The following is a 55,517-nucleotide window of genomic DNA, read 5'->3' as shown; positions in this document are numbered from 1 at the left end:
TGATAGTTAGAGCAAAAGGATGTCCAAGTCCTACCTAGCAGGTGTCCCTTCCACTCCTGAAACTGTCTCTACACGTTTGAAGGTATTGACATCATGACTGTGACTGAAGGTTGACCTCTCCATGGAGGCTTTGTGACGGGAAGAGAACTGTCCTGCAGGCTGCAGCAGTAGCTTGAGGTCTGCATCAAAGTGCTCAAGGAAAGTGGACGTCTGCCAAGGAACTATACAGGGTCCTGACCTCCTCTTCAGGAAATATTGACTCATCTAACAGATATTTCCTACTACCGGTAATAGTGGATACATCTAGCCTACTCATCGTCACTTTATGAATGAATGTTCATGATGATAAATACCACACTTCTTTCCATGTAAGTACAGTGATACTGGCTGGCTGACACAGGTATTCCCATGGCCATAATAGTGGCCCTTCTATGTAGGCCTATCGGTGGAAATTTATGGAGATTGGGCTCAACCAAAGTAGGCATTTGTATTGAAATACATTTGTTATGCAAAGAGATCAAGAAATTGGTATATTCGCTAATTATTTTAAACTACACTACCGTTCAAAAGTTTGGGGTCACTTAGAAATGTCCTTGTTTTTGAAAGAGAAGCAATTTTTTTGTCCCTTAAAATAACCAGATTGATCAGAAATACAGTATAGACATTGTTAATGTTCTAAATAACTATTGTAGCTGAAAACGGCAGATTTTTTTTAAATGGAATATCTACATAGGTGTACAGAGGCCCATTATCAGCAACCATCACTCCTGTGTTCCAATGGCACATTGTGTTAGCTAATCCATGTTTATCATTTTAAAACTAGTTGAGTATCTGGAGCATCAGATACTGAGCAAGAGGACAAGTATATTAGAGTGTCTAGTTTGAGAAACAGATGCCTCACAAGTCCTCAACTGGCAGCTTAGAGGACAACTCTAATGTACTTGTCCTCTTGGTCAGTTGTGCATCGGGGCCTCCCACTCCTCTTTCTATTCTGGTTAGAGACAGTTTGCTCTGTTCTGTGAAGGGAGTAGTACACAGCGTTGTACGAGATCTTCAGTTTCTTGACAATTTCTCGCATGGTATAGCCTTCATTTCTCAGAACAAGAATAGACTGACGAGTTTCAGAAGAAAGGTCTTTGTTTCTGGCCATTTTGAGCCTGCAATCGAACCCACAAATGCTGATGCTCCAGATACTCAACTAGTCTAAAGAAGGGCAGTTTTATTGCTACTTTAATCAGCACAACAGTTTTCAGCTGTGCTAACATAATTGCAAAAGGGTTTTCTAATGATCAATTAGTCTTTTAAAATTATAAACTTGGATTAGCTAACACAACGTGGCATTGGAACACAGGAGTGATGGTTGCTGATAATGGGCCACTGTTTGCCTATGCAGATATTCCATTAAAAATCTGCCGTTTCCAGCTACAATAGTCATTTACAACATTAACAAGGTCTACACTGTATTTTTGATAAATGTGATGTTATGTTAATGGACAAAAATGTGCTTTTCTTTCAAAAACAAGGACATTTCTAAGTGACCCCGAACGTTTGAACGGTAGTGTAGATCCACAATACAGTACATGTTGGCCTACAGTTGTTCAGATCATGTAATGTATGTCACAAAGTATTTGTACACAAGGGGGCAGCAGGACACCATTTGAAATAGAGCTGTCATTCCACGACTGTTATGCATGCAGAAGGGCACACTGTCTGCCAGCCTCTGTTAATTATTACTACAGTAGGCCTACTGTTTTGTTGTGCATTGAACATAACTTGAATATTGTTGTTATTGTAAAAAAAATGTTATAAATACTTGTCTTTACCTTCATAATCGTCTAGATTTTTACAACAGGTTTGTATGATGATTGTAGAATAGACAGATAAAAAAATTAAATAATAATATAGGTTTTTATCGCCACAATACTTTCGTATTAATTGTCAAAATGTTCATTTGCGCTCAAAGCGACAGGCTCTTTTTGGAGCGCTCCCCTGATTCTAACCAATCAGGTGCGAGGCCGCCTGCGCAGATTCAAACACCCTTCTAGAAGGAGGCTGGGCGCGAGATTCGGCGGGATCGACAAAAATCTGAATGCGAAAATAACAAAATAGAAGTACAGTGGGAGGGAGAACAGTGTGTAGCCTACAAGGCAGGTTAGCTATCTATATATGTTCACATCCTATTCGATCGGATATTGACATTGCATGCATCGCGGTGACATGCAAAATATAAGGAGATGCGTTTTTATTTACGATTGCACACATTTCCTACAACAAGAACGAGTTTGACATGAAAGTGCACCGCTAGCTAACCAGCGAAAGTGTGGCACTGTATTTTAGGCTACTGTCTGAAAATAAACTGGAAGATGACAGACATCGGATTGTATGGATAACTGTCCATAGAGATCATCTAATTCGCTTTTATATGGATTTTAGACCAACTACAAATAGAGGATTTCTTATTTGAAAAGCTTTGATCAGCTGTCATTATGGCCAACATAAAGTCGCGCAGGTAGGTGACACATTGCTTCTAAATCTGCCGTTCATTTGGCTGCGTACTAGCTACATTTGAATGGTTTCAGATATGATACAAAAATGTTGCAACAAAATAGCTACAGTAAAGATGCGATTCATAGTGAAACCCATTTCTCAGGCATGGCATTATATTGAGCCAGATGTCACGTTGATCGTTGACACATCACGAGCACCTGCTCACGGTCACAACGTGTTAGTTAGATGTTGAAATACAGTAGGCTACAGCAAATTACAGCCTAGTTAGGATTCTAAAGGTTCATTAAAATAGTTGAATCAATTCCATTAATACTTTATTTGGCTGGATGTTTGTGCAAAATGTATGGTTATAGAACAGCCATAAGAGTGTATGTGGCACTTTTCAGTGAATAACCAAAGCATGTCGCGAGTTTGTGAACCAGCACAGCTGTTTGAGTTGCTTATTTTGTAGTAGACTAGGCTATGTTCCTTTTGGTCATGATAACTTTGATAAAACAAATAAAAAACGTTGATTTGAGTTGTTCGGTGGGTTATGTAACTGCTTTGGTCTGTATTGTATTTTGTTGCTCAATTCAACACCCATTCATTGCCATCTTTCCTCGAACAGAAAACATGGCTGACAGTCTGTGAGATGTGGTCTTTGCTAGAAGAGATTCAACCTTTGTAAAATTAACGTCAAAAGTTAAATTTTTGGGGCATTTTAGCTAACCCTAGCTCTTTTCCTAACCTTAACCTAATTATCCTAACCGGATACGTTTATTCTCCTAACCTGCTGCATTGCTGCGTAAATTCTCCTAACCAGCTACGAAAAGTCAAATGTGGCGTTAATTTGACAAAAGTTGGATCCCTTCTAGCCATTACCGTGAGACGTAGCACGAGTAAGACTATTGAACAGATAGAGCGCTTGTTATTTTCATCTCAGGCTACAGAAAAAATGTATTAGATGGCCCAGCCCTCTGTTGTTTCAGTATGAACATTATTCTTCAAGGGAAATAAAATAGATGTATTGATTTAGAAAAAAACATAGTCCAACATAGGATTGAGATTGTTTTGTGCACCATTCTACCACATCGTGTGGGTACATGTTTGGAAAATCCCCTATAACAGAGAGTCCCATAAAATGGTAAACAGAGAACGTTACTACTGTAGGCTAGGCATCTAAAAGACATCTATTGTTTTCACAAATCAGATTTTGTTTGTTAATTATATATATGAATACTAATGGATATAGCATAGTCAGAGCACTAATGTATTAATTTAAGGAGATATTTTCCCTCTGAGGTAAGGCTAGAATGACGCAGCTGTGTGTTATTAGTATTTGTGAGTTTGAGCCTGTGAATGGCTGAATTAACTATTGATTTATAGGCTGATTGGAGCCTGCTAACTGCCCTTAAACACACAAACATGACAATGACGTAATTTCCGTCTGAGCGAACAACTCAGTGGCGTGTGTGTATCTCTCCACCCTTCTACCCCCCTAGACCCTACCCCCTCGGTGTGCCCCATCTGGGGGTGATAGGGGAGGGCCAGGGTGGTGGAGGATGGTCCTCTCTACCTCGCCCTCTGCTTTACATTTCACATGGAAGTTCAAGTTTGAATTGAAGAAACCTGTGGGAACACAATCTACAGAGGCCAATATTTCAGTTTTATATTTTATTCACATAATAAATGAGCCATTGAATGAGCATATGAAGAATATGACACATTTGATTTAGAAAATATCTTTTTGTGCCTTCGCCAACATTGTACACAAATTACGTAGGTATTACACATAGATTAAGATTACTTTAGTAGTCTATGAAGAAGTTGTTTGAGAGAATGTAAGACTCGAAACAGTACTGGCTCAGGCACCTTGGCCAAGTTCTTATATAAGAAATCATACCAATCCCCTTGAGTCAATTTTGAAACTCCTGTTTAATTCAGCCTGGACCGTTAGTTCTGACCTATTAGTTTAGCCACACCCCGGGCCTGCCTCCTTGCAGCCCGCGCCCCACACACACACACACACTCACTCACTCACTCACTCACTCACTCACTCACACACACACACACACACACACACACACACACACCTTTATGCCACACACCTAGATACGACAAAGAGCCTGTTTATGTGGGAGCACACACCCTGGGCTCAGACCCACTTCCACCTCTCTCTTTCCTGTAGTGAGGGAATTATGCTGAAATTCAATTGGCATGTCCCAGTCACCACTGAAGAAGCCCTTTCATCACAGGCCAGTACTGGAAACCTTTGGGAGGCCTTGTTTTCCTCACCACAGTGTGTGTGTTCAAATGTGTACAGTATGTGTACGTGTTAGTGTTTGAATGTGTGTGTGTGTGTGTGCGCATGTGCTGTGCTGGTGGCGCATGTGAGTGTGTATTTCAGAGACTAAAACAACAGAGCCATATTTAGGAACTTCATACTTTGACCTTCTTTAGAGAGGGGAGAAAGATTGTTGTAAATCCACCCAACATTTCATCCAAACCAGGAGGATGGCATCAGGCTGAATGTTGTAAAGAAATGCAATGAACAGAGATGAAATTCCTTATTTTACATGTACGAGAGGCATGTTAATCCTCCAAAATATATTTACAGTACCAGTCAAAAGTTTGGACCCACCCACTCAAGGGTTTTTCTTTATTTTTACTATTTTCTACATCGTAGAATAATAGTGAAGACATCAAAACTATGAAATAACACATATGGAATCATGTAGTAACCAAAAAAAAGTGTTAAACAAATCAAAATATATTTTATATTTAAGATTCTTCAAAGTAGCCACCCTTTGCCTTGATGACAGCTTTGTATACTCTTGGCATTCTCTCAACCAGCTTCATGAGGTAGTCACCTGGAATGCATTTCAATTAACAGGTGTGTCACATTTAAAGTTAATTTGTGGAATGCATTTGAGCCAGTCACTTGTGTTGTGACAAGGTAAGGGGGTATACAGAAGATAGCCCATGTCCATATTATGGGAAGAACATCTCAAATAAGCAAAGAAAAACGACAGTCCCATCATTACTTTAAGACATAAAGGTCAGTCAATCCGGAACATTTCAAGAACTTTGAAAGTTTCTTCAAGTGTAGTTGCAAAAACCTTCAAGCGCTATGATGAAACTGGCTCTTATGAGGACCATCACAGGAAAGGAAGACCCAGAGTTACCTCTGCTGCAGAGGATATGTTCATTAGAGTCACCAGCCTCAGAAATTGCAGCCCAAATAAATGCTTCACAGAGTTCAAGTAACAGACACATCTCAACATCAACTGTTCAGAGGAGACTGCGTGAATCAGGCCTTCATGGTCGAATTGCTGCAAAGAAACCACTACTAAAGGACACCAATAAGAAGAACAGACTTGCTTAGGCCAAGAAACACGAGCAATGGATATTAGACCGGTGTAAATCTGTCCTTTGATCTGATTAGTCCAAATTTGAGATTTTTTGGTTCCAACCGTTGTGTCTTTGTGAGAACCGCATGTGTGGTTCCCACCGTGAAGCATGGAGGAGGAGGTGTGATGGTGTGGGGGGGCTTTGCTGGTGACACTGTCAGTGATTTATTTAGAATTCAAGGCACACTTAACCAGCATGGCTACCACAGCATTCTGCAGTGATATTCCATCCCATCTGGTTTGCATTTAGTGGGACTATCATTTGTTTTTCAACAGGACAATGACCCAACACCCCTCTAGGGCTCCTTCAAGACTGTTGCAAAATCATTCCAGGTGAAGCTCGTTGAGAGAATGCAAAGAGTGTGCAAAGCTGTCATCAAGGCAAAGGGTGGCTACTTTGATGAATCTCAAATATAAAATATCGTTTGATTTGTTTAACACTTTTGGTTACTACATGATTCCATATGTGTTATTTCATAGTTTTGATGTCTTTACTATTATTCTACCATGTAGAAAATAGTAAAAAATAAAGAAAAACCCTTGAATGAGTAGGTGTGTCCAAACTTTTGACTGGTACTGTATATCTGAACATTCCTACCATGTTGTGCTCTTCTGAATGCAGCCCCTGTCCTTCAGTCTCTGGGATTGTATGGGGCTGTGGCTGGCCTTGGAATCAGTCAATTGCATGTAGGCCCATATTATGTTACTGTGCTGTGATACTATCTAACTTCAGACTCTTATCTGACGATATCTGGAATGCAATGAGACCAATAGCTCAGTATATCTCTGTTGCCAGTTGTGGTGTAGCTTTATTACGTAGCTCTGGTTTTACTGTATCTCAGCCGTTGGAACAGTGTCAGTGTGAACTTCCGGGTTAGGTTTGCTCTGTGATTACTCTGGGTAACCACTGTCCTCAACCCTCCTCCCTGTCTGTTTATTAGATGTTCTACCCCTGGCACAACGTGACGCCATGAAGGAAGTGTTGCCCAGCAACAAGACATTTCTATGGACAGAGCTAAGTGTGCACAACTACTTTCTCTGGTGGCAGAGTTTCACATTGGAGAAGGGAAAGCTGTGTCCGGTATTACAGCTTTTTGCTGTCTGAGAAGTAACAAGTCTTGATTAAAGCTAATAGATTGTGAGTTATAGGTGTTTAAGTTGGCCCTATTCTCCTAAAATCAACATTCGAGGCAAAAAGGGACAGTTGTGTAAAGGTGGATTTGCCCCAAAAAAGGCAACAGTTGTTTCACTACACCCAATAAGACTAGCTTTTACCCTTTTACCACCTAGGTATAGAGGCAGTCTGCCACAGTCAGGGTTGGCATCATAATGCCTGATCTAGCAGGGAACAAGGGACGGCTAGGCTACTCTAATTATGGTCAGGAATGTTCTGTTTAATATGAGTCTCAACTCTGTTTCCGTCTCTGCACGCCACGTACTGAGACTGAGACTACTGCCAGTCCTGCTTCACCATGAATGACTATGCCTGCTCGATCCATTGACTTCTGATTCAGTTTGAAATTGGACGGTTATTTGTAATTGGCTATCAGTGGGTTGGCGCTGTATGTGACTTAGTTGTGGCATGAATCATGTATTGTTCCTGCTTGTGCATTTTTATGTTTTATTGATATCACTAGTTCTGAGTTCACCCTGTAATATTGTGTCATGATTATGTTAATGCTCTTGTTTTACTTAAGTGGCTGTGTTGATTAGTGATATACTATAATGAAATGTGAAAAGAGTATTAAATAAGAGTATCTCTCTCTTTCCTCTACCTCTCTATCTCTCCTTTTTCAGTGAGTCTGAGGATGAAGAGCTACACTCCACAGATCCTGAGAGTAAGGACAAGAGCAAAGACAAGAAAATACTGTGCAAAGTCAAATGGTCTCGTGATGAGGTAGGCTAATTCTATAAGAGGCATATGAGTGTGCTAGTTAGTTTATTGCGCTCACTGTTGCACCATTATTTATTGTACCTGTCTTACATTGTTTTAGTGTTCAAATGGATTGAGAATAGCATGTGCGTGAAAGTGTGCTGTGGTCCAACAGTCTGTTTGTTTCTAAATGTATTGTCTGCAGCAATCTACTGCTATTCTATTGCACGATATGTAGGAAGCCCTATTGTGTCCCCTGCTAAAAAAAAGTGTAAAGGGCGTTTACCTTATGGAAGCACTGAGGATGAAGGGAGTGTCTCAGGAAGGTTGGCTCCTCACTGTCTCTCTCTGCCCCCCCTCTTCTCGCTGCAGGACGAGAGGCTGAAGAAGTTAGTGGAGCAGCATGGAGCAGACTCCTGGAAATTAATAGCTAATAATTTCCCAGTAAGTAAAACATTTTTTCCCCCTTAATCATTACACACTGTTAGAACATGGTGTTAAAATACAAAGCTTTCTGTAATAAGCACAGTAACACACTAACAAAAATCAAGTCTATATATTGATGATATGTAATAGTGATGGGAGAAAATGCAGGAAAACTCTAATCCATTTTACCTTATTTCTACCAACATCACCTGTGCAACTAGAGGTGAAAAAAAATGGACCTTTACTCCACACACATAGCTCTCTCTCGCCCTCCATTTGGCAAATCTGACCATAACTCTAGCCTCCTGATTCCTGCTTACAAGCAAAAACTCCTCAAACAGTAAGTACCTGTGACCCGCTCAATACGGAAGTGGTCCGATGAATCGGGTGTTAAGCTGCAGGACTGTTTCGCTATCACAGATTGGAATATTTTCTGGGATTCATCCGGTGGCATTGTGGAGTTTACCACAACAGTCACCGGTTTCATTAATAAGTGCATCAACGACGTCGACCCTACAGTGACCGTACGCACATATCCCAACCAGAAGCCATGGATTACAGGCAACATCCGCACTGAGCTAAAGGCTATAGCTGCCGCTTTGAAGGAGCGGGGCACTAACCCAGCCATTTATAAGAAATCCCGCCACGGCCTCCGATGAACCATCAAACAGGCAGAGCGTCAATACAGGACTAAGATCGAATCCTACTACACCAGCTCTGACACTCGTCGGATGTGGCAGGGCTTGCAAACTATCATGGATAACAAAGGGAAACTCAGCCGCAAGCTGCCCAGTGACATAAGCCTACGTGACGAGCAAAATGCCTTTTATGCTCTCTTCAAGGCATGGAGCACTGAAACATGCATGAGAGCACCAGCTGTTCCGGACGGCTGTGTGATCATGCTCTTCGTAGCTGATGTGAGTAAGACCTTTAAACAGGTTAACATTCACAAGCACGCAGGGCAAGATGGATTACCAGGACGTGTACTCAGAGCATGTTTGGACCAGCTGGCAAGTGTCTTCACTGACATTTTCAACCTCTCCCTGATCCAGTCTGTAATTCCTACATGTTTCAAGCAGACCACCATAGTCCCTGTCTAAATGACTGTTGCCCCTTAGCACTCACATCTGTAGCCATGAAATGCTTTGAAAGGCTGGTCATGGCTCACATCAACACCATCATCCCTGACACCCTGGATGACGCAATATCTATTTCACTCCACACTACCCTTTCCCACTTGGACAAAAGGAACACCTATGTGAGAATGCTCTTCATTGTCTGCAGCTCAGCGTTCAACACCATAGTGCCCTCCAAGCTGATCACTAAGCTAAGGACCCTGGGACTGAACGCCTCCCTCTGCAACTGGATCCTGGACTTCCTGATGTGCCGCCGCCAAGTGTTGAGGGTAGGCAACAACACATCCTCCACGCTGACCCTTACCACGGGGGTCCCTTAGGGGTACATGCTTAGTCCCCTCCTGTACTCCCAGTTCACCCACGACTGTGTGGCTGCGCACGACTCCAACACCATCATAAGTTTGCTGACAAAACTACGGTGGTAGGCCTGATCACTGACGCCGATGAGACAGCCTACAGGGAGGAGATCAGAGATCTGGCAGTGTGGTGCCAGGACAACATCTCCCTCAAAGTCAGCAAGACAAAGGAACTGATCGTGGACTACAGGAAACGGAGGGCCAAGCAGGCCCGCATTCACATCGACGGGGCTGTAATGGACCAGGTCCACATAACTAAGGACCTATCATGGTCCAAACACACCAACACAGTCGTGAAGAAGACACGACAACGCCTCTTTCCTCTCAGGAGGATAAAAAGATTTGGCATGGGCCCTCAGATCCTCAAAATGTTCTACAGCTGCATCATTGAGAGCATCTTGACTGGCTGCATCACCGCTTGCTATGGCAACTTACTGGCATCCGATCACAAGGCGCTACAGAGGGTAATGTGTACGGCCCAGTACATCACTTGGGCTGAGCTCCCTGCCATCCAGAACCTCTAAACCAGGCAGTGTCAGAGGAAGGCCCTAAAAATGGTCAAAGACTCCAAGCACCCAAGTCATAGACTGTTCTCTCTGCTACCGCACAGCAAGCGGTACCGATGCAAAGACTGCTAAATAGTTAGTCCGGGTAGCTATTTGGTTAACTATTTAACTATCTGCATGGACCTTTTGCGCAAACGTTTTTGACTCATCACATATGCTGCTGCTACTGTTAAACTATCTGTCACTCTATTCCTAGTTATATGTACATCTCTACCTCAATGACCTCGTACCCCTGCACATTGACTCAGTACTGGTACCTCTTGTATATAGCCAAGTTATCATTACTCATTATGTATCTATTATTACTTATTTTACTTTTCTATTATTTTCTCTATTTTCTTTCTCTCTGCATTGTTGGGAGGGGCCCGCAATTAAGCATTTCACTGTTAGTCCACACCTGTTGTTTATTCAAGCTTGTGATGAATAACATTTTATTTTATATTATTATCTGGATACGAAAAGTGATATGACAAGTGACACTCACAGGTATTGTGTGAGGTGGGGTTATTTGTAGTACTCACAGGTGTTGTGTGAGGTGGGGTTATTAGTGGTACTCACAGGTGTTGTGTGAGGTGGGGTTATTTGTAGTACACACAGGTGTTGTGTGAGGTGGGGTTATTTGTAGTACTCACATGTGTTGAGTGAGGTGGGGTTATTAGTGGTACTCACAGGTGTTGTGTGAGGTGGGGTTATTAGTGGTACTCACAGGTGTTGTGTGAGGTGGGGTTATTAGTGGTACTCACAGGTGTTGTGTGAGGTGGGGTTATTAGTGGTACTCATAGGTGTTGTGTGAGGTGGGGTTATTTGTAGTACTCACATGTGTTGAGTGAGGTGGGGTTATTAGTGGTACTCACAGGTGTTGTGTGAAGTGGGGTTATTTGTGGTACTCACAGGTGTTGTGTGAGGTGGGGTTATTTGTAGTACTCACAGGTGTTGTGTGAGGTGGGGTTATTAGTGGTACTCACAGGTGTTGTGTGAAGTGGGGTTATTTGTGGTACTCACAGGTGTTGTGTGAGGTGGGGTTATTTGTAGTACTCACAGGTGTTGTGTGAGGTGGGGTTATTAGTGGTACTCACAGGTGTTGTGTGAGGTGGGGTTATTAGTGGTACTCAGGTGTTGTGTGAGGTGGGGTTATTTGTAGTACTCACAGGTGTTGTGTGAGGTGGGGTTATTAGTGGTACTCACAGGTGTTGTGTGAGGTGGGGTTATTAGTGGTACTCAGGTGTTGTGTGAGGTGGGGTTATTTGTAGTACTCACAGGTGTTGTGTGAGGTGGGGTTATTTGTAGTACTCACAGGTGTTGTGTGAGGTGGGGTTATTTGTAGTACTCATGTGTTGAGTGAGGTGGGGTTATTAGTGGTACTCAGGTGTTGTGTGAGGTGGGGTTATTAGTGGTACTCAGGTGTTGTGTGAGGTGGGGTTATTAGTGGTACTCACAGGTGTTGTGTGAGGTGGGGTTATTAGTGGTACTCACAGGTGTTGTGTGCGGTGGGGTTATTAGCAAGTGTGTGTATGTGAATATGATAACTCAGGGGGGACAGCTGCAGGTGGGTTTGTGTGTTAATGAGGTGTTGTGCTCTGCATTGTGTCTGTCACAGGGGAGGACAGATGGCCAGTGTCAGCACCGCTGGCAGAAGGTGCTCAACCCAGAACTGGTGAAAGGACCCTGGACAAAAGAGGAGGATCAGAAGGTAAGTGGAGATGGGAGTTACTCCAACCTGGGATGGGGGGGTGGGGAAGATGGGAGGGATGGAAAAAGAAGTAGATAAAAGAGCTAGAGAGAACATGTATTGTTCAGAATTTTATTGGAGCGGCTCGTTGATAACACAATACAAACAAGCTGCAGGATGAACATCACAGCCCTTTTTTTTTGGTAATCTGAAACATTGAAAGGAACATACAGTACACACGTTCCTCTCCCACTCTCTATCCCTGTTTGAAGCCCATAGACCCTGCAGTAGTTTTCATTGGCTGTGCATACGACCCACTACCTCATGCTTTAAAACAACCAAAGCTCTCCAAGTTTCCCAGGTCCTGAGCCCCTCCTCAGCCAGGCTTTAGGGTCATATCTCTCATAGTTGGAAGGTGAACAATACATTCCTTAAATAGAACTACATGATGCCTCGCCTACTGGAATGTCAAGATTGACATTTTGTTCCTCCAACATCTAGGCCTCACATCACAACACGTCAGTGATAGTATTGTTCTGGCTTGCCCTTAGTGACATGCTAGAAGTAAGATATTCAGGAAGATAATAGCACTGGGTAGTGTGGGCCTGCTAAGAGATGACATAACATGTTTGGCTCCATGACAGAAGTGTTGTGGCAAGTAGTTCTACTTCTTCATCTGCATTCTTGACATTCTCTAGTGTTGCCAATGACGATGTGGCACCTCTGTTTGTGCGGTAATGGCATATATCCCTCCAGTAATAGATACTATACAGTATGCCAGGGGTCGGGTACAGGCGGCGTGATTCCCTCCAGTAATAGATACTATACAGTATGCCAGGGGTCGGGTACAGGCGGCGTGATTCCCTCCAGTAATAGATACTATACAGTATGCCAGGGGTCGGGAACAGGCGGCATGATTCCCTCCAGTAATAGATACTATACAGTATGCCAGGGGTCGGGAACAGGCGGCGTGATTCCCTCCAGTAATAGATACTATACAGTATGCCAGGGGTCGGTTACAGGCGGTGTGATTCCCTCCAGTAATAGATACTATACAGTATGCCAGGGGTCGGGAACAGGCGGCATGATTCCCTCCAGTAATAGATACTATACAGTATGCCAGGGGTCGGTTACAGGCGGCGTGATTCCCTCCAGTAATAGATACTATACAGTATGCCAGGGGTCGGTTACAGGCGGCGTGATTCCCTCCAGTAATAGATACTATACAGTATGCCAGGGGTCGGTAACAGGCGGTGTGATTCCCTCCAGTAATAGATACTATACAGTATGCCAGGGGTTGGGTACAGGCGGCATGATTCCCTCCAGTAATAGATACTATACAGTATGCCAGGGGTCGGGAACAGGCGGTGTGATTCCCTCCAGTAATAGATACTATACAGTATGCCAGGGGTCGGTAACAGGCGGTGTGATTCCCTCCAGTAATAGATACTATACAGTATGCCAGGGGTCGGGTACAGGCGGTGTGATTCCCTCCAGTAATAGATACTATACAGTATGCCAGGTGTCGGGAACAGGCGGCGTGATTCCCTCCAGTAATAGATACTATACAGTATGCCAGGGGTCGGGAACAGGCGGCGTGATTCCCTCCAGTAATAGATACTATACAGTATGCCAGGGGTCGGTTACAGGCGGCGTGATTCCCTCCAGTAATAGATACTATACAGTATGCCAGGTGTCGGGAACAGGCGGCGTGAATCCCTCCAGTAATAGATACTATACAGTATGCCAGGTGTCGGTAACAGGCGGTGTGATTCCCTCCAGTAATAGATACTATACAGTATGCCAGGTGTCGGGAACAGGCGGCGTGATTCCCTCCAGTAATAGATACTATACAGTATGCCAGGGGTCGGTTACAGGCGGCGTGATTCCCTCCAGTAATAGATACTATACAGTATGCCAGGTGTCGGGAACAGGCGGCGTGATTCCCTCCAGTAATAGATACTATACAGTATGCCAGGGGTCGGGAACAGGCGGCGTGATTCCCTCCAGTAATAGATACTATACAGTATGCCAGGTGTCGGGAACAGGCGGCGTGATTCCCTCCAGTAATAGATACTATACAGTATGCCAGGTGTCGGGTACAGGCGGTGTGATTCCCTCCAGTAATAGATACTATACAGTATGCCAGGGGTCGGGTACAGGCGGTGTGATTCCCTCCAGTAATAGATACTATACAGTATGCCAGGGGTCGGTTACAGGCGGCGTGATTCCCTCCAGTAATAGATACTATACAGTATGCCAGGGGTCGGGAACAGGCGGCGTGATTCCCTCCAGTAATAGATACTATACAGTTTGCCAGGTGTCGGGAACAGGCGGCGTGATTCCCTCCAGTAATAGATACTATACAGTATGCCAGGGGTCGGGTACAGGCGGTGTGATTCCCTCCAGTAATAGATACTATACAGTATGCCAGGGGTCGGTAACAGGCAGCGTGATTCCCTCCAGTAATAGATACTATACAGTATGCCAGGGGTCGGGAACAGGCGGTGTAATTCCCCCACACCTCCCTGTATGTTCCCAAGTATTCCCACAAATAAAAAAAGAGACGTGATCATGTCTCAATGTTATTAAGGTATGAAATTATTGGTATTTTCAAATAAAATCACTTTTGGGGCTTAGTTGTGGTCAATTTGCAGTGTACAAATTATTCTAATTATGTTTCGGACACCCCGACCATCCACTCCAACAAAAGTCGTCCCGTGGCTGAATCTAGTACCTACCCCTGCAGTATGCATATTTTTTACGTCCAGAGGATTGCATTGTAAGAAGTCCCTGTCTTTGCTCCTGTGTGTATAGGTGATTGACCTGGTTCATAAATATGGCCCCAAGCGCTGGTCGGTGATTGCTAAGCACCTGCAGGGGCGGATCGGGAAGCAGTGCCGTGAGCGCTGGCACAACCATCTGAACCCTGAGGTGAAGAAGTCCTCCTGGACCCAGGAAGAGGACAGCATCATCTACCAGGCCCACAAACGCCTGGGCAACCGCTGGGCCGAGATCTCCAAGCTGCTGCCTGGAAGGTAACGGAATGATATACCGTACATCTCTTTGCCTGAGTTAGTGGGTGGTTACATCTCAATAGAGTAAAAGTGGGTGGTTACATCTCAATAGAGTAAAAGTGGGTGGTTACATCTCAATAGAGTAAAAGTGGGTGGTTGCATCTCAATAGAGTAAAAGTGGGTGTTTACATCTCAATAGAGTAAAAGTGGGTGGTTACATCTCAATAGAGTAAAAGTGGGTGGTTACATCTCAATAGAGTAAAAGTGGGTGGTTACATCTCAATAGAGTAAAAGTGGGTGGTTACATCTCAATAGAGTAAAAGTGGGTGGTAACATCTCAATAGAGTAAAAGTGGGTGGTTACATCTCAATAGAGTAAAAGTGGGTGGTTACATCTCAATAGAGTAAAAGTGGGTGGTTGCATCTCAATAGAGTAAACGTGGGTGGTTACATCTCAATAGAGTAAACGTGGCTTCCCTTCTTCTCCTGGTCAGCTTTCCTTCATATTTCCTACACCTACAGTAGTATCTCTCCCATTACCAAAGGTGTAAGGCTGAGGGCAAAAGCGTAGGTTTTGTTAGGTTTTTGGACAGATCTAAAGTATTTTAACAACCTCCCTTATAGGACGGACAACTCCATCAAGAATCACTGGAACTCCACCATGAGGAGGAAGGTGGAGCACGAGGGGTACCTCCAGGAGGGCTGCAGGGGATTCAGCTCAGAGCACGGGGGGTTGAAGCGACGCCACCACAGACCCTGTGTCCCCCAACCAGACACCCCCCACGGTGGGCACAGCCCTCTGGGCATGGCTGGACCAACTCAGGTGAGAGGACTCTCAGACACTTCTGTTCCGTTTCATTCAAACAAGGTTTATTGGCATATTGAAAGGATCAATGTTTAATGTTCCCGTGTGTTGTAGCTTGGGGGTTACCTCTATAGCCCTCACTGTGGCCAGCTGATGGACAGCCTCCCAGACTCCTCCAGCTACTTATCGGTGAGTGACCTGTCCTTTACAGTTGGCCAAGAGTCCGATATGTTGTTTGACTCAAAAGCTCAAGGTTTGGACTGAAGCATGGAGCTAAATCAGTAGAAGTGTCTTCCAATCCTGTCCACTTTACCATCCCTTTTTTATACCTTTCCACCATACTAACTTCAGTCTACTTTGTATTAATCACTCTCTGAATCAAACAACTAAATGACCTGCCTTAATTCCTGTTTCTTCTCTGTGTCTTTAACAAATGTGTGGTTTGGTGTTAATCAGAGTAAGCCTGAGTCTGATGTGAGTAATTTGTGAGTAAATTTGTTCTCTCCTTCCTTCTTTCCCTGCCTACCTTTTCTTCACTCCCTCCGTCCACTCCTCCTCTCCTTCCCGTGTGTGTTTATTCCAGCCGTCCTGCCATGACGATCCAGACAAAGAGCAGAGAATTAAGGAGCTTGAGCTGCTGCTTATGTCAGCAGAGACCGAGGTCCGGAGACAGGCCCAGTGCCGAGGCCCATGTGTAAGACACACTCTCAGTGTGTATGTGTGTGATGATGTAGCCTAGTCCACTTGAGCTTGTAGTTATGCTGTAGTGATGTCATAGTAGCCTACCCATCTCACCCCTCTCCCCACACTCCCGTTACGCTTCGTAGTTCTACCCCTCCCGTCCCCATTTTCAGTGCTTCCTGCCATCTCGCCATGCGGCCGCCACCATTAACCTCCTCTCACTCCCTCCAGCCTCCTTCCCTCCAGCCTCCTTCCCTCCAGCCTCCTATCTGCTCCTCACAGCAGTAGTGCACGGTGTCACTTCAGCCAGCGGTTTGGAACCAAACATGTTTCCCCTTGTTCTTCTTTCTGAAACCTTTTCCCTTCTTTCACCACACCACTGTGGCTTCCATAGCAGAATCCCCCCCTCGTTGCCTTCATTCATCTATTCACTCCATCCATTTATCTCATTTTAACCTGCGTTGCAGAACAAACTGTTATGATGATGTCAGTGGTTCAGATTTGAAATGATAGAATATCTTGGTGTGTTACAACACATGCCTACCACTGACTTCTCAATGAGGTTCAATGACGTTTTAGACTGAGGGAACAAGTTTGAGTGTTGGGAGACTTTTGGATATGAATTTTGTTACATTGCCTTGTCGTCTAAACTTTATTGAACTTCCTTGAAACGTCATAACTTCATTCATTGGGAGTTTTCCGAACCCAGCCAGCCTTACTGACCTGGTTGGTGTCCAACCCCACAATCAGCAGCACCCTAACCCCAGTCTCTTCTCTCTCAGAATGTGGAGCGTTACTCCAGCTGGGCAGATAGTGTGTCAGATGACACCATGACCACCAGCAGCAGCAGTCTGGAGGATCAGGCTGAGGGGGCCTGGAGGCTGGCAGACGAGGGCCAAGGTCCACCAGTGGAGCAGGCTGAGGGGGGCTGGAGGGGGGCAGAGGAAGGTCAAGGGCCACCAGTGGAGCTGGCTGAGGGGGGCTGGAGGCTGGCAGAGGAGGGCCAGCACCATGTCTCCCCCAGTAAGTTCCTGGCTGTGGAGGCTAGTTCTGTGCTCTCCACCCTGCAGACCATCCCCGAGTTCGCAGAGACCATGGAGCTCATCGACTCGGTGAGTGTGTGTAGATCAGACCCGGAGCCAGGATAAGGTGACTAGGGGGGTAGATCAGACCCAGAGCCAGGATAAGGTGACTAGGGGGGCAGATCAGACCCAGAGCCAGGATAAGGTGACTAGGGGGGCAGATCAGACCCAGAGCCAGGATAAGGTGACTAGGGGGGCAGATCAGAGCCAGGATAAGGTGACTAGGGAGGCAGATCAGAGCCAGGATAAGGTGACTAGGGGGGCAGATCAGACCCGGAGCCAGGATAAGGTGACTAGGGGGGCAGATCAGACCCGGAGCCAGGATAAGGTGACTAGGGAGGCAGATCAGAGCCAGGATAAGGTGACTAGGGGGGCTGATCAGACCCGGAGCCAGGATAAGGTGACTAGGGGGGTAGATCAGACCCGGAGCCAGGATAAGGTGACTAGGGGGGGGGGGGGCAGATCAGACCCAGAGCCAGGATAAGGTGACTAGAGGGGTAGATCAGACCCGGAGCCAGGATAAGGTGACTAGGGGGGTAGATCAGACCCAGAGCCAGGATAAGGTGACTAGGGAGGCAGATCAGAGCCAGGATAAGGTGACTAGGGGGGCAGATCAGACCCGGAGCCAGGATAAGGTGACTAGGGGGGCAGATCAGACTCAGAGCCAGGATAAGGTGACTAGGGAGGCAGATCAGACCCAGAGCCAGGATAAGGTGACTAAGGGGGCAGATCAGACCCGGAGCCAGGATAAGGTGACTAGGGAGGCAGATCAGACCCAGAGCCAGGATAAGGTGACTAAGGGGGCAGATCAGACCCAGAGCAAGGATAAGGTGACTAAGGGGGGCAGATCAGACCCGGAGCCAGGATAAGGTGACTAGGGGGGCAGATCAGACCCGGAGCCAGGATAAGGTGACTAGGGGGGTAGATCAGACCCCGGAGCCAGGATAAGGTGACTAGGGGGTAGATCAGACCCGGAGCCAGGATAAGGTGACTGGGGGGGGGGGGGGGGGGGGGGGCAGATCAGACCCAGAGCCAGGATAAGGTGACTAGAGGGGTAGATCAGACCCGGAGCCAGGATAAGGTGACTAGGGGGGTAGATCAGAGCCAGGATAAGGTGACTAGGGGGGCAGATCAGAGCCAGGATAAGGTGACTAGGGGGGTAGATCAGACCCAGAGCCAGGATAAGGTGACTAGGGGGGTAGATCAGAGCCAGGATAAGGTGACTAGGGGGGCAGATCAGAGCCAGGATAAGGTGACTAGGGGGGCAGATCAGACCCAGAGCCAGGATAAGGTGACTAGGGAGGCAGATCAGAGCCAGGATAAGGTGACTAGGGGGACAGATCAGACCCGGAGCCAGGATAAGGTGACTAGGGGGGCAGATCAGACCCGGAGCCAGGATAAGGTGACTAGGGAGGCAGATCAGACCCAGAGCCAGGATAAGGTGACTAAGGGGGCAGATCAGACCCAGAGCCAGGATAAGGTGACTAGGGGGGCAGATCAGACCCGGAGCCAGGATAAGGTGACTAGGATGGCAGATCAGAGCCAGGATAAGGTGACTAGGGGGGTAGATCAGACCCAGAGCCAGGATAAGGTGACTAAGGGGGCAGATCAGACCCAGAGCCAGGATAAGGTGACTAGGGGGGCAGATCAGACCCGGAGCCAGGATAAGGTGACTAGGATGGCAGATCAGAGCCAGGATAAGGTGACTAGGGGGGCAGATCAGACCCGGAGCCAGGATAAGGTGACTAGGGGGGCAGATCAGAGCCAGGATAAGGTGACTAGGGGGGCTGATCAGACCCGGAGCCAGGATAAGGTGACTAGGGGGGTAGATCAGACCCGGAGCCAGGATAAGGTGACTAGGGGGGTAGATCAGACCCAGAGCCAGGATAAGGTGACTAGGGGGGCAGATCAGACCCAGAGCCAGGATAAGGTGACTAAGGGGGCAGATCAGACCCAGAGCCAGGATAAGGTGACTAGGGGGGCAGATCAGACCCAGAGCCAGGATAAGGTGACTAGGGGGGCAGATCAGACCCGGAGCCAGGATAAGGTGACTAGGGGGGCAGATCAGACCCAGAGCCAGGATAAGGTGACTAGGGGGGCAGATCAGACCCGGAGCCAGGATAAGGTGACTAGGATGGCAGATCAGAGCCAGGATAAGGTGACTAGGGGGGTAGATCAGACCCAGAGCCAGGATAAGGTGACTAAGGGGGCAGATCAGACCCAGAGCCAGGATAAGGTGACTAGGGGGGCAGATCAGACCCGGAGCCAGGATAAGGTGACTAGGATGGCAGATCAGAGCCAGGATAAGGTGACTAGGGGGGCAGATCAGACCCGGAGCCAGGATAAGGTGACTAGGGGGGCAGATCAGAGCCAGGATAAGGTGACTGGGGGGCTGATCAGACCCGGAGCCAGGATAAGGTGACTAGGGGGGTAGATCAGACCCGGAGCCAGGATAAGGTGACTAGGGGGGGGGGGGGGGGGGGGCAGATCAGACCCAGAGCCAGGATAAGGTGACTAGAGGGGTAGATCAGACCCGGAGCCAGGATAAGGTGACTAAGGGGGTAGATCAGAGCCAGGATAAGGTGACTAGGGGGGCAGATCAGAGCCAGGATAAGGTGACTAGGGGGGCAGATCAAACCCAGAGCCAGGATAAGGTGACTAGGGGGGGCAGATCAGACCCAGAGCCAGGATAAGGTGACTAGGGGGGGCAGATCAGACCCGGAGCCAGGATAAGGTGACTAAGGGGGCAGATCAGACCCGGAGCCAGGATAAGGTGACTAGGGAGGCAGATCAGACCCAGAGCCAGGATAAGGTGACTAGAGGGGTAGATCAGACCCGGAGCCAGGATAAGGTGACTAGGGGGGCAGATCAGAGACAGGATAAGGTGACTAGGGGGGCAGATCAGACCCAGAGCCAGGATAAGGTGACTAGGGGGACAGATCAGACCCAGAGCCAGGATAAGGTGACTAGGGGGGCAGATCAGACCCAGAGCCAGGATAAGGTGACTAGGGGGGGCAGATCAGACCCAGAGCCAGGATAAGGTGACTAGGGGGGCAGATCAGACCCAGAGCCAGGATAAGGTGACTAGGGGGGCAGATCAGAGCCAGGATAAGGTGACTAGGGGGGCAGATCAGACCCGGAGCCAGGATAAGGTGACTAGGGGGGCAGATCAGAGCCAGGATAAGGTGACTAGGGGGGCAGATCAAACCCGGAGCCAGGATAAGGTGACTAGGGGGGCAGATCAGAGCCAGGATAAGGTGACTAGGGGGGCAGATCAGACCCGGAGCCAGGATAAGGTGACTAGGGGGGCAGATCAGACCCAGAGCCAGGATAAGGTGACTAGGGGGGCAGATCAGACCCGGAGCCAGGATAAGGTGACTAGGGGGGCAGATCAGACCCAGAGCCAGGATAAGGTGACTAGGGGGGCAGATCAGACCCGGAGCCAGGATAAGGTGACTAGGGGGGCAGATCAGACCCAGAGCCAGGATAAGGTGACTAGGGGGGCAGATCAGACCCGGAGCCAGGATAAGGTGACTAGGGGGGCAGATCAGACCCAGAGCCAGGATAAGGTGACTAGGGGGGCAGATCAGACCCGGAGCCAGGATAAGGTGACTAGGGGGGCAGATCAGACCCAGAGCCAGGATAAGGTGACTAGGGGGGGCAGATCAGACCCAGAGCCAGGATAAGGTGACTAGGGGGGCAGATCAGACCCAGAGCCAGGATAAGGTGACTAGGGGGGCAGATCAGACTCAGAGCCAGGATAAGGTGACTAGGGGGGCAGATCAGACCCAGAGCCAGGATAAGGTGACTAGGGGGGAAGATCAGACCCAGAGCCAGGATAAGGTGACTAGGGGGGGCATTTGAAATCAGTGAGGGGACACAATTTTGGTGGGTTCTTGCATTGGAATTATGTTGAATTCTGCTTATATCACAATAAACAAAGTTCAAATGCCGAAATACGAGACCCTTGATTGAGTGCTTTTGAAGTGACAGGTTGGCCCAAAATAGTTTTATGTCTATAAAAATGATTGAGTGACAGGTTAGCGCAAAATCTGTATCTCCGCTGCGCTGTATCAGCACAATGGACAGCTCCGTTTTGGTAATGAATATAGGCTACAAGATAGATAAGCGGACTCACCTATTACACACTATGTGAATGCAGCCGTACACACAGCTGTCTTACCAAAATAATGCAAACTAAATGCTGAAAGGAGTAGCCTAGTTTTTCATGAATGCAAAACAGAAATACTGAATAGCAGTTTGGCTTAGAGTATGGACACAACTGCAAATGAGAACTAATGAATGTGAACAGAACAGAACAGCGATAACAAGTAGTCGGCCTAGTCAACAAAATATCAGATGGATAAAAGCATGACACAATCTACACTGCTCAAAAAAATAAAGGGAACACTTAAACAACACAATGTAACTCCAAGTCAATCACACTTCTGTGAAATCAAACTGTCCATTTAGGAAGCAACACTGATTGACAATACATTTCACATGCTGTTGTGCAAATGGAATAGACAACAGGTGGAAATTATAGGCAATTAGCAAGACACCCCCAATAAAGGAGTGGTTCTGCAGGTGGGGACCACAGACCACTTCTCAGTTCCTATGCTTCCTGGCTGATGTTTTGCTCACTTTTGAATGCTGGCGGTGCTTTCACTCTAGTGGTAGCATGAGACGGAGTCTACAACCCACACAAGTGGCTCAGGTAGTGCAGCTCATCCAGGATGGCACATCATTGCGAGCTGTGGCAAGAAGGTTTGCTGTGTCTGTCAGCGTAGTGTCCAGAGCATGGAGGCGCTACCAGGAGACAGGCCAGTACATCAGGAGACGTGGAGGAGGCCGTAGGAGGGCAACAACCCAGCAGCAGGACCGCTACCTCTGCCTTTGTGCAAGGAGGAGCAGGAGAAGCACTGCCAGAGCCCTGCAAAATGACCTCCAGCAGGCCACAAATGTGCATGTGTCTGCTCAAACAGTCAGAAACAGACTCCATGAGGGTGGTATGAGGGCCCGACGTCCACAGGTGGGGGTTGTGCTTACAGCCCAACACCGTGCAGGATGTTTGGCATTTGCCAGAGATCACCAAGATTGGCAAATTCGCCACTGGCGCCCTGTGCTCTTCACAGATGAAAGCAGGTTCACACTGAGCACGTGACAGACGTGACAGAGTCTGGAGACGCCGTGGAGAACGTTCTGCTGCCTGCAACATCCTCCAGCATGACCGGTTTGGCGGTGGGTCAGTCATGGTGTGGGGTGGCATTTCTTTGGGGGGCCGCACAGCCCTCCATGTGCTCGCCAGAGGTAGCCTGACTGCCATTAGGCACCGAGATGAGATCCTCAGACCCCTTGTGAGACCATATGCTGGTGCGGTTGGCCCTGGGTGCCTCCTAATGCAAAACAATGCTAGACCTCATGTGGCTGGAGTGTGTCAGCAGTTCCTGCAAGAGGAAGGCATTGATGCTATGGACTGGCCCGCCCGTTCCCCAGACCTGAATCCAATTGAGCACATCTGGGACATCATGTCTCGCTCCATCCACCAACGCCACGTTGCACCACAGACTGTCCAGGAGTTGGCGGATGCTTTAGTCCAGGTCTGGGAGGAGATCCCTCAGGAGACCTCATCAGGAGCATGCCCAGGCGTTGTAGGGAGGTCATACAGGCACATGGAGGCCACACACACTACTGAGCCTCATTTTGACTTGTTTTAAGGACATTACATAAAAGTTGGATCAGCCTGTAGTGTGGTTTTCCACTTTAATTTATTTTGAGTGTGACTCCAAATCCAGACCTCCATAGGTTGATAAATTGGATTTCCATTGATTATTTTTGTGTGATTTTGTTGTCAGCACATTCAACTATGTAAAGAAAAAAGTATTTAATAAGATTATTTCATTCATTCAGATCTAGGATGTGTTGTTTAAGTGTTCCCTTTTTTGAGCAGTATATATTTAGGCTAGTTACATTTGGACTTTTTTTACCTTTATTTTTTACCTTTATTTAACCAGGAAGGGCTCATTGAGATTTGGAATCTCTTTTTCAAGAGCGTGCTGGCCCTGATAGGCAGCACCAAGTCATTACACAATTACAGACAGACAACATGAAAACTACAGGTCATCTAGTAAAAACCATAGAAATCACAGGAGTATCGCGAAATCATACAACAGCAAATTAAAAACATTGACAGGTCACGGAATCAACCTCAAAATCCTTCATCAATGATTTAAAAACACCAATCGGGACAAGTTCTTCCAGTTGAAAACTATTTTGTAAGGCGTTCCAAGCCGATGGCGCAAAGTACATAAAAGCCCTTTTACCAAATTCAGTTCTGACATTTGGAACAGTTTAGCGGGATAAAGTCTTGCGAACGAAGAGAGTACCCACCACATTTCTGAGGAATAAAAATGGCTTTGTAAATAAAAGCCTACGAGTGACTAGAGAAGGCCAGCCAACCCTGGTATATAAAGTGCAGTGGTGCGTAAGGGTTTTGTAGTTTAAAATAAATCTCAAAGTGCCATGGTAAAGGGTGTCAATTGATCTCAAACACTGAGCGGAAGCATTCATATATAAAATATATGTAAACAAACAGTAAACATTAACAGTAAACAAGTACAGTAAAGGCAAATGGAGCTCCAAAACACAGCCTCCGGCCTCCTACAGTGAGATGCAGCCATGCACAACTGTCTCGCCAAATAAATGAACCAATAGGCCCACTTCAAACATGGAAAATCATGGCGCTCATGAGTTCAGCAACACGTTGTGATATGGCACAATACACTTCTGTGGATCAAATTCCACCCACATAAGCAATGCCAGCCTACCATAAACATGCTTCCAATACAGTACAGTTCCTTTTACAACCACAAAAACCAATAGGCTACCAAGAAAACCAATAGGCTACCATGAAAACCAATAGGCTACCAAGAAAATCAATAGGCTACCAAGAAAACCAATAGGCTACCAAGAAAACCAATAGGCTACCATGAAAACCAATAGGCTACCAAGAAAACCAATAGGCTACCAAGAAAACCAATAGGCTACCAAGAAAACTAATAGGCTACCAAGAAAACCAATAGGCTACCATGAAAACCAATAGGCTACCAAGAAAACCAATAGGCTACCAAGAAAACCAATAGGCTACCATGAAAACCAATAGGCTACCAAGAAAACCAATAGGCTACCAAGAAAACCAATAGGCTACCATGAAAACCAATAGGCTACCAAGAAAACCAATAGGCTACCATGAAAACCAATAGGCTACCAAGAAAACCATAATAGAATGTATCCTATCTATCTCTTTGAGGAAACACACTGATATGTAGCTATACCCAGGAGCGTCATTTGGGTTCTTGCATTGGAATTATTTTGAATTCTGCAGAAAACTAGTATTCCAGCCACTCTTCCTATGCTATTAAATGAATGTTTTTGGACAGAAACCCTGCAGCTAGGGTAGTATTCTAGGCTAACCTGGACTGGCTCCTCTGTTCCAAGATCATCAGGAACAGTTGGAGGTGGAGGGGGCTGTGGAGACATTATCCTGGCAGCACTTGTAGAAGGCTGGGTAGGCTTTGCACTCGGCAGCATCATCGCGGCTGGGCTTGGCGGCGGCCTCGTGGTTTGATGCTGCTGCTCATTGTTCTCCTTCTTCTTTAGCTTTGTCTGGGTACTTTGGCGAAGCCAATTTCTGATATCCTTTGTGGCAGTGGCAGACTAGCTGGTTGGAGCTAGCTAAATAGGCTAAGGCTAATAACACTAATGGTTTTTACAGCTAGCTAAGAAGCTAACTAAACTCTGTAGTGGTGGGGCGTGAGGCAGAGTTGAGGGAAGCAGCTTCAACGGTAACCTGAAGGAGTCAAACCTAACTGCCGCAGTGGCTTTCCATAGCCCCCCTACACACACTGCAGCGCTCTGTCCATTGTGCTGACACAGCGCAGCGGAGATACAGATTTTTCACCAACCTGTCAATCAGTCATTTTTATATAGAGACATAAAACTAAAACTGAGATGGCACAAGTTTCAACTGACGGGGGTAAGCCCTCTTTTTTCCCCCTTGTGGAGCAGGGCCCGGTGTAGATGTGTGTGTACAGTATATGGCTGTGTGTTTATATATACCAGACCCAGAGCATGAATGTATTGAAAATCCATTTTAGATGTGTCTGGCTCTACAGGACCCTATGGCGTGGAGCGAGGCGGCCAGCTTCGACATGTCTGAGGCGACGACCCCCCCGAAACAAATACAGGGGAGCTACGTGCCCCAGGGGAGGACCACAGAGGGGATGAGGTATACCATTGACCCCTCCAACGACATCTCAACAAAGCACTGTGCCCCCATGGGTCAGCTGAAAGTCCACACCCCGAACAACGTGCCCAGATCAGGCCTGCCGTCCCTGGGGAGGAGGAAGAGGACAGAGAGGGGGGACCAGTCCCCTGATAGGAGCCGTGCGTCCTTCTTAGAGTCACCCAGCATCAACTCGCCCAAGAACACCCCCACGAAAGCACTGCCTTTCACCCTCTCCCAGGTAAGCCAGATGCTAGAAATGTGCTCAAGCTAGGACATGATGGTGCATCTGGCTCTGGCAGTATAGCTTCTCTTTATAGTCCTTTCTTCTTCATCTCCCGTCTCTAACTGTTGTGATCATGTCGTCCTCCAGTTCTTCAACACATCAGGAGGAGAGCATCTGAGCCTGGACAACCCTGCTCTGACCTCCACCCCGGTCTGTGGCCAGAAGTATCTCCTCAACACACCCTTCCAGAAAGAGACCACGCCCAAACACCAGAAAGAGAATATGGGGTAAGCGAATTACAGGTTCCTCCATATTTTCACATTTGATTCATTGGCTATATTACGTGGGTGTGTGTTTGATGTATTGATCTCATCATTTTGGCAGGTGTTGTAAGAATGTCTCTCTTTGTCTCACTCAGTTTCAGGACCCCTAAGATTCATAAGACCATAATGGTTCCGACTCCCAGAACTCCTACTCCATTTAAGAACGCCCTGGCCGCCCAGGAGAAGATGCATGGGCCGCTAAAGATGGTGGTAAGTGTGAAGTTTGTCTAGCTGTGTGTATTTATAATTCACTGTGTGTTCTTATGAGTGTGTGTACTTTGTTACTGTGCTCATATTAATGTGTGTGTGTGTGTGTGTGCCTGTGTGTGTGTGTGTGTGTGTGTGTGTGTGTGTGTGTGTGTGTGTGTGTGTGTGTGTGTGTGTAACTGTGTGTGTGTGTGTTGTGTGTGTGTGTGTGTGTGTGTGTGTGTGTGTGTGTGTGTGTGTGTGTGTGTGTGTATATCTCAGCCCCAGCCCCTGGCCTTTCTGGAGGAAGATATCAGGGAGGTGCTGAAGCAGGAGATAGGATCAGACATCTTCACCAGAGAACCACAACCAGACTTCAGGACATGGAAACATGATGTAGGTGTTCATATAACCATGTACAACTCAACTTTTCATGACCTCTGTTTGACTTGGTATCCAGTCTAACCACAACCTTGTCCCTGATCCTCCCAGGTGGATGGCCCAGTCAGGAAGGTGCGTAAGTCCCTGGTGCTGGACTCCTGGGGGAAAGACTGTCTCAACGTCCAGCTATACCAGGACCAGCTCAATATTGCACTGGTGGGTTCTGGGATATAATCAATCAGATTAATCAGTCAACCAACCAACTAATCAATCAATTCATCAGTCAACCAACCAACTAATCAATCAATTCATCAGTCAACCAACCAACTAATCAATCAATTCATCAGTCAACCAACCAACTAATCAATCAATTCATCAGTCAACCAACCAACTAATCTATCAATTCATCAGTCAACTAACCAACTAATCAATCAATTCATCAGTCAACCAACCAACTAATCAATCAATTCATCAGTCAACCAACCAACTAATCAATCAATTCATCAGTCAACCAATGAACCAACCAACTAATCAATGTCTACCTGTCCTTGCCCCCCTCCAGGTCCCAGAGGAGAGCTTGTTAACCAGCTCCTTATTGATGACCCCCGTCCCGGAGAGAGACAGAGAGGAGCGCCCCTGCCCCCCCTCGTCTGGGAAGGAGGGGTCCTGTGGCCCCCGGCGCCACCTTCCCAGCCCCCGCAAGAGGAAGAACCCCCCCTCGGTCAAAATTTCCCACCACGATTCACCTGGACAGGTACACACAGACATCTCTCCTTGGTGTAACTCTTAACTACCCTTTAAAAAACAAAAAACACAATTCACTGCCCCTATCTGGTGTATGTAAAAAAAAATGTAAAAATAAAATGGTTTTTTAAATACATACTAACTTCACATTATTGCTCCTCAGGCGATATATATATATAATGATAGGGAGAGGGGAAAGGTTGTCCCTCCAAAGTGGACAGTATGTTAGGTACAGCTGGTCCCTTTTCAAAGAAACCTGCCAACTTTTCAGTGAGCATTTCTTTATTGAGCATCAAGGTCTTGGTTTTGCGAAGGGGACAGACTAATGCGTTCCCTTCTCTTCTTCTCCTGTAGGCCAACAACCAGTGGGAAGCAGTGGTTTATGGAAAGACGGAGGACCAGCGCATTATGACAGAGCAGGCCCGGCAGTACCTGAGTAGCACCTACACGTCCACCGGCTGCACCTCGAGGGCGCTTGTGCTCTGAGGCCTACGTCCCCACACACTACACCTGTCCAGGTTGCTAGGGCTCCACGCTCCTCCTAACGACTCTTAACATACTTAGACAATCTGGTGTAGATCTACGCAAATCATTTAGACATTTGTGTATTGATAAGATCGGTAACTGAACACTCAAGTGTACCACAGAATACTTTACAGAAAAGGTAAGACTGTCGTTTTTCTAGGTCACACTGCTTGGTTGTCATAAATTGCTTTGTTTGTCTTTTGAATACACACCAGCCGTTGACCTCCTAGCCATGTAACAGGTTTGTACAGATAAGAAATACTCGATTTTCTGCACTAGTTTACAATGTGTTAAAACTGAACAACCTGCACATACAGTAAGTAGCAAGCTGTAGAAATAGTTTTTGTATTACTACTGTAGCAGTGACTGCTTATGAGTTTCATATTGTTAATATATTGTTTAAACAAAAATGAAAAAATACGTTTTATGATGTAACATTACATGTATATGTATATTCAGCTTGTTTGTAGAACTACCCTGTACTGCTAAACCTGTTGTTATGAAGTCTTGAGAGAGAGAGAGAGAAACAGAGGATAGAGAGAGAGCTGTCAGTATTGCACTACCGAGTAGGGGTTGGCTGCAGAGAAACGGTCAGTGTTGAGGAGGTAACTGGATAGTACAATGAAGTTTCCATTCCAAGGCCATACTTCCCTTTAGCAGTCTTAAATTGAGACTTTTGTTGAATGTATTTCATAGCGTGAAACTGCGAAGAAACTCAAAATGGAAGGGTACCTTTTTTGTTCATTTGTTTGTTTTTATCTTATTTTATTTATTATCTGTTCTCTAAAACTTAGACAATAATATAAGTGTAAATTGAACACATTAAGTTTCCATTGAGAAATGTACCTTTGCTGACAGACAGCCTAAAACCCTTCTGAAACCCTTTGACCTAAGGTCAGTTCTACTACACTGATCCTAGATCAGAATCCAGTTGTCATGTTTGGTACGGACAAATAGCGCTCATGTCATCAGTGTGCTAAAGCAAGCATTTTAGTTGAGGTTCTATTTATTCAATGTTTACTAATTTATTTATTTCTAAAAATTGAAAAATAAATGATCAAATAATGCTATTTTCTTTCTATCAGAAAAAGGATTGGGCTACCTTTCAACTCATTTCTACGAATTAGACATAACGAGCGAACATGCACTACCACTAATCTCTTTCATTTAGTCATTCTTTAAACTATCAGATTTAGTTAATAACCATTGTATAGTGAAATCAGAGTTTCTTTATATTCTCCATAGGTAGTAGCAGGATTCAGTCTCCAACCTCTATAATCATAGACAAATTGCACTTTTCTCATTGTTTAAGTGTTGTTTTGTTCATTTGTTTGTGCTCATGACGTAGCTCTTGTTTGTGTGTGTTTTGTTTGTTTCGTTTTTTTAAAAATCCAGTGCCATTGGATGAATGTCTCACTACATGTGACTATTGAACACTGACATACAGATGTAAAGACAGAGCTGTTTATAAGTAATAATCACAAGTACAATACAAGATATTCAAAATACAATGAAAGATGAAGCTTTTACGTCTTTATGTGACACTGCGGTCTTCTATGGCTCTGATTGGTTGCCTCTATAATAATAGGGATGCAGCAGAGTATCTATGGTCCCTGTGGTGATAGTCGGTGTCATTTGTTCCGACAGTCTTCCAACTGTTTATAATCTAGATTATAATGGGGATTATCCAGCATTAAGTGTGTTCGAGAATAAGAAGGGAATCTCCTCAGGAGAGATCAAGTGGAAAGATCATGTATGTTCACCCTCTCTGAACTCCACAGAACCACACTTTCTGAACTTTCTTATTTTCCGACATCTAACAGCTACAGTAAATATGAATATATGTTTGTTCTCTGTTCTGTTGGTTGGTTTGACTTCAGTATGTTTTATGTTTTGTTTGTAACATGTTTGTATGTTAACACTTGGACATCTAGGTTATGAGGGAATGAAGTATATTTATAGTAGCAGTTGTCATAATCATGCATGAACAACTTTTCAGTGATCATGTTTTTACTACAACTACACTAATCACAGACGTAACACTTCCATTATGTCATTTTCAAAGTTTACTGTATTTTCTGCTGAAATCATAACCAGGTACCATAGAATTCCTGCCAACTGCCATTGTAACCATGTACTTAATATGGAATAATAATAAAATGTTATTGCATTGCATTTGTGGTTCTTTGTCATTGTGTTATGTAACAGCAATATGATGTTATGATCTTGGTGCACGTTTCTTTAACACTGCAGTCTTATTCACGTTAAACCTCCTGGTCATCCAAATACCTTCTTCTATCCCTGTTCCCTCCAGTGGAAGGACTCTTCTGTTCCCTGTCCAGTCCTGTCAGGTCCTTATGGCAGTGGATTAACAGTATCTATCTGTGTATATGTTGCCTGTGGTGTGTGTCAGCTTGGCCTGGGTTCACCATTAACACAATCCCCCTTCCGTGTGTGTGTGTGTGTGTGTGTGTGTGTGTGTGTGTGTGTGTGTGTGTGTGTGTGTGTGTGTGTGTGTGTGTGTGTGTGTGTGTGTGTGTGTGTGTGTGTGTGTGTGTGTGTGTGTGTGTGTGTGTTGTGTGTGTGTGGCGATGTGCTGTCAGCTTGGCCTGGGGTCTGCGGACACGAGTCCCCTCCGGCAGGACAAGAGGCCTCTCCACAGGGTCAGCTGCTGGCCCTAAAGACGCCCAGTCACCCGTGACTTAATGCCCCCGGGCGCTATTGTCCCCAGGGCCTGTTGCTTTTACAGCCCCATTCACTCAATTGCCCCCAAGAGGAGGGGCACAAGGCCTGGCGACTTGCCTTCTGCTGGGGCAGCATCAACATTACAGACAAACGCGCACGCAAATATCCACTAGATCAATCTGTTTCTTGTTTGGGCAGGACTTGAGCTATTGTTGCTTTCAGATGGTCTGGACTGGCTTGAGACATGTCAAAGGCTTACTGCCTCTTAATTGGTTGTTGGCATCAGCCTGTAAAGCCTTGTGTTTACTGAGTGTATTGTTTTGGTCCTGCACAGGGCACTCCTTATTGACTTAGCTTGGCCACACATGCACCTGTTGGGTATCAGTACAGACATGTGTACTATACAGACATGTGTACTATACAGACATGTATACTATACAGACGCGTGTACTATACAGACGCGTGTACTATACAGATATGTGTACTAAACAGACGCGTGTACTATACAGTGTATTGACAGGCATCTATTGTAGTAGTACTGTAGCACATCAATCAATGGGTAAAGCATTTAGTGATTTTAGAGAAGTGTGTTTTACTTCAATTAAATGTATATACTGTTTCAAGTCATTATGTTGTACAGTGCTCAAACTTTGCTGTGTGTATTGGTGTTCAATGCAGAGAGCTCCAGGAGCAGCAAGGGCCCCCCCCCCCCCACACACACACACACACACACTGCCACTGCCAGCCTTTGTGTATGCCAGACAGCAGATGGCAGCCATTATAGCACTGACAGGGCAGTCATCTGTCAGGCACTCTGTTGGTGTCCTGCTGAACACAGCACACAGCACCACTGAGGGGACGAGACACTTTAGGCGGGAAAAACGAATTGTGTGTGTGTGTGTGTGTTGTGGACCCTTTCTGCTGTAAATAGGTCCTGGTCTCCAGTTCCCCTGTGTATGTTAGTGCTGTGAGGTTAAACAGGCTCACTAATGAACAGCAGTACCTAACTGGTATACTAGAGGAGCCTGCTGCCTGACTACACCTTTAGCAACAAACAACAGATTCACAATGAGGGGTGATACAATACATTGGACTGGGTTGGTCTGTGTGGTTTGCGTTTCTTTCTGAGTGTATCTGAAGTGTAACTGGAGCGCGCGCGTGTGTGTGTGTGTGTGTGTGTGTGTGTGTGTGTGTGTGTGTGTGTGTGTGTGTGTGTGTGTGTGTGTGTGTGTGTGTGTTTAGTCAAGGGGTCCTGGTTGAATGGGCATGGAAGACAGTGTATGAGGGTACAGACTGTGTTCACCGGGGGTGGGGCAGGGCTCAGCACTCTCCTGCATAGCATCTGCTGCTCCACAGGTGAGGAGGGGAAGAACAGGTGTCAGGCAGGTGAACACCCCCCCCCTCTACACACACACCAGCCCTCTGGGCCTCTAGCCTCTATGAGAGTAGGGCCTCTGTCACTCTGTGTGTAGCTGTCACTGTCCCCACTGGATGTCAACCACAATAATCCACATAGCAAGGCTTTATTCCAGGAGTTAGAGAGAGGCAGTTTGACCCTGGATTAAAGATAATTAAAGCACTGATTGAATGAATGAATGGATGAAGGAGAGTAGAGAGAGGAGAGGCCAGTCAGAGGGGGAAAGCTGCTCCTCTCTCAGAGGTGCTAAGCCTTTCTCAGCAGATGGCTGTGGTGGCCAGGCCTCCAGCATCAAACATCCTATATCACATACTAACAAATCAGGAAGATGTGCGAGGGAACACCAAGATGTTGGAAAACTGTTCAGTCCATATTTCTGCCTCCATCTCAACAACACAGAGGTTCAGTCATAAATTACAGGACGGCTTTTAACCAGCATTCCCCGTCGTTAGCATTACTGCTTGCTAGTGCCATAATCTCCCATATCAGGCAGGGATATGGACCTTGTTAAAATAGATCTGATCTAAATGTATCAATGGACACATCACTAGGCTGGTGGATGTGGTATCTAAATCTAATAGAGGTCAAGGTTAGGATTAGGATTAGAGAGTTGGAGCTTTAGTCCTTCCAAAGGATACATTCCACAGCATTGCCTTTTCAAAGGATACATTCTACAGCATACTCCAGTCGTGGCCATGCTGGGAGGTACCACTGAAGACTGTGTGGAGCCCAGAGAGAGAGAGCTGTTTTACCATTGCCTGGGCAACCTTCACAATAATGATGCCATTTCCTTTGGCAGTGCCTTTCAACACGCCTCGATCACACATCCTCTCACTTCACAGGGCTTTTTTCAGCTCCGTTGAATGGGAGACTCTTGCCGTGGTACATGCTGTAGCGGAATATGTTACGAACTAGAATGAAGGGACATCAGCCGCAAATACGGCTTTGATTCTCTTTATGAAAAATACATTCTTGGCTGATGTTGGGTTTTACACAAATGAAATTGAACAATTTATAGTCAAAAGGAAATATATCAATGATTTAGTGCTGCTCTGGAACGTCGTAGTTGCAGAGAATACAGCCTAATATGGATGACAACATGGAACAGAAAGCTCAGGCAGACTCATGGAACATTATTTGGCTGAAGAAAACACAGTTAGCTTCATAAAATATAGCCATAAATCTGATCCCTCTTTGACTATTAATGAAATACTTTCCCCCCCTATTCAACCCCTCAATTTACGGCTTGCTTAATGTCACATCTTAATCCCGGAAAATGTATATACAGTACACCATTGATATTTCTTGAACACTTTACAGAGGAGGCAGGGAAGTAGTTACCCTCACTCCAGCTCTTCAATGATGCAGCCAGCAGTTCAGCCATAGACTAGCGTCAGTGATGTAACTATGGCAACCCTACCTGGCCCCATTGGGGGTGGGCACAAAATGTAGTCACTTTTCAAAAATATCCCACCGCTATACCCAATCTCCTCCTCTCTCCTCCCTCCTTTCCCCTCTTGTGCCTGTTTCTCTCCCCACACACACCACCGTCCATCGCAGCATCTTAGTCTGCCATGTAGCCCGTGTTGCTGGACCCATGACACTCACTCCTCCGACGGTGCTTGGATAGGATCCTGTGGAGGAAGCTTGGGGAGCTGTGTGCCTGTGGCTGGGGTCGTGGCTGGGGTCGTGGCTGGGGTTGGGGCTGGGGTCGTGGCTGGGGCTGGGGCAGCCTGTTAGGAAGAGAGATCTGGGACTTCAGTATCAGGATGGGGCCCTCTCTCTCCCCCTCGGCCCCCCCGGCCCCCTCCAGCCCCCCTCCTGCCGCTGCTCTGCTGGCTCTGCGTAGGGCCTGCAGCCTGAGTGCGCTGGAGAACAAAGAGGACACAACAAACACAAAGGACATGTTTATTCCCGCTGACCCAAATTCCAGCGCTCAGCGCAGACAAGACAAGCGCAGGGCTGTTCAGGGGGCTCACTCTCTGAGTATGTGTGTATGTGTGTGTGTGTATGTGTGTGTGTGTGTGTGTGTGTGTGTGTGTGTGTGTGTGTGTGTGTGTGTGTGTGTGTGTGTGTGTAGGCTGTCGCAGCTCAAGGACCTACGTTCACCTCTAGACCCCTCACACATTAGGAGGGGTCTAAGTCACACGGCACAACTAAAATGTATAATCTTGGATCATCTCTAAAACAACATCCAACTACTGTTTACATTTCCACGTTCACTGAGGGCACTTCAGTCAGATTATACAGACAGTTCTGTTTCAGTTCTGTTTGACATTATGAAACACAATATTTTTTGAGGGAAAGAGGGAGCCCTCATCTACTCCCCTGAACGCAGGTCTGTGACTGTGAGCCCCCACTGTGGTCCAGTGTGTGAGGGAGCAGCAGTGCAGTGAGTGGGAATTGATCAGGGAGGGAGGGGGGGTGTGTGTGTAATCTGTGTGCTTTGTCAACTAATGAGGGATGAGAGGGGCCACCTGTTCAGGGTGCGCTGGGCGGAGTGGAACTGGAGGAGGTGGAGGCAGTGAGGGGTGTGTGTGTGTGTGTGTGGGGAGCAGCTGCTGGGGAGTGTGTATGAGTTGTGTACACGCACTTGTGGAGGGGGGTTTGATTGAGGATAGTGTGTGTTTGTGTCTTTCTGAGTGTGTATCTGTGTGTGTGTTTTGGGCGCGCTGCTCTCACCCAGTACCACCTGCATACGTGGCCGGAGCTGAACCCCGTCTCGCTAAGCGGTGGACATCTTTAGCTGGCTCATCGTCCTAACAACACAAACAGAGGTGTGTCAATGACAGGGTGGGATTACTGCTGGGACTGTTCTTTATTGCTATCCCTCTGTCCTGTCAAAAACTCAGGTAGGCTATTCTAACCAAACATGCTTTTCTGTAAATCAGCAGAGCTGTTCTTTATAAATAGTAGGGGTGGGCAATCTTATATCTGTGAGCAGTGCGAGGGCATACGAGGTGTGTATGCAGGCTTTTGTTCCAGCCAAGCACCAACCCAAGCACCAACACAATTGATTTAACTAATCAAAGTCTTGAACGATGAATATAAATAGAATAGAGTAGAGATAGAGCCTTGTTGCACACTCAGAGACGGAATGTTGCTTTTGCCTAGCATAAGACAATTTCCACTAGCCACTAACCTGGTGGCTCAGCTCCATGACATGCGAGGCCGGGAAGTATCCCTGCTGTCCATTTTGCAGCCGCCCAAACCACCGGGCCTCATCATCTTTAAACAGAACCAGGATGAACTCACCCCGGGTCAGCGCCAGCTCATCTGGCCAGTGGGGCTTGTAGCTGCGCTTTACCACCATCTAGTGGATAGATTGAGAAATGCAACTTCAATACATTTTATATGTAACAAGACAGATGCAGTACTTGAGCACATGCAGCGTTGTTCCATATGTCTGTCACAGTATATGCTTGTTTCTGCAGCACTAGCGGTTCTTGGGGGGGGGGGGGCAGTGCCCCTGTGGCAACAATTTTGGACCCCCTTGTGGCCCCTCTAAATGTGGAGTATGAAATATTTTTTACATAACACATTTTTGCTATCGTTCTTTTTTTACATCTGTTATTAGACAGTGGCAACGATGATGATTATGAACATGGTATTTTGCCTGCTAATGCCTGCAATGCAGTGAAGAAAACGATATGACAACAATAACGTCTAATGTAACTGCCCCTCCAACAGTACAACTGGCCCCAGCTTGGCCCCCCCAGTTGAAATGGTCTAGAACCGCCTTGTGATGATCAAAGAAGTGTCATGACATGTCCAATTCATTCAAATCAAATTCAAATCAAATGTATTTATATAGCCCTTCTTACATCAGCTGATATCACAAAGTGCTGTACAGATTCATTGTTCCATTCCTTTACCGCAGCTCATTCACATTGAGTCTATGCCTGAATGAATGAAGAGGATTAGGTGGCTGGCTAGAACTCTATGGATTACCTGGCTCACAGTTAAACAGAAACCCAATCATCACCTGCTGTTCTCCATGATCTGTTCTCTTTAGTCTCATGGTAATGAATGACATAACAGACAGCATCTAATTTGAACTAACTAATGCAATTGTCTCTACAGACAAGTGTAGCTGGAGACACAAAAACAATCTACATTAGATGCTTGCATGAACAGAATCCAGAGGATATGAGGGTGAATTGCAGAGCAAATCTACCAATTGTATCAACAAGTTGAATTCATACGAGCATATTTTCATTCAACATAGTTAATCAATATTGAGGATCTGAGAGTGAGCATTAACAGGAAAATAACTTGCCTTGTCAGCCTCTGCCTGTCTGAATTGGCATCGTCCTCGGTGAACTGGTAAACAAGGAGAGATGAATCAGCAAAAAATAGCTCCCATCACAAAGAACTATAGCAAAGCATTAGGGAATGAAAAGTTGGTGACAAAACAACAACATGATTCTAGATGTATTTCAGTTTGCCATCAATACCCAGGACCGTACAGTATGCCAAATAAACAGCTGCAGTATACACTACAAATCAAATGGAATGGAATTTGAATCATCATTGAAAAGTCAAAATCACGAATCTTAATAATTACAATAATGTGCTAATAATGTGCAATACACACACAAGTTAAGCACTGCACTTTCAAAAAAAAAGATGGCAGTTTTGAAAGTGCAGTAACAGTGCAGTAACTACAGTCAACTGTGGTACTTTGGACGCAGTAATTGCAGCATCTTTTTCTTTCGGAGCGGTGTATTTCCTTGCCATAACCATTATTCCTAGCCAAGCTTCTCCAGTCTAGCCCACTGCAGATACACACATACATATATATACACACACACACACACACACACACACATATCTATCTATCCGTATGATGTAAGCAGTAACCTGCTACTGTGCTACTCACCTTGTGGGGAGAGGACAGTGGTAAAGACTTCAAAGTGCTCATTCTGCTGCCTGTAGATGTTGCTCTGCATGCTGACAATGACTTAGGACCTAAGTCACACACACTGACTAACTGACTAAGCAACCCAGTCTCTCATTAACTATGTACTCTATGTACAAATAAGCAGTTTTGCACTGATGCGTCTGCACCCTCTCTCTGCCTTAAATAAACCAGGTGACTAATCCACTGCAACACTTACTGGAACACACACACACACACACACACACACACACACAGGCACAAGCAACCCCACGTAAGCATATATCCAGAAGCACAAAGTTAAGCAGAGACAAACACACACACATACATTATATAATTCAAGCAAATTGTGACTGGCAAATTTATTTGGACATTATCTCCATCCAGTTTTTTTCAATCACTTTGGTGCCATTTTCACAAGCATGTGGCATATTTTCACAACTCTAAGCACAGAAATCTAAACAGACCATCAAAATGACACATTTTTCAAAACTCTAAGCACATTTTCAATTGACTGAGAACAACAAACAAATTCACAAAGTCACTTGTTCGCTGCACCAAATCACTCTTCCAATTTAGATACATATTCAATATAAGTATCTGCTTTTTAAAATGCAATATTCACTTTTGATACGATTTTATTGTAATTTGTTAACAATACAATGAACAATCACTTCATCAATCTGCTCAAAACTGATAACTACTGCCCCAAAAGGATGTAGTGTCTCAGTCATATACCCTGAGTGTACAAAACATTACAAACACCTGCTCTTTCCATGACAGACTGACCAGGTGAATCCAGGTGATAATTACACTACATGGCCAAAACTATGTGGACACCTGCTCGTCGAACATCTCATTCCAAAATCATGGGCATTTATATGGAGTTGGTCCCCTCTTTGCTGATATGACAGCCTCCACTCTTCTGGGAAGAGATTCCACTAGATGTTGGAACATTGCTGCAGGGATTGCTTCCATTCAGTCATAAGAGCATTAGTGAGGTCGGGCACTGATGTTGGGCGATTGGGCCTGGCTCGCAGTCGGCAGTCCAATTCATTCCAAAGGTGTTCGATGGGGTTGAGGTCAAGGCTCTGTACAGGCCAGTCAAGTTCTTCCACACCGATCTCGACAAATAATTTCTTTATGGACCTCGCTTTGTGCACGGGGGGCATTGTCATGCTGAAACAGGAAAAGGCCTTCCCCAAACTATTGCCACAAAGTTGGAAGCACAGAATTGTCTAGAATGTCATTGTATTGCTGTAGCATTACGATTTCCCTTCACTGACACTAAGGGATCTAGCCTGAACCATAAAAAACAGCCCCAGACTATTATTCCTCCTCCACCAAACATTACAGTTGGCACCCTGCATTGGGGCAGGTCTCCTGGCATCCACCAAACCCAGATTCATCCTTTGGACTGCCAGATAGTGAAGCGTGATTCATCACACCAGAGAATGTGTTTCCACTGCTCCAGAGTCCAATGGTGGCAAGCTTTACACCACTCCAGCTGACACTTGGCATTGCGCATGGTGATTTTAGTCTAGGCTGCTCGGCCATGGAAACCCATTTCATGAAGCTCCCGACGAACAGCCCTTGTGCTGACGTTGCTTCTAGAGGGAGTTTGGAACTCGGTAGTGAGTGTTGCAACCGAGGACAGATGATTTTTACACGCTACGCACTTCAGCACTCTGCAGTGCCGTTCTGTGGGCTTGTGTTGCCTACCACTTCGTGGCTGAGCCGATGTTGCTCCTAGACGTTTCCACTTCACAATAACAGCACTTACAGTTGACCGGGAAAAATTTTTACGAACTGACTTGTTGGAAACGTGGCATCCTATGACGGTGCCACATTGAAAGTCACTGAGCTCTTCAGTAAGGCTATTCTACTGCCAATGTTTGTCTATGTTGATTGCATGGCTGTGTGCTCGATTTTATACACCTGTCAGCAACGGGTGTGGCTGAAGTAGCCAAATCCACCAAATTGATGGCCATGTAGTGTATGATCCCTTATTGATGTCACTTGTTAAATCCACTTCAATCAGTGTAGATGAAAGGAAGGAGACAGGTTAAATAATTATTTTTTTAAACTTGGGGTTCTTGGTCACCTCCCTGAACAAGGAACTTCTCCGCCGATTGCTCAGTTTGGCAGGGCAGCCAGCTCTTGGAAGAGTCTTGGTGGTTCCAAACTTCTTCCATTTAAGAATGATGGAGGTTACTGTGTTCTTGGGGACCTTCAATGCTGCAGACATTTTTTGGTACCCTTCCCCAGATCTGTGCCTCAACACAATCCTGTCTCTGAGCTTTACGGACAATTCCTTTGACCTCATGGCTTGGTATTCGCACTAACATGCACTGTCAACTGTAGGACCTTATATAGACAGGTGTGTGCCTTTCCAAATCATGTCCAATCAACTGAATTTATCACAGGTGGACTCCAAGTTGTAGAAACATCTCAAGGATGATCAATGGAAACATGATGCACCTGAGCTCAATTTCGAGTCTCATAGCAAATGTGTCTGAATACCTATGTAAAAAAGGTATTTGTTTTTTATTTTTAATACATTTTCTAACATTTCTAAAAACCTTTTTTTGCTTTGTCATATGGGATATTGGTTGTAGATTGATGAGGAAAACGTTTAATTTAATCAATTTTAGAATAAGGCTGTAATGTAACAAAATGGGGAAAAAGTCTGAATACTTTCCGAATACTTTACAAAAATAACAGTTTTGAAATGTCTACCTTGTATTTTTTGCTATTGGATGAAATGTTAGTTAAAATGGTAAGCCTGTCATTATCTGATGTATTGGGGACTAAACTAAATGTTCTCATGGTATTTCACAGAAAACGTTGATTTTGCATGAATGAAGATATGTGGAACCCTAATGAATGCACAATCTAAGGTTCTGAACATAAGATTGGAGGCATTACAATTGTTATCTGTTTAGAATTTTGTACTAAGAGTTTTGAAAATATACCACTTAAATCTGAAAAATGTGCCAAGGTGATCGAAAAAACTGAACTATATGCCATTTAGGAGACGCTTTTATCCAAAGTGACTTTCAATCATGTGTGTATACATTATAGTTCTTGACAACATTATGGTGCTTGACAGCATTATGGTGCTTGACTACATTACGGTGCTTGACTACATTACGGTGCTTGACTAAATTACGGTGCTTGACTACATTACGGTGCTTGACTGCATTTCGGTGCTTGACTACATTACGGTGCTTGACTACATTACGGTGCTTGACTGCATTACGGTGCTTGACTGCATTTCGGTGCTTGACTACATTACGGTGCTTGACTACATTACGGTGCTTGACTAAATTACGGTGCTTGACTACATTACGGTGCTTGACTGCATTTCGGTGCTTGACTACATCTTTTTTTGTCTCTAGCAAATCATATAATTCCAAATTAATTTTGGACATTTATTTTGAAGTCAAAACAAGTGCATCAAAACATAATTTACTATCATATTCTAGTTGAACTCATTAATCCCTGTGTGCACTAATAGTGGAATGTCACTGAACACCCATCTATAAACATTGCTTGACCACTTCAACTTGTCATTCTGTAATCGGACATGCTACCTTGTCAGACGTTTTACCTTGTCCCGGACCTGCTGTTTTCGACCCTCTCTCTCTCTCTCCCTCTCTCTCTCTCCCTCTCTCTCTCTCTCTCTCTCTCTCACCTGCTGTCTCGACCTTTGAATGCTCGGCTATGAAAATCCAACTGACATTTACTCCTGAGGTGCTTACCTGCTGCACCCTCTACAACCACGGTGATTATTATTTGACATCGCTGGTTATCTATGAACGTTTGAACATCTTGAAGAACGATCTGGCCATGTACTCTTATAATCTCCACCCGGCACAACCAGAAGAGGACTGGCCACCCCTCAGAGCCTGCTTCCTCTCTAGATTTCTTCCTATGTTCCCGCCTTTCTAGGGAGTTTTTCCTAGCCACCGTGCTTCTACATCTACATTGCTTGATGTTTGGGGTTTTAGGCTGGGTTTCTGCATAAGCACTTTGTGACATCTGCTGGTGTAAAGGGCTTTATAAATATATTTGATTTGATTTAATCATTTGCCTATTGTCCTCCCTCCATCTGGCTACAGGCATGAGGTGGCGCGGGATTGATGCCTTGGTTCCCTGCCCCAACAGAATTCATCATTTCACTTCAGGGCGGTTGATTGATTTTTACCAATGACGATGTGTGTGTCCCCATTTCCCAGCAGTGGTCAGAATAGGCATGAGATTAATGGGGTTTTGACTGGGTGGGTCTGGAGATGGACCAGTCAGTCAACAGATGGTGGTTAGTTAGAGCCTTTGCCTCGCCCCCTCCCTCCCCAGTGCATAGGGGCTTTGCTGCTGGCTTGTGACAGCAGTCAAACACCATCCATCAAAAATGTGGGATATTATGCAGTCAGTCAGAAACAAAACAACCACATCTCTGAAAGAGCAGTAATGTGGTGGATACTGTATATACAACCCTATCTATAACATTGTGCCCAATCTGTCTATTGTAAGAATTATAGTATGTTCTTGTATTGACAAGTGCAATCGATCAGGTTTTTTGGAAGGGTAACTGCTTGAGAAAGTTGATGAGACGAGCAAATTAATTGTCAACTCTCCATTGAATTTGGTCAAATGAATAGACATTAAAAAGTCTATCTAGTGCTAAGATCCATTTGTGTCTCTGGGCATGATATGCCAGAGAAATGAAAGAACACTTGCATTCACAATGGAGAGCTCTAGAACTCAGGTCCCGATTTGCCTATTTCCAGTGTATTTGGCCTGCTAGGGAGGGAAAATAGATCTGACTATGGCTGCCTGTCTGGAGCCCAAAGGGCTGAGAATTAGCTCTGCTTTCAAAGGGGAAACGTGGTTTGTGTGAGAGCAGTGTGTAGTTTAGTAGCAGAGCAGAAGTTAAGACACACCTGGTAAATTGATCTGACAGACGATTAACCTCATTGTCCTCCTTAGCCTTGTATTAGCGTTAAAGTACCTATAGATGACACACACTAAACTCTAACTTCAATTCAATCTCTCCTCAGTTTTCCCTTGTTTTGCACACAACACGTTTAGGATTTTGTTCCCTTAGACCAGGGTTTCCCAAACTCGGTCCTTGGGCCCCCCAAGTGCAGTTTGGGAAACCCTGCCTTAGACCATGAGTTCTATAATAGGTGACCCCCCGCGGATAATTTTATTTGGCCCCAAAGTTTTCTGAGCTACATTTTTTGTTGTTGGACATAACTGACAGAAAAATCACTAGGAAATCAGCTCAAAGTGATTTTAATTTAGGAAATCTGTTTCCAAGTATTCCCACGCATAGAGGCATATGTGATCAAATCCCAATGTAATAAAGGTTTGAAATGATTCTGTTTTTGTCAAATACTATATCTGATTCTAGTGTACAGATGATTTAAAACTATGTTCCAACCACCCGCTCAAGCAAAAATGGGACCACGGATTCATTTAATTGGGGACCCCTGCCCTAGACTATCGCCGAGTGAAGCTTGAGTACAGGCATATCAGGCTCTGGATGAAAGTACTCCCCAGAGGGAATAGGGTACAATTCAGCTTGCCCCCCTACTTCTGCATGGATAGTTATTTGATGTCATTTTGACCAGATGGAAAGTACATAATGTATTATGAAAATAACTTTGGCTATGCATAATGAAGAGCTGCCAATTCGAGGTAAGTATTTGGTATTCACTGAAAATATAATTTGGTTTCACATTTTGCCTTGCAGCAGCAGAGTATTAATTCAGATCCCAGGCTCACGTGGTTGTTTTCTCTGTGTGGGCCTCCTTGATTGGTATGGCCAGGTGTAATGTCCTGGCCAGGTGAATGGAAAGCTGACCTGAGAAGGCACCCATCTCACTGGGGCCAAAGCCAGTTTTATATAACCAACAGCACAGTTAATCTGATAAGCAGGCCCAGCTCCTGTACTGTATGTTTCTAAGAAAGTCCAATTACATCACCTCTATTCTTGGTCATTAGGTCTATATGCAATGCATTAGAGACAGACAGGCTCTCTGTTTATATCATCATATGACACTATTTACAGGGTCAGTTTCCCAGTCCATGATCCTCACACGGGGCAGCACAACTTTTGGGCTCCCGAGTGGCACAGCGGTCTAAGGCACTGCATCTCAATGATAGAGGCATCACTACAGACCCTGGTTCGATTCCAGACTATCACAACCGGCCGTGACTGGGAGTCCCATAAGGCGGCGCAGTGTCGTCCGGGTTAGGGTTTGGCCGTCATTTTAAATAAGCATTTGTTCTTTACTGACTTGCCTAGTTTAAATAAAACTGTCCACTCGTGCCTAAATGTATATTCAAACGCTTTTTAGTGTAGGAATAGGCTTAATCTTATTCCAGGAAACATTTTCGTATCAATGAACTACTTTACAGCATTGTCTGTATTCAGTACAATTGTATTTGTTAATATTTTGCATCATTTCTGGGCAGGCCTCAGTCAATTCCATCTGGCCCTTATGGAGTGATGGGACTGAGAGGCAGTCTACTACGACAGCACATTCATACTCACATTCATACTCACATGCAGCCACAATTGTGGATTCCTAAGCTCTTTCTACAGGAGCATAATGGAGAGTTATGTTCACCCCTCCCTCTCCTCTCTGCCCCCAAGTGTTGCACACATCCAGTCTGTCATACACGTGCAGTGAGAATCTACATAATGATTGACCAATATCCAGTGGAGGACAAAAAGAGACAGGTTTTTCTTGGTTGACCCATATCCTTTAAAGTGACCCTAAAATATTTGTTTTGTTGTTTACAGACCAGTGGCAGCCCTACTGTAACCATCACATGGAAGTTGTGCACTTGCTGTTGTGTTCAGTAACAATGCACTGTGCCCTACATTCTTAGAAAATCTTAAACACAGCATATATTTTTGAAGTTGATTTTAATTTGAAATATCAAACATAACCCTGTACCCAAAAGTTGTACATTGCATTGACAAATCTATAACAAATTGAGGACTGATGAGGTAAATAAAGACCGTATTCCATTTCACACAACATCATGGGTGAGCCATTTAGAAATTTGCATGATGGGACAGAAGACCCCTCCCCTCTTACACTCCTATTGCACCTGACCTGCATAAAGGGGAAACAAAACAGGAATCGCTCCCAGCAATATGACAGTGCAGGTGGGAGACATAATGAAGTAGTCAGTTCATATTGTGCAGTCCGATACATCTGAGATAAGGCACTTATGATGTATGACATGCAAAGTTCCAAACGGTCCTCCTTAGCGCTTCCCTGGTTTCCCAGCTCCTTTTTTACCACCAGGGGGTCCTTGGCCCTTACCCCCTGCTCTTCCTTTACCTTTGCCCTTCCCACCACCACCCTTTCCTTTTCCAGAGAAGTTACCACCCTTGCGTCCCTTCTTTCCCCCCTTCTTAAATTTCGCTGCAGACTCCTCTCGGTCATCCTCTCGCATTTGTTTGTTTACAGCTTTGTTGACGTCCAGACGAGGTTTCTTACTGTCCATCACTTTCAGCAGATCCAGCTGCCTCTGCTTTTCATTGGAAAAGTTACCAATGACCGGCTGGAATTTCCTCTTCTTCCCGGTGTTTCTGGGAGCTTTCTCCTTAGGTAAGCGGTCTTGGAATTTACCTGCGGAAGCGGTGGATGACTTGGCCACATTGACAGCCCTAACCAGGTCAGTTTTGGATTGCTGGGCGGTCGGTGTGAGTCCAACACCTGGTACTTTGATTTTCTGTGCCCTGGCTATGTTCCTCAGGCGATGCAGCTCGTTCTTTGCCACCTTCTCCTTCTTTGCTTTGTTGCGTTTGGCGAATTGGTCCTCGTTAGGGTCTGCCGTTTCGGGAACCTCAATCAGCCACTCTTTTGTGCCATCATTGACACGCTTGTAGCCCCAACGCCGCTTCCACTCTTTGGCAACATCGTCCCATACCAGGTTAGTTTTCTTCTTCTTTTGGATCCCCTTCAGTTTGGCGAATTCCTCCCATTTGGTTGGAGGCCTGGGCTTCGGTGGGGGCTTCTCTCTCGGCAGAGGAGTGGTCGGCTCGGGTAGTTTGACTACGATTACCTCCTCAACTCTCTCTGTGGGATGCTTCCATATCTCGTTGACCAGGAGCTGCGTGTTGTCACGAGCTAGCGAACGCAGGAAATCCTCTTTCTTCTGTTCACGAAACTGTCGAATGTCAATACGGTTCTTGTCGTATGCGAGTAAGTTTCCGATGTCAAACTCGAGGTCCAGTTCTTTCTGAACGGTGATACTTTTGAGTTTTTCAGCCTCATCTTGTTCAGCTTTAGCAAGCAAGTCTTCTATACTGCACGCAGCCATTTTGAATTTCTGAAAGCATGTCGGTCCCAAGCGCTGAGGTATACTAAAGAACTGGTCCCACGTGTGTTTCAGGTCACGTGAAAAGGTCATTCATTTATTTCCGGGTTCAAATTTCCGCATTCTGATTTATTTTTCCCCACTTGTGTCCACTAGGTGGTGCCATTGTCTTACTTGAGTCATGGCAACAACAAAACATGATTATTATTTTTTTTAATACAGCCTTTCACTTGAACAAAGTGAATAGTTGAGTTATATTACTTGATTCTATCACTATCAAAGTAGAATATTATTTAATGCATACCTGATGTCCCTTGAGATCTCTAAACTAAAGCATGGCACAACCAACTCACTGTCCCTTTCTTTTCAGGGTCTGTGTATTGTTTTTTTGGCAGAATAGCTGATGCTCAATAAGACTGTCTCTTTTCAGAGAGCTTGGCTGTGATGTTCCACATGAATACCCAATCTTACAGTGGTCTTCTGTGGAAGGAGCAGAGCGAATAGAGGGACGAACAGAGGTAACAATGTCGAGCCATTATATCTATTACATTTTATCAAGTTGTACCTGTTGATATTTATCAAGACTGTATCAACCTCTATACATACAGACTCATTGTGTTGCCCCCCACATGCTATTTTCAAAATGTTTTTGGACCCCACTAATTATATACAGTGTGAGACTCACCCTGAGAGCCAAGGTTCTGACAGCTATGGAAATGAGCCTACCAGTGAAACTGCAATATGTACTGGAGGTAGTGTGAGGAGGGGAATCTTAATGAGACGCTAAAGTGGCTACACACACTCTCTCTCTCTCTCTCTCTCTCTCTCTTTTTCTCTCTCTCTCTCTTTTTCTCTCTCTCTCTCTCTCTCTCTCTAAAATAATTGTATAGTGGATTCATTTGTAATTCAAACAACATGTCAGCCCCTGGTATCATTATATACAATATAGTGGTTTGTATAGATTACCACAGGGTGCTCTGTAATTACCTCAGGGTGCACTGTAATTACTGCAGGGTGCACTGTAATTACCACAGGGTGCTCTATAATTACCACAGGGTGCACTGTAATTACTGCAGGGTGCACTGTAATTACTGCAGGGTGCACTGTAATTACCACAGGGTGCTCTATAATTACCACAGGGTGCACTGTAATTACTGCAGGGTGCACTGTAATTACTGCAGGGTGCACTGTAATTACCACAGGGTGCTCTATAATTACCTCAGGGTGCACTGTAATTACTGCAGGGTGCTCTATAATTACCTCAGGGTGCTCTATAATTACCTCAGGGTGCACTGTAATTACCACAGGGTGCTCTGTAATTACCTCAGGGTGCACTGTAATTACCACAGGGTGCTCTATAATTACCACAGGGTGCACTGTAATTACTGCAGGGTGCACTGTAATTACTGCAGGGTGCACTGTAATTACCACAGGGTGCTCTATAATTACCTCAGGGTGCACTGTAATTACTGCAGGGTGCTCTATAATTACCACAGGGTGCTCTATAATTACCTCAGGGTGCACTGTAATTACCACAGGGTGCTCTATAATTACTGCAGGGTGCACTGTAATTACTGCAGGGTGCTCTGTAATTACCACAGGGTGCTCTGTAATTAACAAAGGGTGCTCTGTATTTACAAGAGGGTGCTCTGTAATTAACAAAGGGTGCTCTGTAATTAACAAAGGGTGCACTGTAATTACCTCAGGGTGCTCTGTAATTACCACAGGGTGCACTGTATTTACAAGAGGGTGCTCTGTAATTAACAAAGGGTGCACTGTAATTACCTCAGGGTGCTCTGTAATTACTACAGGGTGCTCTGTAATTATCACAGGGTGCTCTGTAATTACCTCATGGTGCACTGTAATTACCTCAGGGTGCACTGTAATTACCTCAGGCAGGGTGCTCTGTAATTACCTCAGGGTGCTCTGTAATTACCTCAGGGTGCTCTGTAATTACCGCAGGGTGCTCTGTAATTACCTCAGGGTGCTCTGTAATTACCTCAGGGTGCACTGTAATTACCTCAGGGTGCACTGTAATTACCACAGGGTGCTCTGTAATTACCACAGGCTGCTCTGTAATTACCACAGGGTGCTCTGTAATTACCTCAGGGTGCTCTGTAATTACCTCAAGGTGCTCTGTAATTACCTCAGGGTGCACTATAATTACCACAGAGTGCACTATAATTACCACAGGGTGCTCTGTAATTACCACAGGGTGCTCTGTAATTACCACAGATTGCTCTGTAATTGCCGCAGGGTGCTCTGTAATTACCACAGGGTGCTCTGTAATTACCACAGGGTGCTCTGTAATTACCACAGGGTGCTCTGTAATTACCTCAAGGTGTTCTGTAATTACCACAGGGTGCTCTGTAATTACCACAGGGTGCTCTGTAATTACTACAGGGTGCTCTGTAATTACCACAGGGTGCGCTGTAATTACCACAGGGTGCGCTGTAATTACCACAGGGTGCGCTGTAATTACCACAGGGTGCTCTGTAATTACCACAGGGTGCACTATAATTACCACAGGGTGCTATGTGATTACCACAGGGTGCACTATAATTACCAAAGGGTGCTCTGTAATTACCACAGGGTGCTATGTGATTACCACAGGGTGCACTATAATTAACACAGGATGCTCTGTAATTACCACAGAGCGCTCCACAGGGTGCTCTGTAATTACCTCAGGGTGCACTGTAATTACCTCAGGGTGCACTGTAATTACCACAGGGTGCTCTGTAATTACCGCAGGGTGCTCTGTAATTACCTCAGGGTGCTCTGTAATTACCTCAGGGTGCTCTGTAATTACCTCAGGGTGCACTGTAATTACCTCAGGGTGCACTGTAATTACCACAGCGTGCGCTGTAATTACCGCAGGGTGCTCTGTAATTACCTCAGGGTGCTCTGTAATTACCTCAGGGTGCTCTGTAATTACCTCAGGGTGCACTGTAATTACCTCAGGGTGCTCTGTAATTACCGCAGGGTGCTCTGTAATTACCGCAGGGTGCTCTGTAATTACCTCAGGGTGCTCTGTAATTACCTCAGGGTGCACTGTAATTACCTCAGGGTGCACTGTAATTACCACAGGGTGCTCTGTAATTACCTCAGGGTGCTCTGTAATTACCACAGTGTGCACTATAATTACCACAGGGTGCACTATAATTACCACAGAGTGCTCTGTAATTACCACAGATTGCTCTGTAATTACCGCATTGTGCTCTGTAATTACCACAGGGTGCGCTGTAATTACCTCAGGGTGCACTATCATTACCACAGGGTACTATGTAATTACCACAGGGTGCTCTGTAATCACCACAGGGTTCTCTGTAATTACTACAGGGTGCTCTGTAATTACCACAGGGTGCTCTGTAATTACCGCAGGGTGCTCTGTAATTACCACAGGGTGCTCTGTAATTACCACAGGGCGCTCTGTAATTACTACAGGGTGCTCTGTAATTACCACAGGGTGCTCTGTAATTACCACAGGGTGCTCTGTAATTACCACAGGGTGCTCTGTAATTACCACAGGGTTTCTCTGTAATTACTACAGAGTGCTCTGTAATTACCTCAGGGTGCTCTGTAATTACCTCAGGGTGCTCTGTAATTACCTCAGGGTGCACTGTAATTACCACAGGGTGCACTGTCATTACCACAGGGTGCTCTGTAATTATCACAGGGTGCGCTGTAATTACCTCAGGGTGCGCTGTAATTACCTCAGGGTGCTCTGTAATTACCGCAGGGTGCTCTGTAATTACCGCAGGGTGCTCTGTAATTACCTCAGGGTGCTCTGTAATTACCTCAGGGTGCTCTGTAATTACCTCAGGGTGCACTGTAATTACCTCAGGGTGCACTGTAATTACCACAGGGTGCTCTGTAATTACCTCAGGGTGCTCTGTAATTACCACAGTGTGCACTATAATTACCACAGGGTGCACTATAATTACCACAGAGTGCTCTGTAATTACCACAGATTGCTCTGTAATTACCGCATTGTGCTCTGTAATTACCACAGGGTGCGCTGTAATTACCTCAGGGTGCACTATCATTACCACAGGGTACTATGTAATTACCACAGGGTGCTCTGTAATCACCACAGGGTTCTCTGTAATTACTACAGGGTGCTCTGTAATTACCACAGGGTGCTCTGTAATTACCACAGGGTGCTCTGTAATTACCACAGGGTGCTCTGTAATTACTACAGGGTGCTCTGTAATTACCACAGGGTGCTCTGTAATTACCACAGGGTGCTCTGTAATTACCACAGGGTTTCTCTGTAATTACTACAGAGTGCTCTGTAATTACCACAGGGTTTCTCTGTAATTACTACAGGGTGCTCTGTAATTACCACAGGGTTCTCTAGTTACCACAGGGTGCTCCACAGGGTGCTTGAGACAGTTATTTTTTTATTTTGAAGAGCGAATAATATAGGTAAATAAGATGGAAATAGAAAACGTGGATGTTCATATTGATTATTCACTAGTTGACGTAAACCAGCATCATTAAATACAAAAATCATGTGCAAATAAAAAGTGGACTGGTGTGTGCAAGTTTTGTCAGATATAGCGTCGCATGTAAGTTCTTGGAAAGTTCTGGGACACTGTAAAGTCCATGGAGAATAAGAACACCTCCTCCCAGCTGCCCACTGCACTGAGGATAGGAAACTCTGTCACCACCGATAAATCCACTATAATTGAGAATTTCAATAAGCATTTTTCTACTGCTGGCCTTGCTTTCCACCTGGCTACCCCTAACGCGGTCAACAGCACTGCACCCCCCACAGCTACTCGCCCAAGCCTTCCCCATTTCTCCTTCTCCCAAATCCAGTCAGCTGATGTTCTGAAAGAGCTGCAAAATCTGGACCCCTACAAATCAGCCGGGCTAGACAATCTGGACCCTTTCTTTCTAAAATGATCTGCCGAAATTGTTGCAACCCCTATTACTAGCCTGTTCAACCTCTCTTTTGTGTCGTCTGAGATTCCCAAAGATTGGAAAGCTGCCGGGGTCATCCCCCTCTTCAAAGGGGGGGACACTCTAGACCCAAACTGTTACAGACCTATATCTATCCTACCCTACCTTTTCTAAGGTCTTTGAAAGCCAAGTTAACAAACAGATCACCGACCATTTCGAATCCCACCGTACCTTCTCCACTATGCAATCTGGTTTCAGAGCTGGTCATGGGTTCACCTCAGCCACGCTCAAGGTCCTAAACGATATCGTAACCGCCATCGATAAGAAACAATACTGTGCAGCTGTATTCATTGACCTGGCCAAGGCTTTCGACTCTGTCAATCACCACATCCTCATTGGCAGACTCAATAGCCTTGGTTTCTCAAATGATTGCCTCGCCTGGTTCATCAACTACTTCTCTGATGGAGTTCAATGTGTCAAATCGGATGGCCTGTTGTCCAGGTCTCTGGCAGTCTCTATGGGGGTGCCACAGGGTTCAATTATTGGGCCGACTTTTTTCTCTGTATACATCAATGATGTCGCTCTTGCTGCTGGTGAGTCTCTGATCCACCTCTACGCAGACGACACCATTCTGTATACTTCTGGCCCTTCTTTGGACACTGTGTTAACAACCCTCCAGACGAGCTTCAATGCCATGCAACTCTCCTTCCGTGGCCTCCAACTGCTCTTAAATACAAGTAAAATTAAATGCATGCTCTTCAACCGATCGCTGCCTGCACCTGTCCGCCTGTCCAGCATCACTACTCTGGACGGTTCTGACTTAGAATATGTGGACAACTACAAATACCTAGGTGTCTGGTTAGACTGTAAACTCTCCTTCCAGACTCACATCAAACATCTCCAATCCAAAGTTAAATCTAGAATTGGCTTCCTATTTCGCAACAAACCATCCTTCACTCATGCTGCCAAACATACCCTCGTAAAACTGACCATCCTACCGATCCTCGACTACCGGCCCTCGCTTCATACTCGTCGCCAAACCCACTGGCTCCAGGTTATCTACAAGACCCTGCTAGGTAAAGTCCTCCCTTATCTCAGCTCACTGGTCACCATAGCAGCACCCACCTGTAGCATGCGCTCCAGCAGGTATATCTCTCTGGTCACCCCCAAAGCCAATTCCTCATTTGGCCGCCTCTCCTTCCAGTTCTCTGCTGCCAATGACTGGAACGAACTACAAAAATCTCTGAAACTGGAAACACTTATCTCCCTCACTAGCTTTAAGCACCAGCTGTCAGAGCAGCTCACAGATCACTGCACCTGTACACAGCTCATCTGTACATAGCCCATCTATAATTTAGCCCAAACAACTACCTCTTCCCCTACTCTATTTATTTATTTATTTATTTTGCTCCTTTCTACCCCATTATTTCTATTTATACTTTGCACTTTCTTCCACTACAAATCTACCATTCCAGTGTTTTACTTGCTATATTGTATTTACTTTGCCACCATGGCCTTTTTTTGCGTTTACCGCCTTTATCTCACCTCATTTGCTCACATTGTATATAGACTTATTTTTCTACTGTATTATTGACTGTATGTTTGTTTTACTCCATGTGTAACTCTGTGTTGTTGTATGTGTCGAACTGCTTTGCTTTATCTTGGCCAGGTCACAATTGTAAATGAGAACTTGTTCTCAACTTGCCTACCTGGTTAAATAAAGGTAAAATAAAAAATAAAATAAAAATGTATGAGCATCACTGTTGAGGATCAGTGTCGTGTGTGCTGGCTTATACAGTACCCCCCTAAGGCTCAGACTGCCATGTGTTGCCTACAGTGCCTTCCTCAGTCTCTCACCTAAACGTCTTATGAGTGGCTGCACCTTGCTGGAGCCTTCAGCCATCATGATATATTACTCACAACAGAAACATGGACGTCAGATAGGTGTAGTCTAAAGAGCACGCCCACATTTCTTCTTCTCTTTTTCCACCTTTATTTAACCAGGTAGGCCAGTTGAGAACAAGTTCTCATTTGCAACTGCGACCTGGCCAAGATAAAGCAAAGCAGTTCGACACATACAACAACACAGAGTTACACATGGAATAAACAAACATACAATCAATAATACAGTTGAAAAATCTATATACAGCATGTGACATTGAGGTAGGATAAGAGAGATAAGGCAATAAATAGGCCATGGTGGCAAAGTAATTACAATAAGCAATTAAACACTGGAATGATAGAATGTGCAAATCAAATCAAATCAAATCAAATTTATTTATATAGCCCTTCGTACATCAGCTGAAATCTCAAAGTGCTGTACAGAAACCCAGCCTAAAACCCCAAACAGCAAGCAATGCATGTGAAAGAAGCACGGTGGCTGGGAAAAACTCCCTAGGAAAAACTCCTGAGAAAGGCCAAAAACCTAGGAAGAAACCTAGAGAGGAACCAGGCTATGAGGGGTGGCCAGTCCTCTTCTGGCTGTGCCGGGTGGATATTATAACAGAACATGGTCAAGATGTTAAAATGTTCGTAAATGACCAGCATGGTCAAATAATAATAATCATAGTAATTGTCGAGGGTGCAACAAGCACGTCCGGTGAACAGGTCAGGGTTCCGTAGCCGCAGGCAGAACAGTTGAAACTGGAGCAGCAGCATGGCCAGGTGGACTGGGGACAGCAAGGAGTCATCATGCCAGGTAGTCCTAGGGCTCAGGTCCTCCGAGAGAAAGAAAGAAACAAAGAGAGAATTAGAGAGAGCATATTTACATTCACACAGGACACCGGATAAGACAAGAGAATACTCCAGATGTAACAGACTGACCCTAGCCCCCCGACACATAAACTACTGCAGCATAAATACTGGAGGCTGAGACAGGAGGGATCAGAAGACACTGTGGCCCCATCCGATGATACCCCCGGACAGGGCCAAACAGGCAGGATATAACCCCACCCACTTTGCCAAAGCACAGCCCCCACACCACTAGAGGGATATCTACAACCACCAACTTACCGTCCGAAGACAAGGCCGAGTATAGCCCACAAAGATGTCCGCCACGGCACAACCCAAGGGGGGGGCGCCAACCCAGACAGGAAGACCACGTCAGTGGCTCAACCCACTCAAGTGACGCACCCCTCCCATGGACGGCATGGAAGAACACCAGTAAGTCAGTGACTCAGCCCCTGTAAAAGGGTTAGAGGCAGAGAATCCCAGTGGGAAGAGGGGAACCGACAAGGCAGAGACAGCAAGGGCGGTTCGTTGCTCCAGCCTTTCCGTTCACCTTCACACTCCTGGGCCAGACTATACTTAATCATAGGACCTACTGAAGAGATAAGTCTTCAGTAAAGACTTAAAGGTTGAGACTGAGTCTGCGTCTCTCACATGGGTAGGCAGACCATTCCATAAAAATGGAGCTCTATAGGAGAAAGCCCTACCTCCAGCCGTTTGCTTAGAAATTCTAGGGACAATTAGGAGGCCTGCGTCTTGTGACCGTAGCGTACGTGTAGGTATGTACGGCAGGACCAAGTCGGAAAGATAGGTAGGAGCAAGCCCATGTAATGCTTTGTAGGTTAGCAGTAAAACCTTGAAATCAGCCCTTGCCTTAACAGGAAGCCAGTGTAGGGAAGCTAGCACTGGAGTAATATGATCACATTTTTTGGTTCTAGTCAGGATTCTAGCAGCCGTATTTAGCACTAACTGAAGTTTGTTTAGTGCTTTATCCGGGTAGCCGGAAAGTAGAGCATTGCAGTAGTCGAGCCTAGAAGTAACAAAAGCATGGATTAATTTTTCTGCGTCATTTTTGGACAGAAAGTTTCTGATTTTTGCAATGTTACGTAGATGGAAAAAAGCTGTCCTTGAAGCAGTCTTGATATGTTCTTCAAAAGAGAGATCAGGGTCCAGAGTAACGCCGAGGTCCTTCACAGTTTTATTTGAGACGACTGTACAACCATCCAGATTAATTGTCAGATTCAACAGAAGATCTCTTTGTTTCTTGGGACCTAGGACAAGCATCTCTGTTTTGTCCGAGTTTAAAAGTAGAAAATTTGCAGCCATCCACTTCCTTATGTCTGAAACACAGGCTTCTAGCGAGAGCAATTTTGGGGCTTCACCATGTTTCATTGAAATGTACAGCTGTGTGTCGTCCGCATAGCAGAAGATGAATGTGCAAGTAGAGATACTGGGGTGCAAAGGAGCAAGATAAATAAATAAATACATTATGGGGATGAGGTAGATTGGATGGGCTATTTACAGATGGGCTATGTACAGGTGCAGTGATCTGTGAGCTGCTCTGACAGCTGGTGCTTAAAGCTAGTGAGGGAGGTAAGTGTCTCCAGCTTTAGTGATTTTTGCAGTTCGTTCCAGTCATTGGCAGCAGAGAACTGGAAGGAAAGGCGGCCAAAGGACGAATTGGCTTTGGGGGTGACCAGTGAGATATACCTGCTGGAGCGCGTGCTACGGGTGGGTGCTGCTATGGTGACCAGTGAGCTGAGATAAGGCGGGGCTTTACCTAGCAAAGACTTATAGATGACCTGGAGCCAGTGGGTTTGGCGACGAGTATGAAGCGAGGGCCAGCCAACGAGAGTGTACAGGTCGCAGTGGTGGGTAGTATATGGGGCTTTGGTGACAAAATGGATGGCACTGTGATAGACTGCATCCAATTTGTTGAGTAGAGTGTTGGAGGCTATTTTGTAAATGACATCGCCGAAGTCGAGGATCGGTAGGATGGTCAATTTTACGAGGGTATGTTGGCAGCATGAGTGAAGGATGCTTTGTTGCGAAATAGGAAGCCGATTCTAGATTGAATTTTGGATTGGAGATGTTTAATGGGAGTCTGGGAGGAGAGTTTACAGTCTAACCAGACACCTAGGTATTTGTAGTTGTCCCCATATTCTAAGTAAGAACCATCCAGAGTAGTGATGCAGGACGGGCAGGCACGTGCGGGCAGCGATCGATTGAAGAGCATGCATTTAGTTTAAATTAGCCTGCTGCTTTACACTTCTATGTCACCCGAAGAGATGAGGAGGGAGAGAGAGAGAAAGATCGGAAGTGAGTTAGGGAGGGGGGGAACCGTCCCTGAGAGAA

General features: G+C 45.5%; 3 protein-coding genes across 6 annotated transcripts; 1 reads left to right on the top strand and 2 right to left on the bottom strand.

Moving 5' to 3' along the window:
* Positions 1–1,525: 1,525 nt before the first annotated feature.
* On the top strand, positions 1,526–30,351 carry LOC115195507 (myb-related protein A). 4 transcript variants are annotated; one of them, XM_029755408.1, is made up of 17 exons: positions 1,526–2,509; positions 6,839–6,916; positions 7,695–7,794; positions 8,143–8,214; positions 11,852–11,944; positions 14,741–14,961; positions 15,564–15,762; positions 15,859–15,933; positions 16,328–16,438; positions 17,208–17,537; positions 25,664–26,032; positions 26,165–26,304; positions 26,436–26,550; positions 26,809–26,922; positions 27,019–27,123; positions 27,470–27,661; positions 28,006–30,351. In XM_029755408.1, the coding sequence occupies exons 2-17, from the start codon at positions 6,903–6,905 to the stop codon at positions 28,135–28,137; spliced, it is 2,382 nt and encodes a 793-aa protein (XP_029611268.1). In that variant the 5' UTR covers positions 1,526–2,509; positions 6,839–6,902; the 3' UTR covers positions 28,138–30,351. The 4 variants fall into 4 exon arrangements, with proteins under 4 accessions (XP_029611268.1, XP_029611269.1, XP_029611267.1 ...); XM_029755409.1 differs by lacking the exon at positions 6,839–6,916 and having other exon boundaries at positions 25,682–26,032; XM_029755407.1 differs by lacking the exon at positions 6,839–6,916.
* A 3,491-nt stretch (positions 30,352–33,842) lies between these two features.
* Positions 33,843–37,402, bottom strand: si:dkey-97a13.12 (SH3 domain-containing protein 21). The gene is made up of 5 exons (XM_029755042.1): positions 37,161–37,402; positions 36,558–36,601; positions 35,421–35,591; positions 34,961–35,037; positions 33,843–34,146 (listed from the first exon to the last, which is right to left on the bottom strand). Exons 1-5 carry the CDS (start codon positions 37,228–37,230, stop codon positions 33,843–33,845), a joined length of 666 nt encoding a protein of 221 aa, XP_029610902.1. The 5' UTR covers positions 37,231–37,402.
* A 6,702-nt stretch (positions 37,403–44,104) lies between these two features.
* rrs1 (ribosome biogenesis regulator 1 homolog) lies at positions 44,105–45,568 on the bottom strand. The gene has a single exon (XM_029755406.1). It carries the CDS (start codon positions 45,528–45,530, stop codon positions 44,469–44,471), a length of 1,062 nt encoding a protein of 353 aa, XP_029611266.1. The 5' UTR covers positions 45,531–45,568; the 3' UTR covers positions 44,105–44,468.
* Between the last annotated feature and the right edge of the window lie 9,949 nt (positions 45,569–55,517).

This window comes from Salmo trutta, chromosome 6, assembly GCF_901001165.1.
Source record: "Salmo trutta chromosome 6, fSalTru1.1, whole genome shotgun sequence".
In the NCBI taxonomy this organism is placed as follows: Eukaryota; Metazoa; Chordata; class Actinopteri; order Salmoniformes; family Salmonidae; genus Salmo; species Salmo trutta.
This window is presented reverse-complemented; position numbering and strand designations above follow the sequence as displayed.

What these genes read in the sequence shown, in the direction of transcription:
- LOC115195507 (XM_029755407.1), top strand. Translation starts at nt 2,487, where the DNA reads ATGGCCAACATAAAGTCGCGCAG. An exon ending in TCAAATGGTCTCGTGATGAG is followed by an intron (nt 7,795 to 8,142) that starts GTAGGCTAATTC and finishes TTCTCGCTGCAG; the next exon opens with GACGAGAGGCTGAAGAAGTT. An exon ending in ACCACGATTCACCTGGACAG is followed by an intron (nt 27,662 to 28,005) that starts GTACACACAGAC and finishes CTTCTCCTGTAG; the next exon opens with GCCAACAACCAGTGGGAAGC.
- si:dkey-97a13.12 (XM_029755042.1), bottom strand. Translation starts at nt 37,230, where the DNA reads ATGCAGAGCAACATCTACAGGCAGCAGAATGAGCACTTTGAAGTCTTT. An exon ending in CACTGTCCTCTCCCCACAAG is followed by an intron (nt 36,602 to 37,160) that starts GTGAGTAGCACA and finishes CTTGTTTACCAG; the next exon opens with TTCACCGAGGACGATGCCAA. An exon ending in ACGTATGCAGGTGGTACTGG is followed by an intron (nt 34,147 to 34,960) that starts GTGAGAGCAGCG and finishes TTTGTTCTCCAG; the next exon opens with CGCACTCAGGCTGCAGGCCC.
- rrs1 (XM_029755406.1), bottom strand. Translation starts at nt 45,530, where the DNA reads ATGGCTGCGTGCAGTATAGAAGACTTGCTTGCTAAAGCTGAACAAGAT.